A 72,089-nucleotide genomic window follows, 5' to 3' on the forward strand; every position below is an offset into this window, starting at 1 on the left:
CGACTATTAATTTATTTATTTTCAAGTCCTTTTCCTCATTTTTTGCTTATGTTTATTCTTAGTTTCTTCCTTCTCCTTCTCCCAATTTTGTTTAGACTAATCAAATTCCCTTAGTACAAATCCAAGAGTTAGTGTTATTGGAAATAAAGGTGACATAAGAGGTGTGGCTTTTTTAGCACGAGTTGGCTCCTTCTTCTTTAATTATGCAATGGCTAGTTATGCTAGCCTATCCAACCATGTCCCCTCATGTCTAGGTCCTTGACCCTTCCTTGAAATTCCATCTCCTTTTCTTGGTATTCCTTTAACTACTCTTCTAATTCCTAAATCCTTCCTAAAGATGGCTGGAACTCACTATTCTCATCCTTTCCTATAATAAATATTCTAGGGACATCCTCCACTTTAAAACCTTCATCAAAATCAACAAGAGAGACTATGTCCTTCTATTGCCCTAAACTTTTGGGGGTCTTAGCTTTATTTCTATCTATAAAAGGATCTTCATATGATTCTTGTTTGTATGTATACCTTCTCAAAAAAAAAAATCAGGATCTCATATTCTCTATTCCTAAAGAAGTTTTCCCTTTATAAGTCAGTTTCAACAATGAAAACATTTCTACTTTTGAGATATGTACCCTCCTATAGCCCATTTTTCTCTTAAGGTGATGTGAATGCCTTTTTAGCTACTTTTGCTTTTTAATATTCCTCTTAGTTGAAGAGGAAGAAGTAGGGGTTTTCCTTTTGTTGGTCTTAGGCTTTGGTGGAGAAACATGGCTCTTTGGCTAAGAAACGGGGGCTTCTAGATGAGACATAGGTCTCACTGGCTTAGATGCTACAAGTAGGTTTTTTAGATGCTATGGGATGGTCGTCTGACAATTCTTCATCTATATGCTCTTGAAGGCCATGGGTTGATGATGGACCTCGAGGTAAATTATCCTTTGATTCTTCTTCTTTTGGTACATTCTCCTCATCACCTCTTAGTGGATTATCATTATCTTTTGCCCTAATTTATTCAATTAGAGGAGGTCGTAGGGGTTTGTCATAAATATCACTGCAGGCACAAAAATCCTCCCAAGTAATATCGGGAAACTAAGTAGCTAAATCCCTCATAATTAAGTCAAACAACTAGATAATGATGGGATAGAGATGAGTAGGTTCTCTTAATCCTAAATTCGGTGTCCATTCTTTTAAGCATATTGTGTAATTAATTATGAACATTTACTAATGTGTGTTGTGTAAATGGCTCGCTAATTTAAAACACACTATGTAAAGACTACTAAATATGCTTTATGTGTGATGTTTATGCCTTAAGGCATAAATGCCCATATCACTTCTTTTATGCTTCTTCTATGGTTTTCATTTTTGTTTTTTGTGACTTTGTAGCCCAATGGATAGACACCGATCTATTTGCCCATTTAACTAATCTCAATTCTTTTAAAATCAAACATATAAATCAATAGTTTAGTTTAGGTAGCTTCTTGTGCACCCATGACTATCAACATAACCAAGGAATTATTCTCAAGTGAATAATCAGTAATTGTATTTATGTGGGAGATGCTTGCACAGTCATATCAACTATATAGGGTTATACACAACCATTTTATCTTAACCCACTAATAGTATTTCGGGTTATGATTACAATTGGGTTTGGTTATAGTTGTCTTGGTTGTCCATTTTGTTTGATTTTGATGTCTATTAAGGCATACTCTCATGAATACCCTCTCAAGTCTATGTTGAGCTTGAAGTGTAGGAGAAATAACCCACTCTTGTAGAGTTGGCTATTAACCTTGCAGATTTTGTTAATGAACTAATTTCATGTACATGACAATAACCCTAGCCTTGTTAGTTAGATTTGGTCCTTAAAAGGGGACCTACATTTTTAAACACCAATAAATGGTACGAGTGATTCTTCAGTCAATTGTATTGTTATCCATTTCTATAAGCATTTTTCATTTTCCCATATCTGAGTGCTCTAAAAATCACCATTTTGGATGTTGTCCTAAATGATCATTAGGGATGTCATCCACCCTTTAGCGCTTAGTAGCATCAAAATAACAGAGTCCTTTTAGACCAATTTCTTAACAAAGGAACCATTCTAAGATCAAGTTTCTTTGGACTTCCACATCCATTTATACCAGACGTATTAGTCATGTTGTAAATATAAAGAATTGTCTAGTACTTCTTGTGACAACTCAACTTATTGTAGGTTGCAGACTTATTTCAATTGACACTTAATCAATTATGACTTATTGGCACCAAACTAGTGCATCATCCACTCGAATTGTACATAAAAATTTGCTTGTATTGGGTTTGTTGACTTGTCGTTCTTCAATTAGCAAATGGTTGTTTGAAACCACACCAAATCCTTCTTACCAACCACCGCTCCTATCATAAATGTCCAACAATATGTTGCAATGCCTCTATGAACCATACCACAGTTTTCATTTCATTAAGTCGTCAGTCAAAAAGAAAAAAAAAACAGTATCTATGTTAATGATGTTAAGTCCAATGAACATGATCAATCCTTTCTCCTCTATGTCTCTTCATATTTGAAGAGTTAAACAATTGTATATAAGAATGAGTGTAGATTGTGTATTGTGTATCTAAAAGCAATGAATAGTATATTGCCTTGCTTGAGAGTGGATGGAGCCATACTAGTGAACCACTATAAATCTCGTGTTTTGTGTCTTGTTCTCTTTTCCGAATCTTTACTTGTGTTCTTTATTTGATTAATCTGCTCTTTATTATTTAACAATTGGTATCGAAGCTAGTTGTATTCAATCATTTGGTAGGAGAGATTCGAGTTTGAGTGGGAGCAATGTCTACTAAAGAAGGATAGGTCGAAAGATTCAATGGCCACAATTATCAATTGTGAAAAATGCAAATGGATGATCATTTATACCAGAAAGGTTTGTGGCAGCCATTTTAATGGTAAAGCAAAGAAACTAACAAGTATGTTAGATGAAGATTGGGATATTCTAGACATAAAAGCACTGGGAGCGATTCGATTGTGCTTATCCCCATTTGTAGCATTTAACATATCTAAAGAAACAACAACTACTAATTTGATGAGTATTTTGGATAAATTGTATGAGAAGCCCTCAACATCAAATAAGGTATTTCTAATGAAGTGGTTGTTTAATTGAAAATGGTTGAAGGTGGTTTTGTAGCAGGCCATTTAAATGAGTTTAATATTGTTACCAATTAGTTATCTTATGTAAAAGTTATTTTTTATGAAAAGATGTGGGCTCTATTAATTTTGTGTTCTTTGTTGGAAAGCTAGAATAGCTTGGTTGTGGCAATTAGTAATTTTGTTTTTGATTCAAATACATTAAAATATGATGATGTTGTTAGTGTAATTCTCAGCGAGGAAATGCAAAGGAAGAGCACAAGTGAGATTCCAACATCAAGTAATATTTTGAATGTAGATGACAAAGGAAGATCAAAAGAAAGAGGGAAGAATCCAACGAGTCGTGGGAAATCACAAGGAAGATCAAATCCAAAGGTAGAGATCTTGGTTGTTGGTATTGTGGCAAGCAAGGCCACTTCAAAAAGAATTGTTGGTTTTGTAAGAAAATAATAAATCAGCCAAATGAAGATGTTAGTGTTCCTAATTATGGATTAATGGGTAAGTTCGTGCCTGAAAAAAATAATAGGAGGAGATGTTTTCGATAAGAGATTTTTTGACCCCACAATCATTTGGAAAAGACTCATCTTAAGTGTTCTTGAACAAAATTTGGAGGAGTTAAAGTCTCGCATATTTTCTCTGAGGTTGATTATAATGTGAGATTAAGAATGTAAATCTGGGGATATCATTGTTTATAGTGATATGCATTGGTCTTCAAGTACTAATAAAATGTCAAGCATTCAGGTTTTTAGACAGTACTACTTGGGAGAGGACCCAGTAGTTGTGCACCCTAACTTCGCGCTTCTCAAAATCCTACGTGGAAATTTCAAATCACTCCCAATTTTTTAAAGCACCTTACTTGGCAAGTCCCCTGCTTATAACTAAAGTTTCAGGGCCACATTAGCATGTTTTTTGCCAAGGTGTCCAAAACAGCCCCCAAAAAAGGTGAGACCAATAGTCATGCAAAAGGGGCCCCAATACTTGTGCAACTAATGTGGCATCACATGATTGATTGGGTTTTACAATTAATGATACATTTCATTCAGTTATTGGTAATCATCATCAACTATAACAACTTTAAAGAGACTACCTATTTTTGTTTCGGCTCCTGATGCATCTGCTAGAGTTGTCCCTTTGTCTGTTTCTTCTTCCAGAGATGTGCCTAGCCCTAGATCTGCTAGTCCTGCTGGCTCTTCAATGTTTGCTGGCCCCTCCTTGGGCGCTGGATTTCCTGCGTTGGATTCATTGGAGTAGCAAGTTGAGGCTGCTAAGGTTGAAGAAGGCTAGATTCCAGTTAAAAGCAAACATTTTAAAAGGTCTTCGCCCTCTTTTGACATGACCCTTAGATCCCAAAAGAAGGGATCCAAAGGGAAATCCTAGTTTGTTTCTCCTTTTCGATATTGGACTATCTGTATATTTCCCATGTATATGCTTTTATTTGTCAGGCAATTTTTCTTTTTGGAGGGGTCAAGGTTTTTTGATCCCCTTTCTTGGCTATGTTCTGTCTCGTCTTAGCTTCGTTTCGTTTAGTGGTTTTTCCTTAATATCTTTAGATGTGGGTTTTAGGTTCCCCTAATTAACCTGCTTTGTACAGGGTTTCGAGTCCCTTCAAAACCTGTTTTCCCTTATTCAAAAACAACTTTAAAGTCACGACTATTGGTACAATGTTGTCAAAAAAATGGGCATTAAATCAACAAATATGGATATTAAATCAACAACTTCTATCAGAACAATTGAAACATGTTCAACTACTAGGTTCTCTCCACTATAACTCGAAATATGATTATTTTCTATACATACATCAAAATATTCTCTTCAAATTGATGACGGTTCAAAATCATAATAATCCCTTTTACAAAAGTATTTGAATCTTACATGGATTGCCCACCGAATCTCTCTTGAGCAATATTATTCATAATAACGAGAACAAAAAAGGTCCCATTGAATTTTTCCTTAAAACACATTATGAATAGTATTGCCCAAGAGAAAAGTTGAAAACAAATGCCCAACAATATTTCATATTAATATCAAACTGCTTATACAATAGTCAATGAAAGTTTACACGGGTGCAATACCAAGTGCTTTCCTAAGTTGTTCAAAGATGAAGAATGTCACAATTGTGTGGGGGAAAATTCTCATCCAAACTGGAACAAATCCGTTGTATAAACTTAGCACCCCTTCTGATCTAATTGTTTTCTTGAAGCAATCAATAGAAGAGGAGTACAGAGCTCCTCGCCCATCAACATCAACTGGTTGTTGCATTATCCTGCCCATGTTCAAGAAGCATCTCAGAATTAATGTCATGAATAAAATATGTACAAATATAAGAAACTAAGCAATGGTAGATATTTTGAGAATACAACCAGGAGGAATATTATGTTTACTATGAGGGAGGTCAAGGATTCTTATGAATACTTTGGGTGATGCTTTATTTGTAGTCATTATTTTCCATTATGAAACTAGGTTAAGACAAGCAAATAGCTTTTGCAATCATGCAGTTGCAACTCCAGTATTATCAAATTGACATTCATCATTATATTTTTCAAACTGAGGGGTAATTTAAGAAAATTGTTATGGTACATTTGATTGGCTATACGTTGTATTTGAAGTTCATTTTCTATATTCTTCCCGTTGAAATTTTACATAGTAAGTAGTTGTCAAAACAAGCAAAATAATTCAAAGCTACTCTTGCTGACTTGAATGTACATATTTTTTCAAAATGAAGAAGAAAATTCCATTGAAATTATAATGAATTTTTTTTAAAATACCTTGTCTTGATAAGGTCAATAGGTGATATGACAATAGCAGTCACAAAACCTGCTATCACCGATGATATGAGGTGGCATGGAACACCTTCTTGTAGTATACCAGTATTCAGAAGAATATGTTTTGCATGGTCATAACTAGGTGCCTGTGCGGCATTCAGAATTCCTGCTCGTTGAATAGTTGGACTAATTCCTCGATAAAGACCACGTATACCCTCATTTTTTAAAATTGATGAAAGGGCATGAAATGGACCAGTATATCTCCATTCTGTAGTAGATCCTTCATCAGAAAGAAAACACTAATTTATGTTTGAACTGAAGCAGCAGTATCATTAAACTATTATTTATACTACAACAGGTACAAAATTAATCTATACATTGAACTTTAAAAAACCAAAAAAGAGTAATCTTAAGAAAACTTTATACATGGATGAGGTAGGTATAGAGCAAAAAATTCAAGCACATCGTTATTATTATCATTTCAAGGAATTATCTTTGTATGTGGATCTTAGGAAAATGTAACCAAGAAAAATGAATCTAAGTTCCATAAGCCAATTCGTATGTTGGATATATCATATGATAGCGTCAATACAAAATAAGATTCTATCAAATTCTTTGTTGGTCATGCTTATGAAAAATAGATCTTATATGGTAGATCAAGGCAAAATTCTTTTAGCAAAAGTAGCTTCCATAAAATGAGATTACAAAAGTTTAAAACTTCTCTTTTGTACTTGAGAACACCTTAACCCTATGGCAATAAGAGAAACCCTGCATGGCAAGTAGGCTTATGCACAATTGTAATCTGCAACCTTTGGACATGAAGATAAATGTATGAACTTCCTCTAATAGATAATAGGCTGGCTTGAGGATCGCCATTGAGAATAATCAGAACAAATAAGTTAGCTTCCTCGACCATATGATCATTGATCATGCACATAATCCTCTTTTGGCAGCTATTCCACAACTAATAATCCAAGGCATTCTCCTGCAAGTCAACATGACAAGATTAATGATTCTCCACAGGGATTCACTCCACTATATTAACACCACTATGACTATGGAAACAAGGGTTCATCTGTGTTTACTAAGCACCTAATTCTAATCCTAATAGTGATGTCTAGGAAAAGTACCGAAGAAATTATCATATCATATTATCTTAATGATTCTTCCACAAGGATTCCCTCCACTATATTAACACCACTATGACTACAGAAGCAAGGGTTCATCAGTGTTTACCAAGCACCTAATTCTAATCCTAACAGCAATGTCTAGGACAAGTACTGAAGGAACCATTCTATAATATATAAGTTTTTTAAAGGAGATAAGAAATTCAAGTGCAAAAGCATTCTTACGCAGAATCTTAGCCAATGTTTTTATCTTCTGGAATTGAAGAGCATTACAGCACTGAGCATGTTAAAGCCCAACTTACAGGATTTTACTGATATAAAATCTATGTTGCAGGGTTCATCCCCTGGGATGCCGGATCCGGTTGGATTGGTTTGGTTCCTCTACAGATTCGAGCAGGGTGCACCATTTTGGGGCTTGGTTCATCCTAGGTAAGCCCAAGGAGAACCCAGAGCGAACCCGAATGCCCAAACAGAGAAGAAACACAGAAAATTGCATTTTAAAATGATTTTTGAGGTCCAATTTCACTTTTTGCCCGGCCTAAACCCTAAAAGTTACCTCCAAAACACTTAAGACACCAAGACAACTTCTTTTTTGTTCATTTACTTTGCAAACAAGAAGTTTCATTCCTACACGCTGAGCATATATTTTTTCTTGTTGTATCAATGTAGAGAGTTGAAGATCAAAAATTGAAGCTTCATCAAGGACTGTAGTACATAGTTGAAAATCTTGGACTCGGCAAACCAAAAATTTGGACTCGGACTCGGACTCGTGAAAGACTTGGCAAAAAGAAAAACCGTAGTTTTACAAAAAAACATATAGAAATTAATGCATTTAGAGAGCATAAGAGCCATAATTGAAACATTACACATGTCACATACTCATAATTTCAAACTTTCAACTCTAAAATGTATAATACCAAGATTTCTTCAATGCTAATTATGCTGTTATATGGAGCCTAATCAGACTCGGAGGTTAAATTTTCTCTACTTCCATCGGCGCAGTTTCCCCCTATATTTTTTGACAGGGGTTTGGGGGCAGCACCCCCAAGTTGGGGTCAAGGGGCAGCGCCCCTTGCGCGCTCCCTGTCGTGATACAGGGCGGGGTCAAGGGGCAGCTCCCTGCGAGGCCAAAAATACTTTTATTATTTTATAAAGGCATCGGGTGTTATTTTTCTTTTATTTTTCACTCCCTCAATTATGCCAAATGAAGGCAAAAAAAATTTTTAAAACTCAATTTTAAAGCTTGCATGACTTTTTTTTCTGGGTCGCGCGAGTCCATCTCAAAGACTCGCGAGTCCATGCAAAAGACTCGCGAGTCTTTCAGATGGACTGCAAGTCTTGGCGAGTCGACTCGTGGCTCCCATGGACTCACGAGTCTGTGGCGAGTCCACGAGTTTTAAAACTATGGACTGCACCCCCATTCCTACACATTTGCAACCTTCCATTGGGTGTAAGAGGTAAGATTTTTTTCATCTTCTTTTCCTCCATTTCTGTTTTACAAACATGAAACAGATTATTTTAGTTTATCTATTTTTTTCCATTCTTTTATTTTTGTTTTGAATGTGTTCACAAAATTTCTTGCCATAGGAATTAGAACGGTAACTAGTTCTACCACCACAAGTCAACAACCAAAATTCAAAACAAATCCAAATTCTCCTCTATGGAAATACATTGATATTATATGACTGATTCCAGGAGGTAGTGGATTTATTTGGAAATACACGGGATGTGATGTACAATGTTAGTTCATATTTTTAGATGAAAACTCATTTGTGTGGAACAACAAAGAAGAGGCATCAAAAGTTGCCTTGGAAAAAATGGTGCACCTATACCACAAGAGACAATGTTAAAATATATTAGGGAGCAAGATGAAGCAGATGAGCGAGAAGCACATAGATTAAATCAACCCATTCCACAAAATCAAAGGGAATGCAACCCTTATCTAATCCCGATATTGTGGTAGAAAACCACCCATTTTTTACCACAATTGATGTTGAAATTGAAGAACCCATTGTACACAAATGATCAAAGAGACCTTTGGAAACTCCATTTATAATGAGCGCCAAGACATTGCTGACGAACATGTAGCGAGATGTATTTATGCAAACGGGTTGTCTTTCAATGTTGTTTGCTCCCCTTATTGGAAAGAGATGTTGAATAAAAATAATGAAGCTCCACCCAGGTTATGAGAAGGTGCATGCCACCTTGTTGGAAAGAGAGGTCAAGGGGATTGAAGATGCATTGAAGCCCATAAAGGGTTCATGGATTGAGACAAGTGTGTCCATTGTTTTAGATGGGTGGAAAGATTAAAGAAATCCTCCCTTGATCAATGTCATAGTGGTGTTCCCTACAGGGGCAATGTTTTTGAGAGCCGTAGATTGTGCAAGGCATGTAAAAGATAGACAATTTATTGTGGATATTCTCATCTCTACAATTGAGACAGTGGGACCCCGTAACATTGTTCAAGTCATAATGGACAATGCAAAGAATTGTAGAGCTGCTAGTTTGTTGGTTGAGAAATGATAGCAGCATATTTTTTGGACACTTTGTCCAGTCCACTCATTAAATCTTAAACTACAAAAGATTGGAAATAGAATTGGTTGGATCAAAGAGGTATATGCAGAGGTTGAGGACATCCAGATGTTCATCACCAACCACCACATGTCTCAAGGAATTTTTCGATCATTTTCAAAATTGGAGCTATTGAAAGTAAGTTAAGTAACATAAAATTTTACATTTTCTGATTTTCATAATTTGATTGTGTATTATAATTCTTCTTTAATTTTAATTTTAAATCATTTTGGCTTTAATTTCTATTATAGGTTGTAGAGACCCATTTTGCCTTTAACACAATCGTCTTGAGACAATTTGTGAAAGTTAGAGATGCACTTGTTAGATTCTACGAGAAGCAAGAATCGAGTCAGGCTCTGATGCCGGTTGTAGCTCACATGCAACTCCAAGCAACCAATAATCAAAGATCAAAATAGCTAAATGACGAGAAATCTGAAATGAGAGAACAATAGAGGCAAAGAAAGAGTTTTGAGAAGACTCTCAATACTCTCATTGAGCTATCACTGAAGTAGTGAAAGTGAGAGGAGAGTGTTGAATACATAGCAAAATAAGGGCATATACATCCAAGAGGAAAATAGCTAAATGACGAGAAATCTGAAATGAGAGAACAATAGAGGCAAAGAAAGAGTTTTGAGAAGACTCTCAATACTCTCATTGAGCTATCACTGAAGTAGTGAAAGTGAGAGGAGAGTGTTGAATACATAGCAAAATAAGGGCATATACATCCAAGAGGTACATTAACTCCTATTCCCCATAAAAGTGGGAGGTTTTACCTAATTGGTAAAATGCCAAAACATGTGGCACGACCTCCTTACATGAATACGGGAAAGGAGTTATGAAAGGTAGCACATAAAGACAAAAGGAGAGAAACCCATCTACCCCATAACCCACTTAGAAAATGACATATAGTGGTTATGAGAGGTGGCACAAGAAGCCAAAAGAGGGTGTATAACTCAACTACCCATGTGTGGGAGACTGACACAACAAGCCAAAAAACCCATGTTAACCACTCTGTTGTGACCATTTCACACATCGCCCCATTAGAATGGGGACCCCCTCTTTTTTTTCGCCTTAGGTTTTGCTTTCTCTTTGCTCGTTTTTCTCTCTGCTTTTAGGGTTTTGAGTGAGTGAGTGGTCTGCCTGGGCTAGCTAGATTAGGGCTAAACTTTGGAAGCTCGTTTTAGGGTTTCTTTCAAGCTAAGTCTAGTCTGGTTTAGGAGGTTGTTAGTCGTCTGCCTAAAGCCTCAAGATTGCCAAAATGAAGCATGCCTTTCAAGAGATTCAAGTTGGTTAGATCAGGGGGCAGGGTGAATAGGTCTCATCTCAGGTCAGGTCTAGATTGAAAGAGGGTTTTTTCTGGTCAGGGTCATGTTTGTTTCCCGAGCTGAGTAAGTTGAGTAGAGTCAGTAATTAAAGGCAGGATCTCGATGGAAATGTGTGAAGGAGAATTTGTGTTTGCCTTTCAAGGAAAATTGGAGTTTAAAACGTCCAGAATCAAGCTGGAAGAGGAATTTCGCTCCTGACCCTTCCAGAGGGTCCAGGGCAAAAATCATTATGAACCTTTTTTTTTCCTCCTCATTTTTGACTAAGTAATGCTTTCTAGGGCACGTTTGGAGGTAACTTGATGTGTTCTTGCCTGGAGAAGGATTTGATGGATTTTTGAAGAACAAGATGATGCGTGAAAGAGGATTTTCGCTCCTGACCCTTCCAGAGGGTCCAGGGCAAATTTCATCCTAAAACACTATTTCTTGCCTTGGATAGCCTTGCAATTTTGTTCCTGGCTTAGAGAAAGACCTAACTTTGAATTATGAGGTGGTTTAAAACTTGAAAACTGAGCAATTTGGCCTGGAATGGACATTTCGCTCCTGACCCTTCCAAAGGGTCCAGAGCGAAAATTTTATTTGAGCTTATTTTTCACTGACTTTGGCTAAATTGTGATGTGCAGGGTATCTTGGGGGAAAGATTGGACATCCTTGAGATTTGGAAGCATGAAAAATGGAGAACTTTGAGCAAAATGGGAAATTCGCTCCTGACCCTTCCAGAGGGTCCAGGGCGAAATTCCCAAAAGGCTCTTATTTTGCAATGAAGAAGGTCAAGTTTTGGACGTGATGGAAGAAGAATAGCTTGTTTTTGCCGCCTGAAGAAGTTTCAACTTTGAAGAATTAGGGATTTTGCTTAAAACCTAATTTTCACTCCTGACCCTTCCAAAGGGTCCAGGGCGAAAATTTTCAAATCCTTCTATTTTTCTTGCAAAAATCTAGTCAAGCTTGGCATAGATGAAAGAGGAGTAGTGTCTTTTTCTTGAGAGGTGAAATCAACTTGAAATGATGATTGAATTGAGCCTAAATTAAGGAATTTGCTCCTGACCCTTCCAGAGGGTCCAAGGCGAAAAACTTTATAGGAGGCATTTCTTGCTCAGCTTGACCAAATTGTGATGCCCAAAGCATGTTGAAAAGAAGAATGAACATGATCTTGCTTTGAGAAGTGTTTGATAGCATTGAGGGATGGAGATTTTAGCCAAGAAAGGCAATTTTGCTCCAGACCCTTCCAAAGGGTCTAGAGCGAAATTCCTTGTAAACCCATTTTTAACCTTTCTTGGACATGAAAACCTTGTTCCTAGGGCAATAAAAGATGAAATCCCACTAAGCAAAGAAGTTTTAAGGTGAAAAAATGAAGATTTTTGGTCAAGATTGCAAAAATCGCCCCTGACCCTTCCAGAGGGTCCAAAGCGAATTTCCTCAAAAATCACCTTTTGCTATCAAATTTTGCTAAGCCAAGTATGGGATAAGGTCAAACACTGAAAGAATTGCCCCTGGGAGTGAATTGAGATTGCAAGAAATCATCAAAAAGTGAAGGAATTGAGCCAAATGGTGAATTTCACTCCTGACCCTTCCAAAGGGTCCAGAGCGAAATTCCTACAAGCACCTATTTCCTTGCAAGGTCAAAGCAACTTTTTGGTTTTTATGGCTTGAATGGGTATGAGGAAGTATGTTTTTGTCTTTTGAAGATGATTGAGGTTGAAAAGATGAAGCAATTGAGCCTAGAAGAGATTTTCGCTCCTGACCCTTCCAAAGGGTCCAGAGCGAAAATCCTCAAAGTCATCCTTTCTTCCAAATTTTGGAATAAACCAAGCTTAGACATGGGTGTGAGATGACATTTGAATTGCCTTGGAGTGAAATTGGAATACTAAGAATGAAAATTTTGAAGCCAAGAGGGAAAATCGCTCCTAACCCTTCCAGAGGGTCCAGGGCGAAATTTCCAAATTCTCCCTTTTTCTTGCAAATTTAAGACAAGATTTCGCTATTCATGACTTGGATGGGAGTAAGACATGATGTTCTATCACTTGGAAATGATTCGAAGATGAAAGGATGAAGGAATTGCCCTAAAACTTAAAAATCGCTCCTGACCCCTCCAGAGGGTCCAGGGCGAAAAACACTAAAGACACCTTTTCCTCCAAAATTCAAGTGAAACTAAGCCTGAACTACAGTAAAAGATGCCATTTGGAATGCCTTGGTGAGGTTTTGGACTTACAAAAATGAGAATTTTGAGCTCAGGAGAGAATTTCGCTCCTGACCCTTACAGAGGGTCTAGAGCGAAATTCCCAAAAGGTGGCATTTCCTTCAAAATTTTGATGAGCTAACCCAGTGACAGAGAGAAATGAACCCTGGAGATTACCTCGGAGGAGTTTAATGATCAAACTAAGGTGAATTTTGGCCTAAAATGAAAAAATCGCCCCTGACCCTTCCAGAGGATCCAGGGCGAAATTCACATTTTCACCTAATTTCCTCATGAAAAATGATAAAAAGTTGAAAGGCAAGACCTGGAGTAGGTCAAGACACACATGAACTCACCTTCCGGGAGATTTTGGAGTCAAGGAATGAGGTAGTCAAGACCTAATTTGAAAATCGCTCCTGACCCTTCCAAAGGGTCCAGGGCGAAATCATAAAGAAACTTCATTAAGCCTTAATCAAACCTTGATGTTCCTCAATTTTCACTAAATTAGCCAAATTCAAGACATTTGGGGAGTCTAAATTAAATTCGCATAAATTAAGGCCATTACAATTGAATTAATTAAATTTTAAAGCCTTAATATAAATATAAAATCCACCCTTAAAGCTTTGAAATTAATTCAAAAAATGAAAAAATAAAGGTGAGCGCTCAAATACATTTATTTGCTTTTACAAGCAAGTCGGCCTCCTTTTTAGTGGATTTTATCTTATTTTAAAGCTTATTTGCTAGGTCGGCCTTATGCTTAATTAGGGTGAGCACCCTATATAAAGGAGGAGTATTGTTTCAAAATTCAAATCATTCATTCATTACTTCTTATGCGAATTTTGAGGAGCAGATTAGAGCAAATCCCAGCAGATTGGAGGCGAATTTTTGCTAAGTGTTGGAAGCTAGTGGAAGGTGAACTTCTTTTGAAGGTTAATCAAGACATAATTCATCCAAGAAGGCCAGCAATTCAATCCTTATCCAGCAAAGTCTGATCTTCGTTCTTCATTTTTCAAGGTTCATAGTTAGGCTTTCAAAGGAGAAGGTATGAAGAATCAAATTATTTGAAGCTCTTATTCAAGACTTGTTCTGATTTTCATAGCATTTTTTTAAAGTTTAAGTCTTGAAAATCCAATTTTCATTCATAATTAATTTGAGGAATCATGTCCTTTTCAAATCAATGTTTTGAATTATTCCCTTGGAAGTTCTTAAAAGCTATGCTTTAAGGTATGATGCTTAAAGACTAATCTTAAATTTTTGTGTAGGCATCAAATGACGACCCCCAAAGCCAGAGGATCTACTAGTCGGCAAACTCTCATCAAGGAAGATCAGAGGAGCGACGAATTGGAGACCAGGATCGTGTCCAAGTGGAATAATGTCGGAGACACCAACTTAGGAAACTTCAATGTGAAGAAGTTTCGAGAGGCCCCCTACATTGGCAAGCCATCACCTGTTGCAAGGAGGATAATCGAGAGTGGCATCATCAAGGCGGCAGGTTTCCCTCCCACAGTCAAGTGTCACGAGTTGATGATTGAGTGTGCCTGCCACTATGACTCACAATCAAGGACGATCGTAACCAAAGACGGGAACATCTTAGCTTCCAGACCATAAAGATATGATTTACAAAAGCTTAGAAGGAGCCAGGTCGATCTATGAAGATGATCCTGAGTCTTGTTTGAACTTCATCAATAAGAAATGGTTGCTCAAAAGTCGGTCTCGCCTGAACAAGATTCCCAATACACCACATAGGATCGACTTCCAGGAGGAATACAGAGACTTGATAACTTTGCTCAATCGAGTTACAGGTGCTTCTCAAGCCTTCTTCTTCGAAAAGTGGATGTTCTTCTTCATACAAGTGATAGTCCAAGGAAAAGGAATGCTTCATTGGGCCAGAATCATTAGCAATTGTCTGGACGTGCAGTTGAGAAGGCTAAGACCCACCAAATCATTCCACATGAGCTCATATGTTATATATGCCTTGATCAAGAGTTTCGAGTATGCAGGGCTACCTCACAGAGGAGTGATTGGAAGAGGACCCCGAGAAATAAGGGTTTGTGATTCTTATGTTCATCTGCATCATCCGCCTAGTAGTGACTACAAGTTAGTCAATGACACCTTCACGATGAACATTACCAGGATATTGCAAGGGGGAATTCACAATCGACTGTCTCTAGATGCACAAGACCTTGTGAAGAAGTATGGCGCATGGTTCATCCAGTTTCAAAAGTTCACATACATCAGAGTTCATGGGTGTCCTTCACCTCCTTACATGTTGCCAAGATATCCAACAGACAGGATAGTGCTACTTGAGGTGATGAGACAGTTGGCAGCTTATGCGAAGGCATCTAGACACAAGCATGGAAATGGGATTCCCGTGCCCATCATACTAGGGAACTTAGTTGAGGTGTGTCCTAATACTCAAGCCGCGGAAGATGCAGAGAAGTAATTATCTTTATACTCGATTCACATCCTTTGCCTCGCGAGAGAACTTTGACCCTCATGGTTATATGGAGGAGACAGTCGGTAGAAAGTACAAGCATGAGTTTCGGGTGGAGGATTTTTGGATGAATCTCCCAGGTGATTTAGAGGTTAAAAGAAAGATGCATTCCAGGCTACCCTTAGATCTCATCAGGAAATGCAAAGTTTATAGAGTAGCCGATCAAGCCCAGGATAATGGTAGATACCTCCAGTCGTCCTACAAAAAGAGGACAAAGAAGTGAAGATAGATTGGAATGGGCCCAAGGTTTTGGACTTGAGAGCTTTGATGGCTCCTGTTTTATCCTGCACTCGCAGATGGGTTGATGTACAACATCAAAAGTTGAAGGAGCAGAATGTATCAATGACATTTACTTTGGAGGCAAGACCAGAAGAAGGAGAAGCAAGTGTGAGTGAGAATACTTCTCATTCCAAAGGCTCAAAGAGGAAAGAAGGACCTGAAAAGAAAGGACCTTCCAAGAAGAAGCAGAAAACAAACCCTGATCACCCACCAAGCACATCTTCTAGGCATGAAAAGGAGGCGAGTCAAGGGGAAGATCAGAGGCAGATAATATATGAAGTTGATGAGTCTATGGAATCCATGGTACAGAATGATAGACAAGAGAAAGGACAGACACCTCAGCATTCATCAAGTCAATCTCCCCAAGTTGATGCTGATGAGCAACACAAAGAAAAGAATGATGATGAAGCAACATCTCCTTTCCGGGAAGATAGGCCACTACCTAAAGAAATACAAGTGAGGGAAACAAGATCTGCCATTCCCGATTGGCTGAAAGAAAGACTGACAAAGGTAGTTGTGGTTGAAGAGGAAGAAGATGTGTTTGACTTGGAAAGCCTTATAAGAAATTCTCATGAGGTAATGGAGAAGAAAAGGGCCACAAAGATGTCTAAGGTAATTAGAGATGAGACAGGATCCAGGATAGTGCAGGTAGCTACACCAGTGGTGAACAAATATGAAGATGAAATTCTTGCAGAAGAGTATGACTTGGAAACATTTGAGCTTGGTCCACTTACCTCTGAGCAAGCGATGAAAGAAGCAATTGATTCATTTGAAGCACTTAAGGACAAACTTAAAGAAGAAATGGAAAAGAATAAGAAGCTTGAAAGGGAGGTCAGTGCTTGGAGGAACTATTTTAGTCACCTTAATCAGCCCTTGAGACGTCAGGATCCAGCAATATCTCCTTTACAAGCACTCCCTCTTGAATCAGTAGGTGAGGCAGAAAGGGTGAAGAGCTTGGTTCAACTTATAAGTTCTTGGATTGATAAATCCTACACGGTAGCCGTTGAATTTACAACAAGAATGATGAAAACAGTTCATCGAGCTATCCAGGTCCTTGAGATTATCCATAATCTAATGATAATTGTAGCTGCATTCGCTCACACTAGAGATGTTATCATTCCTGTCTTACAAGTAATAAGACAAACACCAAGACGGATTCTGGCACAAGAAAAGATAATGGATGGAGGAACTCATAACCTCCTACAGTGGTCAGCTCTACTCCAGATGAAAGAGGTCCTTTTTGAAGACATCAACACCAGATGCAGTCGAGTTGAAGGTATCATTCATCCAATTCAAGATAGGGTGTTTGAGGTGTTGTGTACCATTCTTGACAGGCAGATCGAGATCGAGACAGATGTGGACATCCAAGAGTTGGAGGATAGAATCAAGGTCATCTTTTGCAAAGAGGAGAACACCATCACAGATAAGCAACGAGATCTAATGTACACTACTATGTTCCTGATTGAGAAGACCAAAGAACTTGAACCTGGATGGGAGACAACTCTTCTCACTACTTTTGATCAAGTCCTTCACTTGGAAGAACGAATGAAGAATCTTTCTGAGATTCCCATTGCTGAGATTGAAGGAATTGTGTCCAGATTCATTGAATATGCTAAGAAAGAGCATAGGAAAAGGAACAACATTCTAGATGAAAAGTTGTTATAGGATGATGTGGCAGCTTAATTCCTATTGGTCTGTCTCCTCGGTTTTTGTGCCAATTGGCTATGGATTGGTGATGTTTATCTAAATGGGGACTTTTTTGTAACAAACCCTAATTAGGGTTTAGGTGTCAAAATCTTAGCCGTTGATCTTCTTTTGATCTAGGCCATTCATTGTATTTGAGGATGCTATATATACCCTCACTCATTTCATTTCCAGGGGTTACAAAGAGAAAAGTTAGAGAAGAGAGAGAGCTTAAAGAGAAGAAAGTTAGAAAGTTATTGTTGTAGCAAGATTGAGTAGTGAAGAAAGAATTTTGAACAATGGTTGTCCATTTGGCTATGAGATCAATAAAATATTGAAGTTATGGTGCTTTATTGTAATACTTGTGGTTATCTTCATGATTGTTTATCTTCTTGAATCACTCTCAATCGAAATAGCATTTAAATTTTAAGTTTGAAAGACGAAGTGTTGTGCTTGATCCTTGATAAGATTCATATTCCAAACCACTGGCTTCTTACTGATCGTAAGGACGCCTTGTGTGATCAACTGGAAACCTTGAGATTGATTAAGAATTCAATCATTCTTGGAAGTATTGATATGTATCTCTATGATAGTATCTATATCCTTGATGATTTGAAAAATTGTTGAATCCCCTTAGAAGATCGCATCAATTCCAGTAAAGTTGTAATTTCTTGGTGAAACTGAAATTGGTAGAATCTCATCAAGTCTAGTCTTCATTGAGTCATTCTTAGGAATAGTTTAAGTATCTCTTCCTTGAAACCCTTACCTTTTGACATTTTTTGAAAATCTGTTAGTGCTAGGAAAATCCTGTTCCTGCATTTGGAAAGAGAGTAACACGGACAAGCTTTCTCTGAAAGTACGTAAGGCCCCTTGAAGAAACAGCATATACAACAACCACTGGTGCTTATCCACACGTAGAGATCTTGCAACAAAGAACCTTGAAGTCATCCCGATTGATCCTTTTCGCGACATCTTCAGCATTCGGAGACTTTAATCAAGAGAGGATAAGGTACCTTTTTGGTATTTTATTCTGTGTTTGGTCGTGTACAAAATACACATCAACACACTCCTAATAACTTAAGCAAGCTTAAATAATGTGTAGAAAAAATAAATACCCCCTAACATAAAATAAATAAAAAACCTACACTAACAACACTTTATACTATGGTGATCGGCCAAAATTGTTCTATATGGAAGCAAAACAACATTGAGAGGACAACAAAAATTAAACAAAGGATATAAGATGACTCATGGTAAGATCGTGTGGAGTGTTACCTTAATTTCACCAAGCCCCTTATGAGCATGATTCACTATACTAACATGGACAAGCCTTGCATTGGAGAGGTGTATGATGGCATCGACTAAATGCTTGAGAAGATGAAGTGCATCTTAAGTGCAAAAGAGAAAGACCCTAAGGATACTTTCTTCAAACAAGTGCATGCAATTATTGAAGAAAGATGGAACAAGATGACCACTCCATTACATCTTCTTGGTTGTGCATTGACTCCAAAAGACTACAAAAATCGATTTCTTAATATGCCAGGAAAGCTTGCCCCATATAAAGATTTTGAAGTGTCTAAAAGGTACAAGGCAGCATTCCTTAGACTCTTTCCTGAAGATGAATTGTGAGATGCGATTAGGAACGAGTTCATAGATTTTGTGCACTCAAATGGTCAAAGTGTTGAGGCTTTTCATGATAGGTTTAAGAAGGATGCTCATAGTTGGTGGTACTTCCATGGCCAATACTTCGAAAACTTGCAACCCAACACAATCAAAATTTTGTCACAAGTGTAACAATTAATGAATATTTATTTTTTAGTACTTAGAATTTTATTTTTTTAAAATTTGAAAATTCTATTAATAAAATTATAAATGTAGAATTTTAACTGTTTACTTTGTCCTCATAAGTTGCTAGTTCATCTACATTAGAAAGAAATTGGATGTAATGGACACCCCCTGTTCGGTACTAAATTTATGTCCTTTTTACTTAGTGTAATTTTGTCAAACAGTTGGCGTGCAAGCTGACTACTGGATTTTTTTTGGTTCTTGTTTTGCTATAGGATAAATTTGGTAAACTGATATTTATTGTAAAGCTTTCAAAGTTTATTCAATATAAAAATAACCAGACATATCAAATGCCAAAAACAAGAGGATTAATGCTGATGGTATTTATTTAATTCCACTCCAAGCATACAAATCAGATTTGAAGAATATTACGGACCATAAGATAATAAACAAGTTCAAACCTGGACTCCACAAGTATAGAACCTGCTGAAAACACTGTTCACGCACTATAGCTGCACTATTCACGGCACTGTAGCATTTTTACTATTCACGAGGTACTGTAGCAAAACACTGTTCACGCGGTACTGTAGCAAAACACTGTTCACGCGGTACTGTAGCAAAACACTGTTCACGTGGTACTGTAGCAAAAACACTATTCACGCGGTACTGTAGCAAAAACACTATTTTCAAATCTGCACTTTCAAACCCCTGTAAAAACATCATGCGAGAGCACCAAATGAAGCCCAATGTGTTTCCTGAATGAAAACACCATTAATCCTCCTGACTGTGTCTTTCAACAGCGAAGAGAATGCTAGCAAAGAGGGATTCCGTCCTCCAAGCCCAATAATCAGATCTCTACGAAATCCAACAGCATAACATTAATTCATCCCAGCATATCCCAAAAGAGAGCTCTCAACCTCCATTTATATCTTCTTCCTGGATGCAAACACTTCATTTCCTCAATGTGGGATAATACATTTTAGAATAAAATATTATTTCCCACAATGTACACATTAAAGGGAACTTTTAATATTTTAAACATTACTTTATATTCCCAACCTTATAATATAACGATAAAGTTAAATATTTAATTTAACTTTACACTTTATCATTAAATATTAAAACCTTGTTGATAATCCCTTTAAATCATTGTCGCCTTCAAATATTTTCTACTGATAATTATGCCAACCAGGGAAACACTAAAAATTCCAAGTCACTGCTTGGAGACTAACTTACTATAAATAGTAAGTGTCTAGAAACCCTGTCAAAGCAGCACCGATTGGTCTGAAACTGAAAACACCTAGGCCAAAACATCTCAGGATCCCACCAATGTCTTTGTTAGCCTTCGGGATCGTGTCAGAATAGGCTAACGACACCCCATATCATGTTGCGCTAAAAAGGGGACATTACATTGGAGCACATATTCTTTCATCCACTCACTAAAGTGCAATAAATTGCACTCAAAAAGAGTGAAGAACTTAGAATATGTGCATTCCAACTTGCGTCTCTTTTCACACAAACAAATGACTACAAGCAAGGGGAGACGAAGATGTGGCATATAGAGCCAGAGCATACTGACTTGGATGCTTCCACTTCTTAGCATATTGCATCTGAGGATTCAGAAAGCAAGAAAATTATTAGTGCAACTGGAACTGCAAGTGGCACAAGCATTGCTTGCAGTTCATCGAATGTCGATGATGATGATGATGATGATGATGATTTAGAGAATCCATTCAATGATTTAAACTTAAAGTTAAAAGTTAAAACATAACTCAAGCTGTCTTGCTAGAATTTTGGCACATTTTTGGTTTAGACAACAATTTTCTGATTTGGTAAGGAGTTATTTCCGCAACCCCCTCATTCTCCATTGCTCTAAATGGCCAAAAGGGTAATTGGTTCAGAATTTCCCAAAGATGAGACAAGCAGAAAATCTAAGCCCACCCTTATCCATCACGATGAGGGAAACCCTGCTAAGAAGACTTGTTCTAATCAGAAGATGAAAAAGATGCAAGGGCTTCCAACAGTAAATGGAGGACACATATATCCAAATTTCCAATTTGCAGATGAAACCATATTATACTCCAATAATTGCAAATCAAGCATAAAAAGAATCAAAGCGATTCTTCAACAACACCAATTAGTCTTAAGACAGGATTGAAAACAACAAATCCAACAGATTATTTGTGAATGTCCATATGCAAAAGAAAAAGCGGATCCTCGTGGTTCTAGGTTATAAAGAAGAGATAATACCTATGTTACCCAGAAACGCGTTTACAGCTTCAAGGCACTTGTTTCAGAAACCGTCCCGGTTTCGAGGACTTGGGGAAGGCCAGAAACGTTTCCCAGCCACCCCCGATCCCCAAAAATTTTTTGGAAACTTGGGGATGGTTGACCATTTTCCCCGGAATGATAGGGGATGCCCAAGCCATCCCCTAGAATGGCTAGCCATTTCCAGCTCATACAGCAATAAAAAAAAAATTCAAAAAATTATTATTATTTTAAGAGCAATTAATTTATTTTTTTAAAATTTGGATCCCTGATTGTTAAAGTGATTTTTTTTTTACTTTTTAAAAATCGCTTGTATAATATTATAATATTTATTATTTAAAAATTACAAATTAATAAATTATAATTTATAATCTATAGTGTGCAGAAAAGTTAATAAATTTATTAACCGATATATGATATCAATATATTATACTGATATCATATAATATGATATCGATATCATATGGGACAGTCACACATAAGTAAAAAGAAAAACAAACCACCAATGGCACAATTCGCTGAGGCTTCACCATTTGGCATATGACGAACAGGTGAAAATAGGCTCTCGACCAAAGATGGATGTGTTGTATTCATGCATAACTGTACAAACAGATAATAGTTTTCTTATTGACAAATAGGAAATAGATAAAAAATGATAAATCTTGTATTTATTTCTATTGGCAAATAAAAAAAGCACAAATAAAGTTCACCAGTATTCACATTTTTTTACTGAGAAGTAAAGTTCTATTTTGAATGCAGATACATTTGGAAAGACAATCCTAACCTAAGGTAATATTTAATGATTTATCTTCTCAATGTTATTATGTTGCTACTCGCTATTATTAAATTTCATTTTATATATATATATAGCTAGTCGTCCCCTGCCGTCCCTTGTTCTAAGCAAAATGTCCAGGAAACCCGTTTCCCTGTCCCCTGTCCCCTTGTCCCGGAAACTCGGGGTAACATAGGATAATACCAATGGCATATCTTGGACTACTAGTTACTTGAAATATACAGTTGGGATTTGGGACAACATAATCAATAGAATTAATTTCAAGACAGAATAGAACAACTAAAAGGCTTTTGTTTGCCTTAAGGGTCCAACTTCTAAGGGTTGTTCTTCAGGTTATACCTATCCATGTGTTGGTCCTCATTGTTAAACAAAACTTTCTATGTGAAGAAGCCAAGGAGTCACAAGGACCCTTAGTGGCCTAGCAGGAAATATCTAGCAGCAAACAAAGTAGGAGATTAAACATAAGAATTCAACACTGCACTAGCAATGAGATTAGCACGGAGACTAAAATAGTAAAAACAAATCTATCATTCCCTTGGGCCACAATTCTTTCATTTAAGTATTTATATGAACCTCAAAAGGACCCACTAAAAATATCTTACCAACCATATGTTAGAATAACTGGTGGACAACTGAGAGGGGGGGGTGGTGAATCAGTTGTCAACAGATTATATTAATCAAACCACTTTATAACCTTTAACCGGAGCACATAAACAATGAATACCAGAATAGCAGAAACAAATACCGATAAGCAATAAAACTTAAGAATGAAACAAAGAATTAACACAATGCAACCATACCACATAACACCATGATTTGTACATGGAAAACCCGGTAAAGGGAAAAACCACGGTGAGAAGCCTACCCACTATCACATAATACTTCTGCAGAAAGTATATGATACAATAAGGGGCCTGCACATGCAGGAAGGCACACTGCCTAGAGCGTACTACTCATTACAAAGGAGTGACACTGACTACAGAGAGGTTATAACCACCTCAATATAATTGGACAACAATCCAGAAGAATGAACTGCCAGTGATAGCATCTACCATGCCTAATTACAGTTCCGGTTAAGCTCAATACCGGAGGCCTGATTACATAAACCCAATTCGATCACCTATGATCGACCAACTCCTCTGCCTGAGTGATATTACATTATTTGCACATTACATTCCATGACCATGATCTACAATGAGATCTAAACCCTAAGACCTAAACCAATTAGGTCGGCCACCTAAAAGATATTACAATAAGATCATTACATACATCCACATTACAATGATATGCCATGTCAGTTTTAGACTAGAACAACATTAACCAATTCATAGATCATCCCGATAACATGTAGAGAACATGTTACATGATACAGGTCCATAACCTGGATAGGTACCGAACCTAATTTGGGTCCACCATGCCAAAGCGATGTCTCCAATCAATCGAGGCATAAACAAAGATCACCTTCTGCATCCTAAATTCCATCTAGAAGCCGCACCAACACCACTTATGCATCATGTCAAAGATTCTCAATAAAAGTTCTACCGGTAAAACCCTAAACCCTTACCGGTATAGGCTTACTAGAATGTATGATAGCATCCGATCATCAAGTCAATACCAACTAACCAAAACATACTCCAGAAACATGCAACACATCAAACCAAACATATTCCATTGATCCAAACATGTCGGTAGTATCCAACTGATAGTCCCTTCTGCCGGTAACACTAGTTCTTCTACCGGTAACCAAAATCTGTCTGTCGATAACCAATCATAACAGCTAGTGTTGACATCAATGACAAAACATCAATGCAACACATAATCAATTCCTTCATATTGCCAACACCATAGCTCTCCACAATCACACAACATATCAAGCAAGATTGTCAAATTTGATTCATGAAACCAGCTGAAAAACAAGAACATTAACAGCTATGAGCACTGGGAAATAGATGGAGTGGTTACCCCACTTTAGATTGTCCCAAACTTCAACAAATCTAAGATAAGTTACAACAAGGGATTATGACTATTGCAGATTACATTATCAGAGAAGGGCCAACGGAGCTTAAAACCTACAAATTTTATGACAATAATGCAGATTTCAAAAACGCCAGTGTAGCTGACTTAAGGAGGCTCTAATTGAATGCAAAACTCGGATTCTCTAGTAACTAGATGTAAAAGTGTGGAAAAGAATGAATACTAGGAAGTGCATGGAAACCTCAACATAACAAGATCTTGCTAAGGGAGAACAAAAAACTTCAAAAAGCAATCCTCCTTGGTATCCCATAAATTGGAGCCAACTGCATCAAACTATAGATGACATCAAGGGAAACAAATTAGTCCTCCGTGCTACAAGCTGCCACCAACCTTAACAGGCTCGCTGATTGTACTTTTTCTGTATTACGCTTTGCAGTTCTAAAACTGCTCCTAAATACTATTTACATCACACATGTATATCTCTATAGTTGTTAGTTTACTTTCTTTGGGTTGAAGCATTGTAGCTCTCTAGACCTTTCTCTCATTATCTCCCCCTTACAAGGGCTTTACCAGGTAGGATTTTGTCAACTTGGTTTTTATAACTCGTACCTTTCTTTTTATATGCAAATTTTTTTGTTTTATCTTATTAAAAAAAAAAATGCATATACATTTTCAATGCATATTGTAGTGCATAGTCCAGTGGTATTTTATAAAAAAAATTGGTTCCGTGGAGTTGCATGAGTAATTTTAATGTCCCTTACTAGGTTTTGATCAATTTTAATCATAATTAAGCTATCTCAACATATTTATGGCTTAACTAGATTGATTAAGAGTCAAGATTCCCTTAACATGAATCATATCTGGAATGTTCTTTCTTTCTTCAGTCAATCAAATACTTGTTATCTTACCATACTAAATAGTTAATCTTATTCTGATTTATTCAAAGATCATTACATATTTACTAATTACTATTTATATGAATTATTACTAATTTCTAAAGGTATTATATTAGCATTTATTATTATCAATATCTATATTATTCCTTACTCTGATTTGAATATATGTATACATAAATAAATAAGTAAATTGAGTAATATTACCACCTATTATATAAATTACTAATACTACTACTTAAACATTACTTGTTAGTAATATGTTTGGTGGCTGGTAATGGCAGACAGATCTGACATGTGTCAGATCTGGTCTGCCACTGCATATGGAATTAAGGATGACTGTCATAGTTTATACTAATATTACCATTGCATAAAAACATCATCAGACTTCATATATTGATCATACGTATTAAGCACATCACCATGCAAACCCCCAAGAAAAAGGATGTTACTGCCTGTAACTTAATCATGGTTCTGATCTGGTATGATCTATCGTCTAGCCTTCTTTTATGAGTACAGACTATACGATAATCCCCCATCTATAAGATGGTTGCCGATAACATATCCTCCCCCTTGGTAATGATTGTAATGCCTTCTTATATCTTGTTTGGGAATGATAAGTTATGTTGCCAAAAGTCATGCCTTATGTTCATTCGTTAACTAATCGCATCACTTCATTACTATTTGGTTAACGATTATACTTGCACTCTTATCCAATGTTATCTTGTCTTATTTGATCTGCCTTGTTGTGATTATAATCGCTGTCTTTGGTTTCTTAATTCGTGTCTTCTATATACCAACGATAATGATTATCATGATTGCTGCATTAACAATAATTCGTTCTGTTTGCCGCCTCTACGGTATTAGCACAGTTGATCTATCTTCCATTGCTACTTTGATGATTAATATTTAATTGAAATCTGTATTGCTCATTTCATAACTACTGTTATATGATTGCTGAATATCGCACCATACTGGATACCTTCTTAGACTAATCAATATATATATTAGTCTTTATCGATTGTGTATAGAGGGTAGGCTATTAACATTGATGAACATAACTTAATCGCTTTTTAGATGCTTAAGTCTTTGTTTCGTTGCTTATTCAGTGCTTCAAACCCTTAATGTAAGACACGTCTAATATTCCGTCATACATTACTCACGCAATACGTATAAATTTGATGACTTAGTATATATTTATTCTATGTATGAATACATGAATACAATGGATGGCGAGTTGCTGTAGCTTGTTGTATATGTATATTACTCATCACGTAGCTTGATGTATATTACTCCAAGTATATCATAATGGTCTGATTTTATTTATATATACATATATATATATATATATATATATATATATATATATATATATATATATATATATATAATCAGATTGTATTTGAGTGTGTAATAAATATTAATATATAATAATATTTAATAAATAAATTTCAAATGAAGGGTAATCAAATAATAAGTGAGGTAAGTCATGTAGCGATGTAAAGAAAAATCAGACTCGAGAGTGCGAATTTGTGAAGAAGGTAGGCGATTCCTAGGCGAATTAAAGCAATTTCCTTCATCAAACCAAAGCATTTTTCCAGACCGCACATCATTGCATTACCGAGATTCTGATGCGCTGGGAAGAATATTAAGAAAATAAATCCATTCGATATAGAGAGTAGCCACAGTCCGGATGGGGCCTATCGCACTTTCCCAGTAGCAATTGTATAGTATCAGTGCCAGCGATACACATTAATAGAGGCAACTTGGTCGGAGATCTAGATGCATATCAATCATCATAGCATTTGGAAACTAAATTAATATCGCGACGATCTTTTGAGGGGACAAACTATATTATCCTTGCTCAAATAATAATTGCACCCGATCGAATTGCAAGCTAGGGTTTAAGAAGCACGCACAAATTCCTCAGCAATGATGTCCAGTGCAGGGGTTACAGTCGGGTAATGATCCCTCTGCTCCTATGATCAACCGCAAGAAATCGTCTGTGACGACCGGCGGAGTCGTGATGTATGAAACCCTAGGGTGCTTTTGCACCTGATTCAATTGTTGCTCGCTTATGTCTGTCGCAATTACTTTGTCATAATGCTCTGCAATCTGTCATGAATGCAAAATTTGCTTATCAAAGATGTACATATTCCTCTGTTCTTTGCATTTAAAGATTGCCGAGTTGGGTTTGTGGAGCAAAGTTTAGAGATTTTCAGCGCTTTTTTATTCAATTGTTCTCTCCCAGGTTCAGTAGAAATTTAATACAGTGATCAGACATGGCTGATAAAAGACATTTGGGTTCATGGGCGGATGTGGGCTGGGAAGACCCGCCTCATGTTCCGCAGTGGGTCTTCACGAACGGCAGATGGAAGGACATGGCAATACAGGTAAACCGGAGTGGAAATAACAAGGTTTTTCAGCCAGCTTCAAAATACTTTCAAGGCTTCTTTGGGAACAGACGCAGTGTGGCATGGAGGCAGAATAACAATGGAGGGAGATTCACTCAAGGGCGTTTTAATAATGGTGCGAATCAAGGGAATTCTAAGAAGCAATTCAAGGGCTTCTCAAGGAAATGGTCTTTGGATCTGGACAATCAGCGAACATTTGCTAGGGTTGTTGGCTTGGCAAATAAGGAGACTGCGGCTAGGGTTTCTGATTCTTCACAACAGGTGGGAAATAAGGTAAATGTGAACCTCAAGGAAGCTAGTCCGGAAAAGGTAAGTAAGATACCTTCTGATCCTATTCTGTCGGGGGTTTCTTCATCACAGGTTTGGGCTCCTATCCCTTGTATCGATCTTTTAGGTTCCTATGTCAATAAGAAAGCGAATTGTTTGCATACGAATGCTATTTCTGGGGAAATTTGGGGTGATCAAATTAGTTTGTTAAAGCTTTATCATAAATTGCAGAAAAGATGGGGGATATGCATTATTTTCAATTATTGTCTGCAAATGCTTTTATCATTGTCTTTGATTCTCCTTCTTTCAAAGATGAGGTATTAAGAACTTCGCATCAGTGGTTTGGAAAACATTTAATTTAAATTGCAGCTTGGAAACCTTTTTTTGTTCCTTCTTGGTCTAGTTCGAAACTTATTCCTTTTTGGTTTGGTTTACCTAAAATTCCTTTTGAATTTATGGATCCAGATGTTCTTGAGAAAATTGGAAATACTATTGTAACTTTTTTAACATCTAAAATGGACTTTGTGGAGGGGGAGGTTCTGGTAAAAATTTGTGTTCTTATTAACCCTAACAATGTTTGCCCCCGTACTTGTAATATCAAGTCTCATGATGGTATTTGGCACCAGTCAATTGAGAAATTAGATACAAAGCTTCTTAAGTCTCCTTTACTTTTGGATGCTCCATTACTTATGGATTTAAAAAAAAACCAGCAGGTTGTTGACTCTGTCCCTAAATCCATTAATAAAGATAGTTTGTCAGCGCGACCTTTGGTTGAAGGATGTGGAAATGTCTCTTCGCATAAATTGGTAGAAAAAGGTCACATTAATCTTGAAAATAATCCATTGTGTCGTAGTTTTGGGAAACCAAATGATCACACTTCGGGTTCGGTCTCACTTTCGTCTTTACTGAAGACATTTTCTAATAACGGGGGTATAGTGGATGGTAATCCCCCGATGAATGGAGTAGATCATCCATTGATGATAGATTGCCCTAAGATGCCAAATAATCACACAAAGGGTAAGGACGACAATTTGTCTTCATGCACTCAAAAGGAGGTTTTGGATTCTTCAAAGAATGTGAATTTAGATAAAAATGCAGTGGTTGATATGGAAACTATTAAACAGGTACCTATCATAGGTTTTCCTAATGATGTTTCTTTAGTTCAAGAAATTAAGAATTTGGTGTCTAATAATTCCCCTCTGAATGTTGAAATTAATATGGCTAATGAATCTTCCTTAGGGAATAGTAATCCGTCAGAGGTTGTCCCTGTTATTATGCCAGATGAGAATCTGGTTCAGCAAGTAAATGATATTTTTAACAATCATGCACATCAAATGGATGAGGGTATTACTGATAAAGTTGTTTGTTCAATTGAGAATGATTTGGGGGGTATAAACTCGACCCTTCCAATTTCTGCATCTGCTAATCCTTTTGCAGTTTTGGCTACAACAGAATTGGGTTTTGAAGATAATCCATTTATCTTGGCTTCTCCAAAGTCATGCAAGAGTTTACCAATTGTCCAAACAACTCCGGTTTTTTCACCATCGGTGGTTTCTCCTAGGAGAGGTAGGCCTCCAAATAATCTTAAGACTCAAATGGAAATTGATGCTGGAGTTCAAAAGACTTTGTCCCTTTTCTCCTGCTGGTGGGCAAGGGAGGCATTCGGTCTCTCTTGGTAGGCCTAAGAAAACATGCCTAACTCCTGTAAGTGTAAAAAGAAAGAGGAGTAAAAGATTTGTGACTAGTCCTCCTGTGACAAGATCAGGGGCTGTGAAACGTAATTTGCAAGGTTGCTTTGGGGAAAGCAAAAATTCTCCGACTAATGGGAAGAGGGGACCTTCGGCCTCCCCTCGAGGACAATGAGAATTATTTATTGGAATGTTAGGGGCTTAAATGCCCCTAACAAGAGATGCTTAATTAAGTCGCAACAAGAGACGCTTAAATGCCCCTAACAAGAGACGTTTAATTAAGTGTGATATTTTTATGTTGCAAGAAACAAAGTTGTCAAAGGAGTCTGCTGATTTGGTTTTTTCATCTTGGAGAAAGTGGAATTTTCTTTCTTCTCCGTCTTGTGGTGCTTCAGGACGTTTGGCACTACTCTGGAATAATTATGATATTGAGGTACAGTTAGTGGCATCTGCTACAAATTGGATGTTGGCTTTAGTTATAAGCAAGATTTTGAAGGTTAAATTCTGGCTTTTTAACATTTATGCTCCGTCAAGAATTCATGGGAAGAGTAAGTTATGGGGTGAATTAAAGAGGATTTCTTCTCCCTTAAAACATGGTTCCTTTATTATCTTTGGGGGTGATTTTAATGCTATCACTCATTTAGATGAGAAAAGAGGAGGCGTCTTCCCTAATAAAAGGGTTATGGATGACTTTGGGGATTTCATTTTTGATATGAGCCTTTTTTATTGTAAGTCTCAGAATGGGATTTTCACATGGACAAACATGAGAAGGGATTTTTCTCAAATTGCTGAGAGATTAGATCGGTTTTTGTTATCTGAGAATTGGATTAATTCAGATTTTGAATTCTTTTCCTCTATTCTACCGGTCTCGGGTTCTGATCATTTTCCAATTTCCCTTTCAGTTATTGAGGATAGGGCTTCTTTTAAGTCTCCATTTAAATTTGAGCCCATGTGGTTTAGAGATTCTTCCTTTTTGCCTCTGCTTATGAAATGGTGGAATTCTGCTCCTTTTTGTTCTGGGTCCCGTATGTTTCAAATTGCTAAGAAGTTAAGTTATTTGAAATTGAATATTAGGGAATAGAATATCTCGCATTTTAAGAACATTTTTCAGGAGAAACAAAGGATTCAAGATATGATTGAGTGTCTTAATACTCATGTGCTTCAACATGGTATGGTGCCACAAGTTTTTGATGAATTGTAGTCACTAAAATTACAACTTGAGGAGGTGTTAGCTAGAGAGGAAATCTATTGGAGACAGAAATCTAGAGAGTTATGGCTTTCAGATGGTGACAGGAACACAAAATTTTTTCATTCTTCAACTAAGATTAAAAGATGTAAGAATAGGATATCTTGTATTCAGTGTCAGAATGGGAATTTATTGACAGAGCCAGAGGACATTGCTTCAAAGGCAGTTAAGTTTTTTAAGTCATTATTATCTTCGGAAAATGGAAATCTCAGCAATGATATTATATCTAATATTCCTCCTTTAGTATCTTTGGAAGACAATAAGATGTTGATGTCTCCCTTTTCCTTAGAAGAAGTTAAAAGTGTTGTCTTTGCCATGAATCCGGATAAAGCTCCAAGACCAAATGGTTTTACTCCTTTATTTTTTCAGAAATGTTGGGATTTTGTGGGAAATGATGTTTTATTGGCTCTCGAGGAAGCTAGGAGAAATAGGTCTATTTTAAAAGAACTCAATACTACAATGATTGCAATTATTCCTTAAAAAGAGGATACTAAGACTTTTGCTGACTTCCGCTCCATTGCTTTATGTAACACTTTGTATAAGATATTTACGAAGGCAATTTCCCTTAGGTTGGCAAAAATTCTACCTAAGATCATTTCATTGGAGCAAGGTGGTTTTGTTCTCGGAAGGGAGACGATAGAGGGTGCAATTGTAGCACATGAGGTGTTGCATTCTATTTCCACCCAAAGAACCCCGGCCATGATACTTAGACTAGACATGATGAAGGTTTATGATAAAGTAGAGTGGGGGGCTTTATGTGTTGTTCTTGAGAAGTTAGGTTTTTCCAAGGCCTGGGTCAAATGGATTCGTGCATGTATTTCTTCTGCAAGATTCTCGGGTTTAATTAATGGTTCTCCTTGTGGTTTTTTCACTTCCTCTAGGGGTTTGAGACAAGGAGATCCCCTTTCTCCCTTTTTGTTTATTCTCCTAGCTAAAACCTTTAGTTGGGCTATTAGGGCTACTAAAGTGGGGGGGCTTTGGAAAGGTATAAGGATTCAAAATATTCCCCAAAGTGTTTCTCATTGTCTCTTTGCAGATGATACTCTGTTATTTGGACATGCTTCGTTAGTTGAGGCAAAAGTGATTAAAGGAATAATACAAAATTATGCATCGTTTTCTGGTCAGAAAGTGAATGGTGATAAATCAAAGATTTTTTTCCTTAATACATCACAACTGGTTCAGCATAGGTTGCAATCTTTTTGGGGATTTGAGACTGAAAATCTTCCATGTACTTACCTTGGGATTCCTTTCTTTGTTAAACAGGATAATATTGGTTTTTGGGATAAGATTATTTTGGTCATTTCTAAAAGAATTCTCTCATGGAATCATAGATGGTTAACTTTAGCGGGTAAAATTGTTCTCATCAAGTCTATTTTGAATGTTGTTCCCATATATCTCATGTCTGTTTTGAAGTCTCCAAAAGCAGCTATTGTTAGTTTACAAGATACTCTTAGAGATTTTCTTTGGAACAATAATAAAGATGGCAAGAAGAAACTCCCTTTAGTTGCATGGGATAAGGTATGTTTGCCCAAGGAACTTGGGGGAACAGGAACTCGGAGTCTGGAGAATCAGAATTTAGCCTTAGGTGCTAAGTTGGTTTGGAAATTATATGACAAGCCTAGCTCCTTATGGGCACAGATTATGTTTGCCAAATATTTAAATAATGGACCGAGAGAAAACATTTTTAAAGTCTCAAATTTGCCTTCGGGTTCTACTATTTGGAATTTCCTTTGTAAATGTAGATCAGTTATTTTGCCTCATCTCTCATGGATTGTTCATAACCGTAGAAAGGTCAGATTCTGGGATGAAGTATGGAATGGACACACACCTTTGATGAATATTAGGGATTGGTCTCCTCTGATCACTATTCTTTCCTCCCTTTGGGGTGTTTTTGTAGCAAATTATTTTGAAATTGTTACTAGTGGACCCCTTAAGCTAGCTAGATGGAAGTCGATTGATTTCTTAGATGTTGATCAAAGCATGAAATTAGATTTTGAGAAGATTTTGGGGCATAGAATTGTATTTCTTTCTGATTCTGAGGATGAACTTATTTGGACAAAGAATATTTCTGGTAAGTACACTGTTAAAGATGGTTACAACTCTCTTATGGTTGCTAAAGATTTATCATCTTGGCCTTATAAGTTGTTTTGGCATTCGGCTTATCTTCCTAAAGTTGGAGCCTTTGCTTGGTTGGCAGTTCAAGACAGAGTCCTTACAGGTATGAGAGTAGACAGGCTTGGTATTACTGTTGTTTTCCCTTGTGTCCTTTGTAACAAAAATTTGGAATCTTCTTCACACCTGTTCCTACATTGTGATTATACTTATGAATGTTGGCAATGGTTGTTTAAGAAGTTAAAAATATCCTTTGTTATTGGTAAGGATCTCATTTCCCATTTTAGATCTTGGCCCTTTATGTTTGCCTCATCTTTTTATGCATGCCTTTGGATCATATCTCCATCTATTGTGATTTGGAATGTTTGGCTAGAGAGAAACAACAGGATATTGAAAAAAACAAAGTCTCCTGTGTCTGAAGTTCTATTAAAAATTGAGTCTTCAATCTGAGGTTGCTTTGTCGTTTATTTATAAGAATTTGGAAAATCTTACTTCTTTTTCGCACTGGGATAGTAGAGTTACTAGAGTTTGGAAGATGCTGTCAGTTTTACCCTCTCATGGTTCAATTTTTTTTTTAAATGATGCAATAGGTAAGAGACGCTTTGCTAGATGGAAACCTCCTCCGCAGGGGCACTTTAAACTGAATTTTGATGGGGCCTCTCGTGGTAACCCTGGGCCGGCTGGGGTAGGGATGGTAATTTATGATCACAATGCAAATTTTATTCGAGCTAAGTGTCATGCTATTGGTTTTAAAACTAACAATTATGCGGAATTTCATGCTTTGTCTTTTGGATTGGATATGGCAATCTCTTTGGGAATTAAGGACTTAATAATTGAAGGTGATTCTATGGTGATTATTCAATGTGTTATGAAAAAGAAATCAAAGTGTTGGAATTTGCAGTGTATACTTGATCCCATTTTACAAAAATTAGAATTGTTTGAATCTTTCTTAATATCCCATTGTTACAGAGAAGTTAATAAGATTGCGGATTTTTTTGGCAAATTTAGCCATTGATAGCAATGCTAATCAGCGAGAGGTGGGTTTTGAGGAAATTCCTTCTAGGGTATGGGAAGGTTTGCAACAATAGTTATATGATTTTCTTGAGTAATGTTGATGTAAAATTTTATGATGATAATTATTCTTGCTTTCCCCTTTCATTTCAAGTATTCATGTTCGTTGTCTAGAGGAGAGTTCAAGCACATGGTATTTGATACAATAGTGTTTTTCCAAAGGTTTTTTGATACTTTTTTTTTTGGCAGGAAGGTTTTTGGCTCATGGGATTTGGCACAGATTTTTGGAAAATTTTGTCTTCTTCCATTGATAGCAGTTGTGGAGTCTACATTTGAAAATTATCCGATGGGTTGTTTTGGCAAATTGTCATATGGGCTCTATGCAAAACTGATATTATATGTGTTGTGACCGCATTTTGTATGTGGTTTTGGGCGGAGTGTATAAACTGATCCGTTAGATACTATAGGTTTATTTTATGAGCTGTGACCAGAGGTTTTCTTCCCAGGGTTCTTTCCTCTGGTATGCTCTTTGAATCCTATGTAAAAAATAAAAAATATTAATAAAAAAGTTTAGTGGAATAATCCACTTTTATTGAAAAAATAAAAATAAAAAAAAATTCAAATAATCATTTGTTGTTAATAGTAATACTTCATTTAGAATATATATATAACGATCAAGGAGGGGACATGACAGTAATGGAGCAGACTCTAGATGCGAATGATGAATGAGCCTTATGCCTTATCAACCTATGTACTTTTGACCCATGGATTGATGATTAATCCACACTTAGGACCTTAAAGGATATCACCAAATTCCACTAGGAGGCATTTATGGTGGTTGGGTTCCAGAGTGTGCACAGTGTGTGTATACATGCAAATACAACTCCCTTTCGATAAGGTTGGGGAGTCCACTAGTCTTTGAATGGACTACAAAGATTGTGGTTTCCACAAAGCCCCAAAAAGGTATTGGGGATCACAAGGCTGATGAGGATTTTACTAAATATGCAAAAGAACTAAAGACATACGATACCATAGGTTTTTTTATGTGACATTAGACCAATGTCAATTCAAAATATGAGAAAATTCTACACCTAAAGGTAAGCCTTGTGTATTTGCTGGAATGCAAAACTACAAGTTTTATCTTATGTATTCTGTGTCTTTAACAAGAAAATGCGTCTGAACACAAAACAATTAAAACTTTCATTGAACACATGGATGCATTCAACAAAATAGAAAAATCTAATTGCTTAACTTGAAAGTTCAAAAAGAAAGACCAAACACTTCAGCATATGATAATTCTTTCTCCATCTATAAACACAATATGGATCAACATACACTGAGAAACCCCTGGCACACTTTTGCATATACTTTACATGATGTGTCGTATTTCAACTCTTTACATAGAATCTTCCAGTATGGAGCAGAGATTGGAAAATGGTACCAATGGCAAACAAAACCAACTACTTGAATAACATAAAATAATGATATTCAATATTTTCCTCATACAATGACCTTGACCTTGATGGCTTTAAATTTTACGCTGACTAGTTTCAATCAACATTGAGCTTCATGATGTTCAAACACATTTAATGAATACAAAACATGTGATCTTTGCCTCTGTATCACTACAGCTCAATCTCATAGGAAAAGACACTGTGAAATATTCTGCAATTGGGTTTTAATTTTGTCTTATAAATAAGGGGTGTTGAAAGAAAGAGAAACTTGTAAGCATCAAATGTATGCAAAAGAATTGAACTATACAAAAGATGGAGAGATTTCTGTTCTAACCTCCTATAGCTCCTCTTCCAGGAGATGATGCTTGCATTCGGACAATCACAACATCTGTTGGGTTTGCTACTGCACTTCCAACAATCCCTGCAGCTGACCCTGCAGTAACCTTAATCCAAAGCGGAGTGTGTGCTGGATCATGTCCACCTAAAGCCTGTTCAAAATGACTATCTCTGATTCACTCTCATCCTTTCATAAAAATCTGAAATGTAATAAAAAAATTGTCATGCATACATTTGGTGGAGGAGTTAACTGTCCAGATTACTCATAGGAAAATATTAAATAACAGACAAAGTGTCTCAAAGGGTTATATTCCAAGGCACATAATGTCATCCCTCAGACTCATACCTGGTCTTGAATATGATTAAGTAGCTATGTTACCAGAAACAAGTAACGTGACCAAACAGCAACGTAACAAGAAATGGAGTGCATGTGTGTGTAATTACTATTAATTAATTCTATATAAAAAAAATACATATAAATTAAAGTTTGTGAAAAAAAAATAATAAAACTAAATTATATGGCGGAATTGAATGGCTTGGAAACAGCCATCCGTGACAAGGAGAGTTTTGGCCATTGAAACGAGATAAAGTGTCTCAAATGGTTATATTCCAAGGCACATAATGTCATCTCTCAGACTCATTATGTGGTCTTGAATATGATTAAGAAGCTATGTTACCAAAAACAAGAAACGTGACCGAACAGCAACGTAACGAGAAATGGAGTGTGTGTGCGTGTAATTTCTATTAATTAAGTCTATACAAAAAAAATACATATAAATTAAAGTTCGTGAAAAAAAATAATAAAAATAAATTATATGGCGCAATTGAATGGCTTGGAAACGGCCGTCCGCGACGGGGAGAGTTTCGGCCGTTGAAATGCAAAACAGCTCTCCCATTGTGCAACAAAGTTAAGTAGACAGTGACAATTCAAAATTTCAATATAGTGTACTTTATCCATCTTAAGATTTATTTTCAGTGTCTTGATGATTGAATCAGCGAGGTGATTCAGAGAAGGTCTAGTGTTAAGTTTTTCCAGGCATTCCATCTATTTAATTCTACGAAGCGCTGTTTCAATCTCCCATCTTTCATACATTATCCATGTTTGACCCTAATCACTTTTTCAATGTTGCTGCATGATAATTATTGTCCAAATTGCATTGTAGTTTTCTCACAGAGATTATAAGAGAAATGTTTTTCATTGTTGTTGCACTGAAAATTCCTTAACTTGCACTTCAATGAGGGTAAGAATCAGAAGGAAGAAAACTAAGATCAACGGCCTCTCTATCACTTACAAAATTTTGTCAAGTTACAGCATTCATTTTGAATGAGAAGAATAATATTTTTTGTTATGTTCCAACGAGTCAACTACATTCTATCAATATTTATGATTCTTGAACAAACAATGAATAGAAAGTGTTTAGCATTGACCATCAAAAGACACAACAGTTACTGATCCATGTAATAGATCAACTCAGCAGGTACTCACCACTGATCTGGATCCCTGGAGCAATTTGTGGACATCCCACAAAAAGGACAGAACAAATGTGTTACAGCAGAAGCAAATGTAAATACTAAACAGAGTGCAGAGAAAATATGCATTCATTCACTCCATAGAATAACATAGCCATAAAGAACTGCGATCAAAATTATATTGCTCTGAAAAATAAAGGCATTCAAATCTCAGAAGAATCTCAATCATTATCACATCCACGTGTGCAAATGCACACTACACCAGTACAATATTACTATCGATGTGAAAAGCAAAGCAGAAAATGACACCAAATAGCAGAAATTTGAACAAAAAACAAAAAAGTGTAAGGAAGTTATGGTAGGGGAACAACTTCCTACATTAATCTTGAAAAGAGGGTAATCCAAATTTTTTACAAATCTTTACAACAATTAAAAATGATTAACAGAAATAAACATAAATAGCATGCATACCACAACACAGTGATTTATATGGGGAAAACCCTTTCGAGAGAAAAACACCGCACTCCAAAAGCCACCCAATATATCATTCATAAATCAACAACAGATTACAATATACTTGCAAGCAAGTTTCTCACAAGACTATCACCAACTGGGATCTAGAGGCAACTCAACAGCTATCAGACTCACAATACACAGTCGTAATACAATACCCTCATAATATAAGGTTGCCTTCTAGAGCAAACAAAGCGCACAAAATATCCATCATTAGATCTATGACCTAATGATAAATGGTCAAGATTCACAATGATAAATTATAAATGAAATTTTGTTTCGGGGGTATTGCACCCAAAAACCCTTGTCAGGGCGCACTACCCCCGGTCCCTAGCCAGTCAAGGGACTAGAGCTCGCAAGGGGTACCCCCTTGCAACCCCTCACGCTCACATATCAACAATACCTTTTATTATTGCAAGGTTGAGACATCATTTTCCTAACAAAAAGGATGAAAGAACATGGTGGGGGCGTTTGTCCACTAAGAGATGGACAAATCACTTTTCTGCTAGATAACAGATTTGAATTTTGAGATGATATTTAAAATAGATTGACTACAAAATGAGAGCATAGATGCCCTATGTAATTAGACACCCTATGGTGGTATTCCATCCATGGTTTTATATTAGGAAAGGGCAACTAGCAAGCTTTTAAACCCAATTATCATACTCTGATACTACACTACCGCAACACCATGTGCAAATGAAGACTAAACCATTATATGATTTTAAATAAAATTGTACGCCCAAAAATTGTATTGCACTTGCAGCTGCAAGTTGTGGATGAGGGAAATCATTTTTTCTTTAAGAGATGCGATAACTTCATGGATTTGTATGGATAATGAGTACAAATAGATTACAAAATGGATAATAATAACCTATACATAGACAAATCCTATACCCAAAACAATATTTGTATGAATATAGATTGATTACAAAATCTTGTTCTAGACCCAAAACGATGGTGGTAGGAATATAGATTGATCACAAAATTGGGGATAAATGTCCTATTTACAGACAAAACCTACATGAAAATCCATGGTGGTACGTGTTGGAGCTCAAATTTGTGTTCCTTTTGTTTGCTGCAGTTCCTTTCTTTATATGTGCCTATGCAGCATGATCCCTCATTGATAACCGATCTAAAATAGTTCATAGGTGTCATCATGTTGAATTTTACCTTTGGTTGTGTGTTTCCTCTCCCTTTCCCTTAGCTAATTCACAAAAAATCAAAAATTCATAAATTGGTTGTATGGGATATGTTTTTGCCTTCCATCTTATAGAATGCCTTAATGGGTACTTGTGTTTTGAATTTGGGGAGATTGGAGTTCATTTTGCAGAAGTTATTGCCAATTGGATGTTTCAATAGTTCTTGGAACCCTTGTTGAGGCCAGCAGATGTTCTAAGAACCATTGGAACTACCAACAAATTCCTAGTTGCTTCCCTACCGCTGAATCCTCTTCCATGCCTTAATCATCTCTTCGTGAAGTGTTCCTGTTCCTACTGTAAGTGCCGACAAAGGGAAGAAAAAGTGTAAGTGTTGGCATCGAGACTTTCATGTGGTTGCAGAACCTCCATTGGAACTGCCAACATGGTTCCTTGGACTCCCTCCTACATCAATTTGTTTCTAAGGGGGTTGAAATCGCTAACTTGGCCAAAACGGGAAAGTTTTGAGCGGTTAGAGCTTCCAATGGTTCTAGGAACCACCAAAACCTCTGACTTGGTTCCATGTTCCTTGTTCCCTACCGATCGTCGACTATGGGAAGCCCCGACGGGTTCTAGATTCCTCTTCCATCATTGATAACGAGGCCAAAATTATTTAAGTGTTTCAATTGTCAAGCTTTCAATGTTCCACTTGTTCCTTCGGCAACTAGTGTTGGACGTGTTGTTGGACATGTGTTGTCATTGATGTCAAAGGATGTTGTCTCTAAGGGAGACTATCAGACATGTGTGTATGACATGTGTGTATCTATCATGTTGCCTACCTATGTAGCATCCAGAAGATTGAAGTTTGTATAGTTCTGACATGACATATCAGTGCATTTTGAGTTGCAGCAATACCATTCAGTGCATTTTGAGTTGCGGCAATACCATTGATTGATATGAAAATGAAAATTCTTCAAACAGGTCTGCATTATCATGCTACATCTAAACTTGTTGATGAGAGTGAGAGTGTTCTGGAAGACTATTTCGGAGTGATTAGAGTTTGTGACCCAATCTGTGAGTTTGTTCTGGTAACCAATGAATGTTCCGCATTTCATCTTGTTGATGTTTCATGAGCTACAGTTTGCAAGGAGAGTATGTCTACACGTTTTATCAGTATCCAGTGTTTCCCAAGTTTATGTACAGTGAAACATAATGTTTGTTTTGTCAAAAGTGGTTGTTGTATGTTTGGTCAACCTGGTCGGCGTTCCGGAGTGATGCAGCAGTGTTTTTGATACTTGCGCTAGCGGAGGTTGATGGGAAATGTTTGTTGGGACTAGTTTGGTCCTCTGTTTGATCCGCACGATGTATTCCTTCATTTTATGCCATGTGTGAGCTTTTGGGTCCAACCTCCTACACGTTTCATGTAATATTATTTGAGGTCGACCAATGAATGTGGTGTAGTGTGTGTAGCGGTTGGAGATTGCACGTGGATGACATTTCTACCGTGTTCCCTTGATTTGTGTTATGTATGGGCTATTGGACTTGGCCTATTACTTGTTCTATTAAGGGTTTATCCTATGGTCGACCTATAGAATGTCCTTGATTCTTTTGGGCCGACTCAGGGACGTAATTGTAATTGTAATTGTAATTTTATATCATATAAATATGTATTCTAGGATCGCTCCCTAAGTGTGTATGTGAGTGTGAAGTTTGTGGTGAAGTGAGGAGTGTAGGTGTGTGCAGAGGAATGGCTATAATGCAAAATCTTAGAAGATAAGGCAGTGGAGCAAAAGCGAAGGTCCACCATTAATCTTTAGCATATTGTAATTGGGATTGAGGCATCTCTAATTGAATTGAAGCTCAGATTTGATGGAGAAGTTGGTGCTTGCATTTATGTTTGAAAAGTGGTGTAGGTTGTGGCCTGCATATTGTAATTGAGATTGTTGTCTCCGATAGGTTGAAGCCTACTTCATGTTGTAACTGATATATTTCTGTGAGGCTGGATTTGGACAGTAGATCGAAGCAGCTATTTCTCATCATGGTTTTCTTTCTCCTTGGATTCCCACGTATATCTATTGTTCATGCGGTTCATGTGCATGTTTGTGTGTTGATGCTCTTCATTTATCTTGATCTTCCATTGATAATATGAGATCTGATAATGCTTGCATTAAAAATTTGAAGTTGAATTTAAGTTTGAGGATATACTGATTCACCCCTCCTCAATATATTGGTGAGTTCCAACCCTAGTTTTAAGACTCATGGACTCGCCACGGACTCGCGAGTCCATGGGAGCCATGAGTCGACTCGCCAAGGACCTCGCGAGTCCTGGCGAGTCCATCTGAAAGACTCACGAGTCTTTTGCAAGGACTTGCGCGAGTCTCTTGCAAGGACTTGCACGAGTCTTTCAGATGGACTCGCGCGACCCAGAAAAAACGTCATGCAAGCTTTAAAAGTGAGTTTTTTTTAATTTTTTTGCCTTCATTTGGCATAACTGAGGGAGTGAAATATCTCATGAAGGGTTGTTTTTCACAGTGTTCCACGGGGATGCGTCCCCCCCTTTTTGACTTTTTGGGGGGTTAAGGGGTAACCCTAATTGGACGTGGGCCAATAGAAAAATAACACCCGACGCCTTTATAAAATAATAAAAGTATTTTTGGCCTCGTGGGGCGTTGCCCCTCAACCCCGCCACGCAAGGGACGCTGCCCCTTGACCCCAACTTGGGGGCACTGCCCCCAAACCCCCGTTGAAAAATATAGGGGGAAATTGCGCTGATGGAAGTAGGGAAAATTTGACCTTCGAGTCTGATTAGGCTCCATATAACAACATAATTAGCATTGAAGAAATCTTGGTATTTAGATTTAGTATTTCAAATTTCAAATATTGCGCATTTGTAGATCATATGACATGTGTAATGTTTCAATTATGGCTCTTATGTTTTCTAAATGCATTAATTTCTTTATGTTTTTTGGTAAAACTACGGGTTTTTTTTTGGCTGAGTCCTTACCGAGTCTTTCACGAGTCCGAGTCCGAATCCAAATTTTTGATTTGCCAAGTCCGTGGCGAGTCCAAGTTTTAAAACTATGGTTCCAACAATTAGTAGGTTTGAAGGCCAATTTTTGATGGCCCAATGGGCAAAGTTCTTGGTGGAGTTTCATATTGGTTCTTGCTTGTTTTGAGGCCCATTTGGTGCAGCACAACTCCTCTTGTTGAGGGTCTGAAGATTTTAATGCCTATTTCTATTTTGGGCCTGTTTCTGCATTGGACAAACTTTTAAAGAGTTTTTTGGACTCGATAAGGTGCCTGATCGTGTTATTGGTGTTTTTTCGTCAACCTATTCTAACTACTTGCATTAATGGCACTCACCTTTTCAGCTACTGGATTTAATTGTGGATGGCCTAATTAGATCATGATATGATTTTCTTCAATCTAGGACACCCATTTTCAGTGCGATTTGTTGCTGGTCGTGGATTTGGGAGGTGATTCTAGGTGGTGATTAGGTTTTAATACTTGATGCTACATGTTGTATAAAAGATATCATTTTTAGAGGGTTGCTTACCATATGGTTCTACAAACGCTTGTGTAGCCACCAAATCTTTCTAGGGCACAAACCTATGATAAGCAAACGATCGTTCACAATCAGCTGATATGCTAGCACAATCATATCAGCTATATAGGGGTTACATGCATCCAGTTTCTCTTGACCTAGTGTCAGTATTTGAGGTTAAGATTACAATTGGGTTTGGTTGTAATTATTTTGGTCATCCATTTTGTTTGATTTCAAAGCCTATTAAGCATACCCCTAGGAATACCCTCCCGAGTCGAGCTCAACTCGAAGCATAGGAGAGCTAACCCACTCTCATAAAGTTGGCCATTAACCTTCCAAAGAATATTGATGAGCTGATTTCAATTGCATGATGACAACCTGAGCTAACCCACACTCATAAAGTTGGCCATTAACCTTCCAAAGTCTATTGATGAGCTGACTTCACTTGCATGATGACAACCTTGGCCTTGTGAGTGAGATTTGATTCTAGAAAGTGGACCTTCATTTTTGAGGCCCAATAGTATGAACACATTTATCACAAAATCTGGGATAAATATTCTATATAGACAAATTGTAGACCCAGAATAATATTATGATATGAATATAGAACTCTCCTATATATAAACATTCCTAGACCCCAAATGATGGCGGTGCGAATTTAGAGTAATCATAAAATTAGGGATGGATACACTACATTTAGAGAAATCCTAGACCCAAAGCAATGGTGCTATTTCCCTCTATATCAACAGTATAAATTTTAAAAAGGTTACAAAGTCAGGCATAAGTCCCCCGGACAAATCCTAGACCCAATCATATATAAGTACAAATACTAGACCCAAAGCTTTGGTGGTGTTACACCGTGCTAATTATTTTCTTATGGGTACTGGAGATAAGGTGCCGGTTTGTTTGAATGAGTTGAACCTAATCCAGTGAGGGCAAGTTTCGTAGGATTTACCACAAAAGCACAAACCAGGCATTTAGACACGGTATCATATTGAGCTTGGCATTCTTCTACAACCATGTAATCACTTAACACCACCTACTACCGTTAACAGGGTTCACAAATTGCACATGTGAACAATTTATTCCATATGACAGAAATAACAGTGGTGTGGCTATGCTGAATGACCATAGTTTGTAGTATCACTCAAAGTGTTATTTCACATGGTTCACTTATAAATTAGACGCATGTTGTTGAACAAAAAGCACACAAGCATCTCTAAGCCATGTTAGTAGAAGTAAAAAAGGATGCTAACACATCAATCTTCGGACTTGCATCTCAAAGCCTGTGTCCTATTGTCAAAGCTTTTATTGTTAATTACCTTTAAAACCAACCTTTATTGCAATTAGTGTCAATGTAGAAGTGCTAAAAGGAAAAAATATCAAAGTTTACCCTGCTACTATGCCATCCTATGTCTGAAAGTCCAGAGAGCGTTAAGTCAATTAAATTCGTTAAAACAGACAGATTATTAATGTGAAATAAATTCCTTACAACAGATAACCTATGACAAGCAAACGATCGTTCGTATCAACCAAGACTTCAAACTACAAACGAATCTTATCAACCAGGACTTCAAACTACAAACGGTTAAAAGAACATAACTTATGCAATCCTCATTACTTACCCTCTTAAAAGGTTCATAGGCTCCCATGCGAATGCTTGAGTATGAGGCCTCTCGCATTAAAGCAGCTCCTGTGCCTCTCCATAACCCTCTTATCCCTTCTTCCCTGCCAATCTGAAAAAATCCTGACACAAGTCCTCTATATTGACGCTCCTGTACATTCAAATTTGTTCTTATGTTAGTAATAACACTACAATGCACTACTGATATGCTGATATCATCAATTAAGACAGATTTAGGTACATTTGGCGCAAAGAAGTCATTTTTATAAATTAAATGAAATTATAGCATTTAAATCTCTTTATGGATTTGAAGGCTCTCTTTAGTTTTAGTCGTTGCCTGCAGCAGGGATATCTATGTTTTCTTTTCTTAAAACTTGTATAAGAAAGGATTCAATTTCTGAGATAATTCTCTCAAAATACTCACTTTAGAAGTGTATCCAACGCTAATAAAAAGGTGCGAACAAAATATTCAGATATTGATTTCAATTTTACCTAAAATTGTAGGAAATAATCCTTTCCAAATTTTCTTATTAATTCATTAAAACTTTTTTCAATTAAATTTATAAAATTAAAAAAAATTTACCAATATATTTGTTATATTAGAAAGGAAACGACCTCCAACCCATAATCAAGCTCAGGCCTACGCCTGCTAATATATTCCTTTATTATTTTCAAAAAAAAGTCTAACCCAACTTGGAAACACTTGCTAAAAACCATATCAGGTTTGGTTATTAAGGAAAAATAAGGTTGTTAATTGTATAGTTGAAGATGAGATTGTATCATCTTAGATGTGAGATCTGGAAATGGACTATACTTTAAGAAGATTGGGAAAAGAGGATTTGTATTTATCTGTAGTAAGGGAGTGGTGGAGATGGAATAATCTTTTATCATGGAGATGGACTATACATCAAGAAGTTTGGGAAAGAGGACTTGAATATTATGTAGTGTAGTAAGGTAGTGGTGGAGATGGAATGACACCTTATCATAGAGTGTGTACAGTAGTACAAAACAGCTTGAAAGTTGGCAGCCTCCAGAGTTCCAGTAAAACAATCGATTTATTGATCAAAATTTATAATAGAAAATCCCACATCAAAAAGATGTCAAAGATAGTTAAGAAATGTGATTCTCAATCCCTTAAGCTGTTTGGTCTTGTAGACGTCACAATGGTGCAGTCTTTTTTTCGTGGATAAAGCATTTAAAGAAAAATACTGGAATTTTTAAATAACCTTGGCTTCTTTTTGCAATCACTCTAAAACCTGCTTGAATGGCAAGTTAGCATGGACGTTTCTGAGGAATACTGGTGCTGTTTTCGCGAAGCTCGCGAGGAATATTGCCCGTATTATTCATATCGCTGCTGCCCTTTATTTTTTTTTTTGGCGGCTTCAATTGCATCCTTTATGGTGAAGTTCCGGAGCTTCTTTGGTCTGCATATACCTTGTTCCTGCAATGATATACTCCAGAACCAAAACTATATGGACGATAATGGCTGTTTGCAGAGATTTTCATGAAATAAGCGATTCATACTCTGATAGGAATGCAAATATAATAGATGGACAACTTGTGGATGGATAATTGGATCCGTTGCATCCTGTTCCACAGATGCTAACAGATGGCCCTTCCATTGCAATTCACTTGGTCCACAGGATTCCCAATGATGGATCAAGCATACAAAGCTTTACCAGCCTCTTTTTCCTAGTAATTTATCTGCGCACCAAACTTAGAAAAATGTTACCCGTTCTATCAGCCCTTAGCAGGAACTTCAGCTGCACTACAGCCCTGGTTTACAATGGTAATGTGTTTTAAGTTTGAAGGTACAAAATTTAAAAGTGAAAAAAAATATAAAGATGCTTATATCTATAAACTTAGCACTTTCTATATTAACATATTATTAAAAATTTGAAGTATAAAACAGAATGTAAATATTCAAATATTTTAAAATTTTGTAAATTTAAAAATCTAATATAAATTAAGAAAATTTAAAAAATTATTTATAAGAGATATAATTTCAAAAGCAAATTAGAAGTTTTTCAAAAAAAAAAAAATTATTAATGAATTATTAATTTATATGTTTTTTTTTCCTGTTTTTAACTTAATTTTATTGTAAGTTTGTATAAAAATATATTTTTTTTTTAATTTTACAATTTTTTATTTTTTTAAAACAGATTTGCTTTAAAAGAATTTAAAAATAAATTAAAAATGACTTAATTACACAATCAAATCTAGAAGCAGCTTGGTAATTATCTGATAAGAAAAAATTAGACAATTTGTATTGTCTTCTCATTTTGATAATAGGTTTGTATAAAAATATATTTTTTTTTAACTTTACAATTTTTTATTTTTTTAAAACAGATTTGATTTAAAAGAATTTAAAAATAAATTAAAAATGACTTAATTACACAATCAAGCAGCTTGGTAATTATCTGATAAGAAAACATTAGACAATTTGTATTGTCTTCTCATTTTGATAAGTCCTCCTGACCAAAGTCATCATTATCATCATCCTCGTTGTGACTCAACATTGTCTCAACTCTTTTTACATATTTTGGATTAAAGCGAATTACAAAGAGCTGATAACAGCTGCGCAGTCAAAGAACAAAACACTGCTGAACAGGGCATATGAACATGACAGCTGTAGTAACAGACTAACAGGAACTGAAAGTTGCAAGTATAAAGCACAGCAATTAAATAAATATGGGTCAAGAATAACAGCTGTTAGAATAACAGCTGTTAGAATAACTAAGATCTCCATAGATAGCATGAACAGAACTGTTGAATCTAAATACATATAGATTAACTGTGAACAGCCTTAGAAGGACCAGACAGAATTGAGTTACAATAACTGTGATCTCCATAGATAGCATGAACAGAGCTGTTGAATTTAAAGACATATAGATGGACCGTAAACAGAATTGAGGAGGATTCATTAAGAGTGGAATATTTGTTTTCAATTGATTATTTTTAAAATCAGCTGTATATGTTTTTATATCAAAACTTACACAATAAATTTCAGAAATAATCCTTTACGTACTACATAAGAATATGAAAAACTCAATGCCATTATTGCAACTCTACACCACTGCCTTAGAGTTTACCTTCATCTTTTAATGTCATCCAATTCATCCTGATCATTAACAATACCCATTGTCAAAGTATATTATCACCATCTTCATCATCACAATTATCTTTAGTTAAGGTAATTTCTCTCCTTACAAACCCTAAAGTTCAAAATACAAAACCTTCACCATCAAACATACTTCCCTGCCCTTAAAGATCTGTATCTATCTTTTCCAAAGCTTAAGGTCCTATGACTATCCACATCCAAGCTACCAACACATGTCACAGGCCCAATAAAAGACAACTAGATCATGAAATTGCCAGCCTTCTAAAACATTTGAGTGTGAGCTTCTCGCACATGAAATGAGATGGGATTTCAGGGAGCAAGGTCAAATTGGTCTTGGATTCTACAAGATCGTTAACAAGTAGTAGTAATTTTTCCCTGTAATCATCTGATCGTTATCCTTGTGCCATTCTTTTAATCATCTTAAGTTTAAAAGAAGATTTATTGTTTCAAATTTTGCATTAATAATCTAGAAATGCAAAATCCTCAATTATAATTTATAATTTTGAAAATTAAAAAATTCGAACTTTCACCTAGAGGCCATTCCAACAAATTCGGATAGAATGGGGAAAATTATAGCTTACTAATGGGAAAATGGTGAAGAGAAAACCTGTGTCGAGGAGAGGGCTCCATCAAGCTGCATCCGAACTTTAACGACATTGACAGGGTTGGTAACAAAGGAGCCACACATGTTACTCAACCCTGCTAATGCGAACACAGCACTCCCCTCCCACCGCTTTCCCTTTTCCTTCTCCTTCACACCACCTGCTGCACACCATTTAAACTGTTTTATTCAAATACCCAAATGAATAGAACAGTAATAACAACAAATTTACGGCCGCGCCTACAATTTTAGATTTGGAAAGCAGCTAGCCAAAAATTACCAGTGAAATGAGGAGGTTCTGAGAACACAGCAGCAGCATCTTCCGCCATGTTTCTCTGAGATGATTTGATGTTGTTGATTGCTTTATTCAGACGGATCGACAGGAGGATAAGTGCGAGCAGAGGCCATGCCTTCGCCCATCAAGATCAGCATTGACCTGGAAAGCCACTATGTGAGGAGAGGGTATGACGTCATTTGTCCCAATTATTCGGAACGTTTGACTGCGTGCGATTCTTCTGTTATTATTTTGGTAGCTTTGAGATTCGATCTGCTGAACGAGAGATTTCATTTCCTCTGAAATGAATTTTGGATTGAGACAAGAAAGGCAGGTTTTATTTTTGTTGTTTGTCTTTGTTTTCAAAATTATCGTCCACTTACAAACCGTACGCTATGTTTATGAATATTATAGAAGGTTTTTAACGTTCGAAGGCCGAAAACAATAATTGACTAACTCCAGTTTTTAATGCTTTTTTTTGTTTTTCAATTTTGTAGTTTTTGACTCATATTTTATGAGTATTGATTTGTGGTAAATCTATTTTTTATGGCATGAATTGTATATTTAGCGTGCATTCTATTTAGGTGTGCTCACAAAGGTCCTTATCACCTTATTATCCCAACTCCATTTGTTGATTAACCTAATGTTCAATATTTTGACAACATTGTATCAATAGTTGTGACTTTAAAGTTGTTATTGTTGATGAAAACTTTCAACCATGTCACTTATCACTCTATTATCCCAACTCAAGCATTTGTTGATTAACCCACACTTGTTGATTACTGCCCAATATTTTTGACAACATTGTACCAATAGTTGTGACTTTAAAGTTGTTATTGTTGTTGAATGAAATGTATCCCTTAGATCTAAAAAGCATTGAATCATCTCATGTCACATTAGTTGCACAAGTATCGATCTCGCTTTTTTGGGGGTTGTTTTGGACACCTTGGCAAAAAGCCTGTTGATGTGGCATAATATTTGATGTCGTAGCCCTAAAACCTTGGTTATAAGTAAGAGACTTGTTAAGTTGCTAGAAAAAATTGGGAATGATTAGAAATTTCCACATAAGATTTTGAGAAGTGCAAAGTTAGGGTGTTGAACTACAAGGTCCTCTCCCCTAGTCCACTTAACTTTTCAAAATAAGCCCACTCAATGTGTTACCCTATTGCAAAACCTTTAACAAGTGTTGTGCCCTATGAACCATTAATTATAGAACCCATTTAGTTGATCTAGTGGTAAGTAGGAGATTTTTTTCTTGTGGTGTATCAAATTGTGTTGTTTTATAAAATTTGGTTACATAGTTTCATAATTTTTTTATTCAAACTCATTGACTAATATTTTATAAGTATTTGATGTTGAGCATCAAGGGATGCAAGGGCACTCTTGTGTCAATAAAAAAATCTAATGAATGTCAAATAATTAGTTTTACTATTACCAGCAATAACTAGGAGGTCAATTACAATTATCACGTGGTAATTTAATTTGATATGTTTTTTAAATATTTCCACATATGTGAGGCATTGGAAATCAGTGAAGCATCCAATTTCAATTTGAAATCAATCATGGTGATGTTAGTAGGAGTTACGGGGGACCACATAGATAAGGTGCCTTGCATGTTGAGTTTTTTACATCAGCGATTGAAAAATTAACTTTCTTTCATGTAAATGCCAAGTGGAACCAAAGACAAATTTTAAATGCAAAATTGACCAAAAGAGGCATGGAGATTGAGGGAAATCTTTCCAAAACATTCTAGGCATCAAGATTAGAAATTAGAGAAAATTTCAACCAATAAATTAATATGATTTTCAAATTTGGGCATGAGATTCAACAAAATACTCCAAAAACATCAAATGTGGCATCCAAGTTGAAAATATATTCATTTTTAATTGTTGTAATCATATTTATGTTGAAATATTTATAAAAGAGATCGTTTGAGACTTAGTATGTTGAGTAAAGATGAAATGAAGCTATAGAAAAGCACAAAATGGAAGCATATATCCAAGGAGGCATCTACTATAACAATGTACAATATATTTGAAGTGAATTTGCATGTGTTTGAAGGTACAATTTGAAGAAAATAAAACTCTACATTCAAATGTTTAGATGTGGTGAAGTTTCCTAACTCTAGATTGTAGAGAACCCATACTATTTCTCTTAGTTATCTAAATCTGAACATGAATATTTGTAAATTTGATCCATAATAGTCTTTGTTGTAAACGAGATCTTGTGACCCTCACTAGTCTATAATATTATATTTGTACTCATTTTCTTGGAGATTACTGAAAGAAGTTTTCTAGCATACAACCTAAGTAGTTATGAAATGAGTATTTATTTTTTGTTTGAATGTTTGAGAGGGAGTGCCCCTACATTAGTATTCATTTGTAGCCTAAAATCTAATGTGCATAGATTGTTAAAGGAAAACCACCAATTCCTCTAATCTATACAAAAATAAAACTATCCTGTGAAGAACATAACAATGAGAGTGCATAAGCATTATAAACATCAAAGCAAAAAGTATAAAGCAAGCACTCCCCTAATAATCTCCATAGTCCTTGATTCTCTTTCCAATTTGCAACAATAATGTCTCAGAAATATGCAAGCAGAAATCTTAATGTCGATGGTTAAAGAGAAAATGGAAGGAGAGATCTAAATTTATAGATTTCAAAGAGGTAAGATCGATGGTAGAATTTGAATTCATCGCAGAAGGGATGGATGGTTGAGATCATATAGTAGAAAAATTGCCCAACTGTAAGATCCCTTACTAGTTCTGACCCAAAATCACATTATAAATTTCACACACATAGCGTAGGCATTCTGTCAAACATTTATATAGTCATATATTTCAGAAACATTCATCTATCCTTCAGAGTCCTTTCAAAAAACACTTAACAAACTTCCTCAGTCATATTTAGAACCAAAATTTCTTCATTTAATCCACCAAGCAATTTTGTCAAACACATAGCGCACACCATTCAGCTTGCAAGTAGACACTGTTCTTTATAAGAATCATATAGTTTGTTGTTTGCAGAATAACAAAGGATTCCTTGCTAACTAGAATTGCTTTGGATTTACATATAATCAAATTGACATGAAAATCATATAAATTTGTAAACAAACAGTATTAGTATAGAACCAAATATTACAGCGAATGTCTTGACTGATACAATTCTTTTATTTGGTCATAATCCCTATCGTTTATATAAATAGCAGCTCTTACACATACCCGATAAATTCCCTTCTTCAGTGGTTTGGCTCTGTCTATGAGATAATGCCAGTGCGTACCATGCCTCCCGTCCGTAGACCTTCTGCAATATATTATGTTGTTCCCAATGAAGCCCACTGCATCTGTATTTTGACTCCTCTTATCCCTTCCGTTGGGTGTGCATGGCATTCATAAATATGGTGCAGCTAAACTCAATATATATACTCGTCTCTCTAAACTCCAACAATGCAGTCTTCCAACATGTCATCATACTCCTATAGCAGCCCAAGAACACTAAAGGAAGTGTCGCATACTTCAGTTTGACCACTTCCTAACTCCACATCTCACAGCTAACTCATTCAATGATTAAACCAAAACTATAGAGAGTGCCCACGATAACTCTCAAACATGGCTTCTTACCCATGATGAGAAAGGTAACTTCTGCAAATAATATTCTATCTAAGAAATTGTTGTCATTATTTGTGTTCTTCAGAAATGACTCATGTGATTCTGGACAATATTACAATCTATCTATACATTGTCATGGAATATCCATCAAGACTAGTGAAGGTTGCGTTTATCAGGCTCTATGAGATGTTACACGAGAAACGAGAAACGAAACCGCAACGGCAACATGACGAGAAACAGGATATCGAAAGGTTGCCTATAAGAAACGGTCTTTATATATATATATATATTAAAATTAATGAAATATAATAAAAATGATTTAAAAATAAAAATCATAAAATTTATATTTCTATTTTAACTTTCATTATATTATATAATAATAAAAAAAATTAAATATAAAATATATTATGTAAAAAATTAAAAATTAAAAAAAATTAAAAGCTAGAAACATTCTAAAAAAGGTTTAAATTTCATTCTTTTATTTTAAAATAATTTATACAAAGGCTTCACATGCATGAGAAGTGTAATAAATCTACCATAAAAAAATTTAAGTTTGTGTGATAGTTAACTACCCATCAGAAAATTATAAATTAATGTAAACTCCACCTGGTACTGCCATTTATGAACCTTAACTGAACTTGAACTACTCGAAATTAGGGGAAAAAATTAAAGAATCCAATTTTTTTTGTTAAAGTTTTAATGGCAACAGTTTCAAATGGAAATTAGCACTGAGAAACGGTCGTCCGCAATGAGAAACCCATTTCGCCCGTCGAAACGCGAAACGATGGTGTTTCGTCGCGTTTCTGGTAACTAGGATGAGAAGTCATTCCATACTTATCTTCGAATGTTACCTCTAATGAATCTCACTTCAATCCCAAAAACTCTACAAATAGAATAGACGTTTGTAGACTGTCCCTGTAGATTTGAAAGCTTCAAACCTCTAATCCTAGCAATAAAATTAACAATCTAAAGTCCTGGGGCTACGTCCAGACCTTGTAGCCTCAAGGGGTGTCATCCTAGGGCAGAGAACTCCATATGCTATTCTTAGAGAGAAAGCTTCAATGAAAAGAAAAATAATGAATGATCCAATGTTTTCCCCTTCATCGAAATTCCACCTTTTAATGAATAATGTATTAAACTTGAGGCCCTTCATATTTGATTAAATAAGTTTATCCCCTCATTATTTTAATCCTAGCTTAAAGGGAATAACATGGGCTAGCAAAATTAATCATTCGATGAGTCTTAGGTTGAAGGGGACATTGTATTCCTCCCTTCTCGAAATTGTTTGCCCTCAAGAAAATGTCAAGCAACTTGTTGCTCCACTCTGATAAAAACACCATACACCACAATTTGTGAAGCAACATCATAAATCCATGCAGATAACCAATCAATACCGGAATCCCATATCAAAATTTAGATCCTCTTGTAAGAGATGAAGAAGAAGTTTGTCAACCAATCACCCTGAAGTAACCATCCATGCATGTAGGGCATCAAGACAATATGAAGATGAACTCCCATATGTTAATAAACCAACACAAATGGCCACCAAACCTCGTTGTCATAACTCTTATCAGCATCATAGATGATATCAAACATGTCATCAAACCAATGCCAATCAAAGAATATCCAAAAGAAATACCCCTCGACATCCCAGGCTAAATCACTGAGATGGTTAATGCAAAATCAAGAAGTGCTATATGATTCCAACTAAGACAGCAACTAGTCCATAAGGAATCGGAGAATATAAAGTCACCAATCAACAAATATATAATTATCATATCAAGAGAAATGGGTGACAAACTCAAAATTGAAATGTGTATGCCATCACTTCTCAACACAAACAACTCTTGAGTGGTTGGCCCACAAAGAGAGACATCAACCAAATCACTATCACCATCAAGAGAATGATCAGCTATCTCAATTGGAAACTCTAAATTAGGCAACTCATATCTCTCATCATCAAAAGAATGGCTATGTGATGAACATGTTGAAGGTGAAGCTTGGCTTGTTGAGCCACAATCTTTGCTTGTTTAGCTCCTTCCAACCTTTCTTTATTCAAAACTTGGTCATGTTCTACATCAGCTGTATCAAAATGTATAAACTCAATCCTATGACAAGAGACATCATCAAAATTATCATGTATCGTACTTGCCTCTTATGGTCCATCACTAGTAGGAAGGATGCCATTAATTTATTCATGATTATTAGTGGCAATATTATGAGAAAGGTGGAGTATATTAATGTTGTTCCCAAACTAAAAGTTAAAACTGATTTCAACTTTTGTGTCCTTACCTATGAGATCTTCCTTGGAATGATGAGAAATTTGCATACCATTGCAGCTTGAACCCACCTTATATTTCCCATAGTTATCACACACAATTTTGGTACCATCATAGGAAGATTACATAACAATATCTACCTCATGTAACACAGTTGTTACCTCTTGATGAAAGAAAGAAGTATTACCAGTGTCATTCAAATCAAAATTATTGTCATGTTTTTGACCCCTTTAAGTGCGTCACCATTGAAAATTTCATGACCAACACTTGTATCCTTGTCTTCATGATTATTCCCAAGCGTAAGAGTTATAATATCAAGAGAAAGAGGATGTAAACTATCGTTGTCCCAAACCACACTTTTGAGATCTCCTTCTTTGCTTTCACTAGAGTCATCATGTGATTTTGTCTCCTCCACTTTTTGAAGTGTCAATTCTTGGAGCCTTTCCTCATCCACGTTACCAATAGGGTATGCCACCTTGTCTTCCAATGCTATTTGAGGTCAGTAACACTCTCATTAGCTAATTTGGATGGGGTATTTATCTTATGGTAATTATTATCGGCTTCACATGAGCATGTCTCCGTTGGAATTTCATCATTAGGTACATCAACTTCTTCACTCCCTTGTCCCATATTCTCATTCTCCTTAAGAGTTTTTTGTCCATCTAAAAGGGTTGTTACAAGAGGCAGATTTTTTGATTGAGTTGATGTAGAATGCACTAGACTTAGCTCCACACAATGCTCCTCCTTCTGATTTTTAGCTTCTTGAAGAGCTTCTTGAGTAGCCTCCAAGGAATCCCTAGTGTCGATAAGCTCGGAGATTATCTTATTTGCTTCCTCTTCCTTTCTTTTTAATGCTTCAGAATAGATTGCAGCAAGGTCAATGAGATGATCACAATCTAATAGTAAATTTAAGTAATCTAATTTCATTATTTTCATTGTTATTTTTGAGCACCTGAAAAATATGAATGAGAAGATTCTTCAACACCCTTTTGTCTCCTCTCAATTTGACCCTTCCATTTATTGTTTTCTATCAACTTGTGAGTGTTATCAAAATGGGAAGGTGTTGCAAAAATCTTATCTTCGCTCACTGATGCAGGAGCACCGGAGTAGTTCAAACTGGCATTTGGATTTGATCCCGGTGAGACATCAATCCTGGTATTGGCCTGGTATTGGTACGTTCTTATCGGTTGGTCTTGCAGTGTATGGAGTGAAGATGAATTGGGTTGTGAGTGGTTTCTGTAACTTGCAAATTGTTGAGTGATGTTGTTTTGGGCCTTGTTTGATGTTTCTAGAGGACCGTGTGAATTTTTATGCATTCAAAGATGCTCTAGGTGATTTGGGCTGACATGTTATTATTTACACGTTTCATCATGAACCAGTTGGTCTTTGGTTGACTTGATCAAGTTGTTATTGCTTGCGGATGGTATAAAGGGAAATCTTAGAGATTCGTTTTGGAGGACAACAGTTGGAGAGAGAAGAGATCGAGCGAAGATGTAATTTTCAGAGAAATTTTGGTCTGGGGGGACTGAAGTCCAAAAGGACCGAGGTCTAGATTAGTGCAGAATAGTGCAGACTGTTACAGGAGACCGAGATCCTAGTTTGGGAGGACTGAGGTTCGGATCAGTGCAGAACAGTGCAAACTGTTATCGGAGACCGAGATTCTGGTCCGGGGGGACTGAACTCCGGATGGACTAAGGTCTGGATCAGTGCAAAGCAGTGCAGATTGTTACAAGAGGCTTATTCATCGAGCAGAAAATTTGCGGACCTTAGTTTTGTGTTGTATGGATTGTTTTGTAATCCTAGGCTGCAGTCCAGCATGTGTAGTCGCTGAAGGCATATGTAATTCATTAAATGGTTGTAACAATTGATTTATCTATTTATCGGTTATATCATGTGTTGCTTCTATTGGTTAGATAGCTCTTTATCTGTTTACTGGTTATATCTTGTGTTGTGTTACCGGTTGTCGGTATCTTGCATGGTGTTTTGTGTTATGGGCTGCAAGGCGGGGTTGTCCTTCATTGGATCTCCCTACCTTGACTGCTTCAAGTGGTATCAAAGTGAGCTTTCGTTCTGGAGATTGCGTTGTCTTGAGAATTTTTTGTTGTAGGGTGGTGGACTGTGGATCCGACTTGCAGTTGCAAAGGACTGGCGTAAAGATGGCACGAAGAGGAAATAGGAATGGTGGAGCGCGTGGGAATGCAGACTCTGCTGTGATGGAAATGTTGAGAGGAATTGCAGCCTGGTTGGAAGCCGTGGAGACAACCCAGAGAAGAGGCCAGCACATTGAAGATGTAAGTGAAGATGAAGGAGAAGAAGCCCCGATAAAACAAGTAAACCCATCGGCTGTTGATCCAGATGAGGAAAGGTTTTTGAGGGTTTCGAGTAGGGAGAATACTAAACCTCATTTTACCCCATCGGAATATGATGGAAAGTTGGATTCGAATGAATTGATGGATTGGATCTTGGAGATGGAGAAATATTTTGATTTTTAAAACACTATAGAAGAAAGGAAGGTGAAATATGCTTGTACCCAGTTGAAAGGTCATGCATCTCTTTGGTGGGAGCATTTGCAAGTTGATAGACAGAGAAGAGGTAAAGAGAAGATCAAGAAATGGGATCGGATGGTTGCTAAGTTGAAATCAAAATTTATGTCAGCTGATTATCAAGTAAATCTATTCCAGAAGTTGCAGAATTTGAGACAGAAGGAATCTAGTGTGAAGGAGTACACCGAAGCATTTTACAAGTTGAATATCAGATCTAGACATGTTGATGATGAAATTGAACAAGTTGCAAGATATTTGAATGGATTGCGGGTGTCGATACAAGATGAACTCAATTTGATCAAATTGCAGAGTGTTGAAGAAGCTTACCAATATGCCCTAAAAGTAGAAGAGAAGTTAAACAAAAGACATGAGCAGAGGTAGAGAGGCAGAGGTGGAAGGTTTTTCAAAGGAAGATTTCAAGGAGGAAGAGGATATACCGGAGGTAGAGGAACCTATACGGATTAGAACAAGGACAAGGAAGTGAGCAAAGAAGGTAATTCATACCAGAAAGATGATAGAAATCTCTACCAGAGGAGAGAACCGGATGGTTACCGAAATGAGAATTTTGGAAAAGATGACATGAGACAAGGCAAGAGAATGTTTAGAGGAACTTTCTATAAGTGTGGAGGAGAAGGACATTGTGCTTTCGAGTGTAGGAAGACAGATGTGATATTTTGCCAAGATCAAGAGCTCAATGAAAAGTACAAAATAGAGAGACAAAATATTGATAGGAATAAACTGTATTCTATCAAGATGAAAATACTGATCAACTGGATCATCAACCAATCAATAAATGAATATGAGCATGCTTATATAGGCAAGGCTATATGGATATGTGAGCACACAAACATGACATGTGGCTCAATGAGAAACAAGGGTAGGTAGGAAATATGTGTGATAGGTAGGAGAAACAATATAATATTCCACATGAGGTGGATCACCCACTAAATGTGGAATGTAACAACAAGATAAGACCACAAAAGGTGGAAATTCTCCTACACACTATCCCATTGTGGCACAAACACCCAAGTGTCTCATACCCAAACTACTATGATATGTATGTACCTAAGTAAACTTAAGTAAGGTGTAATAATATCCAATGTGAATAAATAATTACACCAACAACAGAGAATACCAAAAGAACAACAGTGGTGGAAGGAAACCCCACCAAGCCAGCTTATAAACCGAAAGATGGAGAACTGTTGATGATGAGGAGAGATTTGTGTCATACCAGGAGAGATGAAGAGCCCTTACAAAGGAAGAATTTGTTCAAGACCATATGTAAGGTATTCGGTAAGTGTTGTAAAGTTGTCATTGATAGTGGTAGTTCAGAAAATCTTGTTTCAGAAGAGATGGTGAATAAGTTGAATTTAGAAAGATTGAAACACCCTAAGCCTTATCAGATACCATGGATTCAAGATGATCATAAGTTATTAGTAAGTGAGCAATGTTTGGTGAAATTGAAAATTGGGAATTATCATGATGAAGTTTTGTGTGATATTATGTCTATGGATATTTGTCACCTTTTGTTGGGTAGACCTTGGCAGTTTGATAGAAGGGCAATACATGATGGGAGGAAGAATACATACACTATTGTGGCCAATGGGATGAAGCAAACCTTGTTGCCCTTGGATGAACCTTTGAAGAGTGAAGTCTGTACGAATGCTAAAATCTGTTTGGTGGATGGAAGGAAATTCCTGGATGGATTGAGACATGAGAATGTGTGTTTTGCCTTAGTTCCTAAAAATACTAAGAATCTGGAGCATGAAGAAGAACAACCGGAAGAGATAAAATATTTGATGACAGAGTATGAAGACATCATTTCGGATAATGTGCCTAACGGATTACCACCTGTGAGAAGTATCAATCATTGCATGGACCTGGTTCCCGGAGCTAGTTTGCCTAATAAAGTTGCACATCGGATGACACTGACAGAGAATGAAGAGTTAAATACACAAGTGCAAGAATTGTTGAAGAAAGGATTGATCAGAGAAAATCTGAGCCCTTGTGCAATACTAGCAATATTAGCACCTAAGAAGAATGGAGAATGGAGGATGTGTACCGATTTTAGAGAAATAAACAAGATCACAGTGAAAGACAGGTTTCCTTTTCCTAGGATGGATGACATAATGGACTATTTGAGCGGAGTCAAGTACTTTACAAAGATAGACTTGAACAGTGGATATCATCAGATCAAGATCAGAGAAGGAGATGAGAGGAAGACAATGTTCAAGACAAATGAAGGACTGTATGAATAGTTGGTGATGCCTTTTGGGTTAACTAATGTACCGAGTACTTTCATGAGGCTGATGAATGAGGTATTGAAGAAATTATTGGGTAAGTTTGTTATTGTATATTTGGATGACATTCTAATTTTCAGTAAGACAAAAGAGGAGCATTTGTTTCATTTGAGATAAGTTTTGCAGAGGTTGAGAGAAGAAAAGTTGTTGATAAATCTTAAGATTTGCACTTTCATGAAGGATGAGTTAGTCTATTTGGGATTTGTGATATCTAAGGATGGTTTGAAGATGGACCCTGAGAAAGTAAAAGCAATTGTTGAATGGCCTACATTGGAAAGCATTGGAGAGGTAAGATCATTTCATGGATTGGCTAGTTTCTATCAGAAGTTCATCAGAAATTTTAGTTCAACTTGTAACCCTATGACTGAGACAATGAGGGGAGATCAAAAGGAATTCAAGTGGACCACCGGAGCAAACAAAAGTTTTGAACTGTTGAAGCAGAAAGTGACTGAGCAGCCTTTGTTAGCTTTACCAGATTTCAAAAAAGTATTTCAAGTGGATTGTGATACAAGTGGAACAACAATAGGAGCAGTCTTGAGTCAGGAAGGGAGAGCAATAGCTTATTTCAGGCCCGAAGGAGATATTTGGTGTATGATCAAGAATTTTATGCCATAGTTCAAGCCTTGAAGAAATAGAGACATTACCTGTTGCCTAAGGAGTTTGTGTTGTACACAGATTATCAAGATTTGCAGTATTTGTACAGTCAGAGTATGTTGAATCAAAGACATATGAGATAAGTAGAATTTTTGCAGAGTTACACCTTTGTGTTGAAGCATAGAAGTGGGAAATCTAACAAAGTTGTTGATGCGTTAAGTAAGAGAAGGAATTTGTTGACAGATATGAGAGTAACAATATTAGGATTTGAGGAATTGAAGACCTTGTATGATGATGACCCAGATTTTGTAGAACCTTGGAGAGCATGTAGAGAACCAGTTACGGTAGCTAGAAGTAAGTGGTTGGATTACTTCATTCAGGATGGGATGTTATTCAAAGGAATACAATTGTGCATACCTAAGAGTTCTATGAGGGAGAATTTGATAAAGGAGAAACATAGTGGAGGATTAGCCGAACACTTTGGTGTTGAAAAAATAGTAGCATTGGTGAGTGAGCATTACTTTTGGCCCTAGATTCATAAGGATGTTAGGAAATATGTGCAAAGTTGTAGAGTTTGTCAAGTTGCAAAGGGTAGTAGTCAGAATGTGGGATTGTATAAACCTTTGACAGTACCGATAAGACCTTGGGAGGATATAAGCATGGATTTCATACCTGGATTGCCTCAAACATAGAGAGGGAGTTAGACAGAGCATAGAGGATAGATCTTAAGATTTGAGGTCCCAGTTGTGACCGTTCTGTATTCTGAGCATGTTTTAGTAGACCTGTGAGCCGGTTACTATAACCTGGTTGTTAGTGGTTGGTTGTAATCGGTTTTCATGATATAATTCAATTTATTCTGCATTGCCTCCATCATGTCCTTGTGTTTCCAATGTGTTTACTCTTGTTGACCGATCTGGACTGATCTCTTTGAGGTCCCTCCTAGTCGGTGACTACACCACTCACTTTCAATTGCTTTTCCAAATTTGGCTTATGAACCACATTGGATTTAACGGATGAGGTAGGTAATTGAGCTTGAGTAATTTGACTTCCTCCAAGATTTCCTCTTTGTCCTCTTGCTGATTTAGAACTAAGGCAGTGCTTGTTCCAAAAATAGAGCCATCTCATCATCCCAATCACCTAACACATGAGATGATGACATATATCCTCAAGCAAAAGAAGTGGGACAACGTTAAAAGCAACCATAGAACTATCAGGAAAATTCATCTCCTCACATGGCTCATGAATGTTGACCTTTAGGGCACCCACCAAGAGACTCTTGCTCACATTACCTTTTATCCACAATTGGATTTTTAGTTTCCTAGACATCATGATACTCATCTTCATTCCCAGATTGATAACCAACATTATGCAACGCTTGATAGTTCTGATACTTAATGTTAAGTACAGATGTCAAGCTAATGAGAGGGGGGGGGAGGTGAATCATACAACCTTAATCTTCCATAAAAACAACAGATTCAACCTTGGTAACATATACTTCAGTAATATAACCAAAACTGCTAAACATGCAAACTCAAAAGCATATAAACATCATAAAACTCATAACACTAGATTTAACGTGGAAACCCAAATAGGGAAAAACTACTGTGGGATTTCAGACCCACTAAGAAATATACTCTTCTAGAGTATGCTCAGTTAAAAGCAAATCTTGTTAAAGATTACAAACACATTGCTAGATGTGACTCGGTTAAGGGATTTCCCTCAGATCTGTTAGGATCTTCACCTTGTTAGAAATGACATTGTTAAAGGATTTCAAACACTTAATCAGAATGTCACCTTGCTAGAGGGTTTTACAAATAAGACTGTTAAGTCCACTCCGTTAAGAGATTTTGTGTCACTTTACAAAATAACAGTAATAAAATCTATCTGTAACTTCACATCTAAAAATGCTAAAGCAGATTCTTATTTGCTCAATACAATAGGACTTATCTTGTCTATCTGCTAGGCATCAATACTCTGTTATTCAAATAGGTCTTCAAGCTTCTGTGCTCGATAATCACTATGTAGCATCCCTGTGCATAAACTTGCCCGCATACATTATTTATCAACAGTTCCTTACTTATAAACAATTCGCCAATCGCTTAATCTCCTTGATCACATATCCCATGATCAATCATACCCATCAGATCTTCAAACTTGACCAGGTTCAATGTATCCTTCGATCTGAAAATGTTTTACCCCACCTTGGAACTTGCATACATTTCTTGGAACTTGTGCTAGGGTATTGCGGTTCAATCTGAGTTGTAGATCTTCCTGTCGATTTTCCTTTACCATAGATTCTTTAACAAACTTCATGCACAACATACCAATCATTTAATCAGTTCCAACTCATCAAATTCCTTCATTAAATAATGCTTTTATTCACTCAATGCATTCTGTTACTACTCGGTTGCAACTCGGTAAATACTAAACTTCACTCAGTAGATATTCTACCTTCATTAACCGATAGCGATAACCTTAGGGTTTATCGACTAGGTTCTTTGCTCGGTAACATAGTATAGTATTAACCTTACAATCAACAACATATGTAGGATATCAAAACAATCTAAACATCATGATCTCACCATTGTCTAACTCTGTAATAGTTGCCCATTGAATAACTTATTCCTCCCCTTATTCATCACATTCTTTCTGTGTCTTTTATCGACATCTTTATACTCTTCAAATCACACTTCTTAAGATATGGCAACATCATACTGAATTAGAAAATCAATTTATTGACATCAATGACAAAATAATAATATTAAGATAGTAGACATCATTAATCAAATATATCCATAATCATCAACAACCTTCTCAATATCCTTATTGAAATGCCAACAATATCCCTTTGTCTGTCATAATGCCAACAACGCTAAATCTAACTTATTTTTTAGGTTAGTGGGGAACTCATGACTTGTCGTAAGTACAAGCAAATATCCATCATGAGGCTCAAATGGGACCCTACTACCTTTCAAAGATGGGGTGAACTAGAAGAGGAAGATTTATACAAAATGCTTTTCAGAGACAATGAAGAGGAAACACAAGATCACATCAATTTACCATGTGAAAAATATGGCAAAGGCTTCAAAATTCTACAAAAATTCGGGTATGATGGAAAAAGCCCTCTGGGGTTACGAAAGGAAGACATCATTGAACCTTTACAGCCTGAATTGACTTTCAAAAAGGAATGCTTGAAAGGACTTGGTTGCTTAACTTCCAAGGTCCACACCCAAAGGACAGAAGAAGCCTTACAAATCAAAGCTGCCAAAATGCAACAAGAGGATCGCTATTCCAAAATTGTCCAGTCTAATTAAATAAATATTTTATTTATTTAATTATCTAAGCTTAATTCTTCTATTAATTAAATAAAACTTTATTTATTTAATTAATTCATTTATCCTCTTCTAGACTTATTTCTCATTTAAATAAATACCTTTATTTATTTAAATTATCCTTTTCTTAAATTAAATAAATATTTTATTTATTTAATTATCCCACTTCTTCTATTAATTAAATAAATATTTATTTATTTAATTCATTCATTAGTCTTTTCTACCCATGACACATGTCATTCATCTCTTAATTCATACACTACCTACCCCTTTCATTATTTTATTATTTTCTTTACCTACCCTCTAATCATAGCCGACCTCCTTTTACACCTCTCAATCTTATCCCTCCATTTCATATAGTGTCTTCTATTTAAGGAGATGCTTCCTTCATTATCAAACCCTAATGAATAATCTTAAGGACTTGACTACACTACAATCCTACTAGCAACCACATTCTGTTCTTTGTTGAGCTCTTGTGCACATAAAATCTGAGAGCAAATATATCAAGCAAGATCAATGGAGATAGGAAGAATGAAGATTCAAACCCTATTGGACATGTGATGGTATAATCTTTGTGATTTCATTTGATTTGCATTGTCTTAGGTAATTTTCATATGTTATGGTGGATCTTTGTTGTTGTTAGGCTAAGGTTTTGTGGTTGAATTCATTTAGTCTTTCAATATCGTTATTATTGTTATCCATTTTCACCATATACATTTTGGCACGTCCGGTGGGACATGGATTTTTGTTAGATCTGTATTTTTTGCAGATTTTTCTAATCCTATATTGTTGTTTTGTAAAACAATTTGGAGAATAATCTTGTGCAGCTAGGGTTTTGGACACAAAATCAAGATCTTGGAGAGATTCAATCATATCTCATAAACGGCTAGGAAATTTTGTACCAAAATTTTTTTGCAAGTTGAAAAAAGTATCAAGAGCTCTCAATCCAAAATTCAAAATTTTTGGAGCACATTTTCATTTTCTATGAATTTTTTATGATTTTTCATAAAAAATTAATTTTGAGAGCAAATAAGAGACTTTTTTGGATTTTCTTACATTTTTGGAAATCTCTCATAATTATACATAGGATCTATTCTTTGTGATTTTAATTTTGATGTAAAATATTTCCCTAAAAAATAGATCTTTAAAAATTAGGTTTTTTCCTTATTTTGATCAGATCTCACAAACGGATTCAAATTTTGACATCAAATTTTTTGTGCAAGTGAGAAAAAGTATTAGAAGAATTCAGTAAAAATTTTAGATTTTTTGGATCGTTTTGTCAATTTATATGATTTTTTTATGAATTTTCATAAAAAAATAATTTTGAGAGCAAATTAGCGAATATTTTAGATTATCTTACATTGTTGGAAATCTCTTGGAATTATATAGAGGATTTATTCTTTGTAATTTTAAATTTGATGCAAAATCATTCCTAAAAAATTAGATCTTTGAAAATTAGGGTTTTGCATTATTTTACTCATATCTCACAAACTGCTTGGATTTGTTATAGAAATTTTTTTATGCAGATTTGGAAGACCATCAGGACTCTCCAGTAAAAATTTTAGATTTTTTGGATCGATTTTGCATTTTATATGAATTTTTTATGATTTTTCATAAAAAAATAATTTTTGGAGCAAATTAGCAAATTTTTTGGATTTTCTCACATTTCTGGAAATCTCTTGAAATTTTATAGGTGGTATTTTTTTTTATGATGAATCAGATCTTTGAATTGGTCAACAAAACGCATTCTTGAAGGCCCCTATTTCACAAAGTCTTTTGGATCTAAAATTTACCTAACTTGTGTGCTTGCAGGAAGGGGTGATCATTTGAAACAATCCAAACTACTAATAAATCTTTGTTGCAGGTCCTTGGCAAGGGTTTTTGAATTTTTATTGTGTGCCTTATTTTCATAGACTAGCAAATACTTCAATTGGTGCACTAAAATTGAATCATTGTCTTTTGTGTCTTGAGCAATAGGCTCTTTTTGTTTAATCTTTAGAGGGTCTGTCTTCCCGTGTGGTCATTAGGACTACTAGTGAGAAGAGAATGACCCAAGTGGTAGCAAAAGAAAAGCCATCTTCTTCCAAACCACTATAAATAACTATATTCATGGTGAAAACTATGAATAACGTGTGCTGATTAGTTCATACCGACACTATGTCTCCCCATAAACCCGTTTGATCAAATTTATTTGATCAGTTGTAGGGCATAACCCCTACCGGTTGGGAGCCTTCTGTATTTATAGAGCTGAAAGTGTCGCATGTATGGCCACATGAGCAGATGCCCTTACTAGCACCTTTTTGTTTTAGAAGCCAAAATCCTTCTAGTTGTTGAGGCAGGAGGTCGAACCTCTGGTCGCGGCCCACACACATACGGTTCTTAGTAGAGATACAAAGTTCGCCACAGGGAGTTTTCGTGGGGACTGATGCTTGGCTGACCCGAGAAGTGAGTGCCGAGGGTGGAGCCAATGAGGTCAAGCATCTAAGTATCCGCTCTGAATAGTGTAGCCTCGGGGGTAAAACCTCATGTGGGATCAACAACTATTGTCTTGGCCAACCATAAGAATTGTGCTTGACTTATTTTAAAAATTCAAACATTCAAAACCAAACAACAAAACATTGTGTCTTTTGTGTCTTCAAGTGTATGCAAAACATTTTTTACATCAAACAACACACTTGTCTTGGAGTCATTTTGAGTCTAAACACTTGCAAACATTGAGTCCTCATCAACATTGTGTCCTCTTGTCACGAAAAACAGTCAAACATTCAGATTTGGTCACAACTTCACAAATTGGAAAAATTTTACAGTCCAGCAAACAAGAGCAATCAGTTTCAGAATTCTTGAGCTTCCTAGGTTGTTTCTCCAGGTTTTCATCTAGCATTCAACTTGTCTTTGGGTCTCACAAAATCCATCATTGCTTTAAACCTTACATTACATTCACATTTGTCTAAACTTGAGTCAAAAGGTCACTTGCTTGTCCTCACTATACTTTGTCAACACACTACATACAACAACATTTTGCTAAGTGGTCCCTCATCAAGGTCTATCACCTTTGGGTCTCATTTGGTCTTACTTAGAGTCAAGGTCAACTTACCTCATCAAGAGAAACTATCCTCTCTTTGGAAGTCACACCTACTCTACTACATACATACTTGGTATTACACTTTGGACATTGCAAGTACACCTCAGATTCATTTACATTCTATCCAACTCTTGGTCTTCCATACTTTTTCCATTTTTCATCTAGTCTCACACATCTCGATCAATACCTAGTTCATGGTTGAAACCCGTCTTAAAAAATCTAGGAGAGAAACTAAAGAGGCTCAAGAGTCCGCAAACATGAGTTCTTATGAGTATGACAATGATATCTTTTTCAATTATGATCATACTACATTACCTGACATGGATGCCTATAGAAACATTCCAAATGTTGAGAATATGGACACTACAAACAACAATGATGATATGGACAACTTTTCAGTACATTTAGTAGATGTGGAAGAATCCATTATGGATCCTTGTTTCAATCGATTGGTTGAGGAAATAATGAGGAGGGATAGACAATACTTCTTACAAATGATGGCACAAAGTGGAGCCAAGATACCTCATGATTTTGACATGTCTCAAATAATGGAACATAGACCTTTGCAACAAACTCACCCCAACATGGATCAAAGGAGGCCTAATAGTGGAGGAAATAGAGGACCACATATGGTACCTGAATCACCATCATCTTTGTTTCAAAAATCAGAGGTCCCACATACACATGGTCAAGCATATGATACTCACCTTTGTAGACCATTATGGAAGTCTTATGTAGAGAAATATGCTCAATCACATATCAATGCTAAGGATCAACCACCAAAGCAATTGGATATTCAAAGGCATGTTCAAAATTTGGACACAAGGAAACCCCGCGTCAAATTTGGGGGCAACACATTAGAACATGACATGCCTGTAGAGTATGGTATACATGGACAAAATAGATATTTCGTTCCTCAACATGAATCTATACCAAGTGGTCCATATATGCAACATCACTATAGACCTCCTCCATATGAACATGTGTATGATCAATATCATCCATATATGCAACATGCTCCTCCTCCTATTGGTGCCTCAAGCATGGGGTATGGTCCAAGAAGTCGATCTCCACCTAAGAGCAATTTGGAGCAACAAATCAGGGACTTACAAAAGAAAACGGCGGACATAAATACACCGAAGCCAACATACACAATGAGAGACATATGTCCTTATCCATTTGACAAGAGCATTCCAATGCCTCCTTTTCCTACACACTTTGTGACGCCTAAATTTGATAAGTATAGAGGAAAAGGGGATCCTAAGGCACACATAAGACAATTTTTCATAGCTTGCATTGAGGTAGCAGCAGAAGAGAAATATTTGATGAGATTATTCCCACAAAGCTTAGGTGATCAAGCTATGGAATGGTTCTCCCAACTCCCACCTGGAATTAAGTCATGGGGTGACTTAGTAGAGGCATTTATTCAACATTTCTCCTACAACATAGAGACAGACATATTAGTCACTACTTTGTGCAACACCATTCAAAAAGAGGGAGAGTCTTTTGCATCATTTTTACAAAGATGGAGAAATATAGCCAGCAGATGCTCTTGTGAAATTCCACAAAAACAAATGGTAGAGATGCTCACACAAAATGTTAACAAAGACATTGGCTATGATCTAAGGAAAGCTTGTTTGTCCACCTTCAAGGACGTCATTGAAAAAGGCTTAGCAACAGAGAAGGTCCTAATTGAACAAGGAGTCATTAAGATATTCAAGGAAAACAAAGATGACTTTAAAGGAAAAGACAAGCCAAGATTTTGGAATAAAAACAAGAACACAGTCAATGATGGTGTTGTTGATGCCAACACAGTGCGACCCAAATTCATTTTTTCTGGATCAAGTTCTACAAACAATCAAGTGAATACTCAAACAACTTCCAGATCACGAAGGAAGTACACTCCATTGGGAGAACCACTTGAGTCAGTTTTCAAGAAGCGAGTGGCAAACAAGGTAATCACTATTCCAAATTTTCCTCCATATGAGCCAAAGGTTAAACCAAATTGGTGGAATGATGATGAGTATTGTGAATTTCATAAGAGCAAGGGTCATAAGACTAGAAATTGTCATCGACTGAAGAACATCATACAAGATCTCATTGATAGAGGTGACATTGAGATTGAGGGACACTGATCCAATCAAGAACATGAGATGTTTAAGGAACCATTCCCAAAGCATGACAAGGGAAAAGCTAAATCCACAGATGACCAAACCAACTATACAAGAGCATCTTATAACTACGATTCAACTATCAATCACATCTCGATGGACAATTACGTCTCTACCATTATCATCAAGGACAAAAACCTTGAGAATTCTACCCAGAGACCCAAGATTGTCTTAAAAGGTGTTGGATCTTCTTCCGAACCTACCTCTGAATGTCATGTCACAACTCGTCAAGGTAAAATCACTTTGCAAGGTGCTCCAGCCAAGAACACTGCTTCCTCATCAACCAAACCTGAGTATGACCTTGTAGAACAATTAAGGAAGACACCCACGCTCATCTCTATTCTTGAGCTCCTACGCATATCCCCCGCACATAAATCCATTCTTGACAAATTCTTGAGAGAAACTGTCATTCCTACTGATCTGAACGTGGACCAGTTTCAAGCCATGGTGGGATACCTTTCCATTCCACACTTCCTTACATTCACAGAAGTCGATGACGTCTCCGTAAGTCAGCCACATAATGCACCATTACACATTGAAGCCTTCATACACAAACATAGAATCAAACGAGTCCTGATAGATGGAGGAGCAGGTCTAAACATTTGTACATTGAGCACAATTAAACAATTGGGATATTTTGATAAAGCTGTGAATTCTACAAACAAAATCACCATCAAGGCATATGACGACGAAGAGCGTTCATCCAAGGGCACAGTCACCTTACCTCTCAGAGTCGTACTGGTTACAAAGGATGTGGTTTGTCAAGTCCTAGACCTGGATCTCACATACAATATATTACTAGGACGTCCTTGGATTTATGAGATGAGTGCAGTCCCATCTACATATCATCGATGTATCAAGTTTCCACACAATGGAGTTGAAGTGACTGTCAAAGCGGATCCAAATTCATTCATATATTGCAACAATATGCGACATAGATTAGAAATAACAATACCAGTCAATCGAGAAGCTATTCCTTCATCGGCATATGTGGATCCAGAATCCTTCAAAGCTTCTACATCCAAACAAGCAGAGCTCAAAGACAAGTTCAAGATTAAAGACATGGGATGTGGTGACTATATCTTTCATGTTGATCAACTCCCACTGTCTCCTAAGCCATTCAGTCGACAAGAACAATCTACAAGCAATATGCAAGACCAAGGAATTGGGTGTGAACCACCTAGTGTTGTGGCTACTAAGTCCGAATGCAAATCTCCTCTAGCGGTGCAAGCAACTCTTGATATCAATAGTCCTAAGAGTGGTTCCTACGAAGAATCTATTGAGTGTATCACCAACCCTCTTGAGAACTCACATAGCTTTACCATATCATCCACTCATTCCATTTCCACTCCTCTCCCAAACTTGGATCAACAAGAATTACAAAAGCCCTTACTCATTGGGGATGAAAAATCAAGCTTTGAAAAGAAAAATCTAAAAGTCAAAAATAAAGAGAAGTTCTTTAGTCCAAATAAAAATCAAAATCTATTGGACTCTGGAAAAATCAAAGTCAAGGATAAAAATCCTATGAAGAAAAAAGAGAAAGAGTTGATCTTCCCTAATACCAAAATAACTGGGGGCAAAAGTTCTAAAATTTCAAGTCAAAAAGCATACTTGTTGATCCTAAGTCTCCATCATGCTATCCTACTTTCACTTCTTTTCGCAATCATAAGCCTTCATAGCTCATCCACTTGTTTCACACATCCTTTCCCTTCTGGCGATACATCATGGACCTTTAATGGAGCTTCCTCAAGGGATTTTGTTATCAAGGATGCCCAAACTTCTTCAGGTGACACGCATGTGGGCAAACGTAGTCCACACACTAGTAATTCTATCTCAGTTCCTTCATTAAGGAAGATAGTCACTCAAGCTACACATCATTCAGTCAAAGAACAATGCAGCTACAATCACAAAGTCAAGCCTCACACATTTGAGGTAGGTGATTTGGTTCTCAGAGAAAATCCCAAAAATCAGCAAGACAGAGAGAAGAAGGGCAAGTTCGAACCAAATTGGCTTGGTCCTTACATCATTACAGCAGCATATGGATCTGGGGCATATTAGCTCTGAACTACAGAAGGTGAACCTTTGGAGGATCCTATCAACAGCATGCACCTTCGCAGGTTTTACACATAGCTCTTCAAAATATCCTAATTCAAAAATACAAAAAAATAAAAAAATTTCAAAAATACAAAAAAATATTATAAAACAAAAAAATCGTTACTTGGTGAAAACCTGGCAAATAGGTGCCTTGTGACACAAAAAACATTGAAAAATCGAAAAAAGTAAAGAGAAATAATTTCGTCCAATGGTGAAAACCACTTCGGTGGCACCCTGGGCAAGTACCATGGTGAAAATTGGGTCACCAGCGCCATGCGTAGAGACATTGCTCCTCCCTCCTTTAGGATTCACTTTCATCCTTTCACTTTGCACACACTCACAACCTATTCGTTCATAATAAACTTACCCATTCCCATCATGGCTTGTTATTGATCTACCCAAGATTGGTTAGCCATTCATAATAAATCTCCCTTTTCACCTCCCTTTCCATCCATAATAAATCAGATCCTATCTGTGGCTAAGGCAAATCCTATGTCTAGTGATGGGTGTGGAACTGAGAGCATCACATGTTTCGAGGAGTACAATTTCTTCTAGCTTCCTTCAATCTATCCGTGCACAATCCACAATAAAGCAACATTTGCATCATAGATCCACAATAAAGTTTCGTCTTCTCCACAATAAAGTATCAGTTTCATGGATTCAGTCAGTTTTAGATGAGACACAATGGGTTTCAACAAATCAAATCTTTCAACAGACTCAGACAACATTATGGTTCAGTGCTATCTATCCTTTCTGTAAAAGTAAACATTGTGACCACAATCAAATAAGACTCATACAAGTGACAAGAGACACTAAACTTGAGGACTATAGTGGATGTTGGTGTCGAGTCTTGGTTTTCTTTTGATTTCATCTTTTTTGGTGACATGCCTTTTAGCTTTTCCAGGATGTCTCTGACTAGAGATTCTATCTCCAGGATGTCTTTGACTAGAAAGGCGAGGATGGGGTATCATCACCTATTTGTATTTGTTGTCTATGGATTGTCTCTTAGTAATGCTATGACTTGTCCAAGGATATGAGGACACTGTGAGTCTAGTGTGAACTGGGGAATTCCTTGTTTGTGACTATCTTATCTCCATGCAAACAGGTACAATGACTTTCTGGGTCGAACATATGTCTCAATTGTCATAACCTACTTGCCATAATAAAGCTCAATGATGATAACACACAAGAAGCTCTTTCACTTTCATATCTTCTGTCTTCCATCCCCCTTTCTTGATTGACTTCCATCATCCTTCTCGAGTCCGTGTAGCCTACTATCACATGACTGAGTATAATGACACACCAAAAACATTTGCATTTCATGTAGTTGCACCTGCATTACCACATATAAGCATTTCATACATACATATAGATATCACAACTGCATCACATCCTGCACACAACACCTGTTAGCACAATTTACATTTGCATTATCATATTCATTGGCATTACATACATTCACATTTGCATCATGCATACACATATAAAAACATAAAAGAACAAAAAAATACTGCATTGCATCATATACATATTTGCATCCATAGCATAAAACAAGCATCACATAGAAACATACATCACAGAGGTACACATGCATATAGCTGCCGCAAAAATGAATCATCTCATATATATAATCATAAAGTGTCATGATACAATGATGTCAAAATCATATGGCTACACAAGCACCCGCAAGTGTCTACAATACAAAAATGGTACAATACTGATACATAGGGAGCCCTCTACGGCTATGATGAACTCCCTCCTTCGGAGCCGCCTGGCCTCAATGGAATTTGAGCCCCTGAAGGACCCGCCCCAGGATCATCCCGCCTACCTCCTCTATCTAGTGGTGGTGGAGGACCCATAACCCCACCACTCGATGCCTATCTCCTCCGGCTCCCTCCCGTAGTTGTCACTGTACGTGATGGTCTATGGAAGCTCCTCGCCCGCTGATCTGCTGGCACTGCACCATAATAGAGATCTCGCCAGTAGGCAATCTCCTCCCCTGCCTGCAGGACATAAGCATAT

At 36.6% G+C, this 72,089-nt stretch overlaps 1 protein-coding gene across 6 annotated transcripts; it reads right to left on the reverse strand.

Moving 5' to 3' along the window:
- Positions 1-4,904: 4,904 nt before the first annotated feature.
- On the reverse strand, positions 4,905-51,754 carry LOC131033325 (uncharacterized). Of its 6 annotated transcripts, XM_057964522.2 has the most exons (7): positions 51,286-51,414; positions 48,069-48,224; positions 47,795-47,952; positions 44,068-44,217; positions 35,775-35,928; positions 5,890-6,166; positions 4,905-5,387 (listed from the first exon to the last, which is right to left on the reverse strand). In XM_057964522.2, the coding sequence occupies exons 2-7, from the start codon at positions 48,115-48,117 to the stop codon at positions 5,180-5,182; spliced, it is 996 nt and encodes a 331-aa protein (XP_057820505.2). In that variant the 5' UTR covers positions 48,118-48,224; positions 51,286-51,414; the 3' UTR covers positions 4,905-5,179. The 6 variants fall into 6 exon arrangements, with proteins under 6 accessions (XP_057820505.2, XP_057820507.2, XP_057820506.2 ...); XM_057964524.2 differs by lacking the exon at positions 51,286-51,414 and having other exon boundaries at positions 5,890-6,154; positions 48,069-48,555; XM_057964523.2 differs by lacking the exon at positions 51,286-51,414 and having other exon boundaries at positions 47,795-47,949; positions 48,069-48,548.
- Positions 51,755-72,089: the final 20,335 nt, after the last annotated feature.

Source organism: Cryptomeria japonica, chromosome 10 (genome assembly GCF_030272615.1).
Source record: "Cryptomeria japonica chromosome 10, Sugi_1.0, whole genome shotgun sequence".
Classification (NCBI taxonomy): domain Eukaryota; kingdom Viridiplantae; phylum Streptophyta; class Pinopsida; order Cupressales; family Cupressaceae; genus Cryptomeria; species Cryptomeria japonica.

What these genes read in the sequence shown, in the direction of transcription:
- LOC131033325 (XM_057964522.2), bottom strand. Translation starts at nt 48,117, where the DNA reads ATGGCGGAAGATGCTGCTGCTGTGTTCTCAGAACCTCCTCATTTCACT. An exon ending in AGAACCTCCTCATTTCACTG is followed by an intron (nt 47,953 to 48,068) that starts GTAATTTTTGGC and finishes AATGGTGTGCAG; the next exon opens with CAGGTGGTGTGAAGGAGAAG. An exon ending in TGGAAGAGGAGCTATAGGAG is followed by an intron (nt 6,167 to 35,774) that starts GTTAGAACAGAA and finishes TTTCTGATGAAG; the next exon opens with GATCTACTACAGAATGGAGA.